Below are 72,089 nucleotides of genomic sequence, written 5' to 3' on the forward strand. Positions count from 1 at the left end.
AAATTTACTAAAATGGGAGATCTATTTAAGATGGGTGTCAGAAATCTGCATTCTCCATCGCATCACTTCAGTGAACAGGCGTCTCCTGGCTTCAGTCCTCTGTTTTCAGAGTATTCCCTGTGAATTGGACCTTTGGAACTACAGGCCCCAGCAGTTCCAGTTCCGTCCCAGTCTTCAGTCTCCTGCAGCCTACAGCTCACTGTGCTCCACTCAACCAGTATTATCATTCGGTAACTACTGGTTTCAGCCAGCAGCCTGGAGTACACAGTGCTTCTAGTTAAACAGCATTAACTCTCGGTGCACTACTGATCCCAGCCAGCAACCAGCAGTGCATTGCATTAACTGTCTACGGAATCATTCTCCTGGTTAATCATCAGTTCCAGTTAACTCTCAGCTGATCTGGGCACCCAATCCAGCAGGGTTTGTTCTCACAGAGATCATCCAATCATCACAGAGCAAGGGGTATAAACTAGAGATGAGCGGGTTCGGTTCCTCGGAATCCGAACCCGCCCGAACTTCAGGTTTTTTTACACGGGTCCGAGCGACTCGGATCTTCCCGCCTTGCTCGGTTAACCCGAGCGCGCCCGTACGTCATCATCCCGCTGTCGGATTCTCGCGAGGCTCGGATTCTATCGCGAGACTCTGATTCTATATAAGGAGCCGCGCGTCGCCGCCATTTTCACACGTGCATTGAGATTGATAGGGAGAGGACGTGGCTGGCGTCCTCTCCGTTTATAGAGAAGAGAGTGAGACTAGAGTAGAGAGAGACACAGTATTTACTTTAGTAATTTTGGGGAGCATTAGGAGGAGTACTACTACTTGCTGAAGTGATAGTGTGACTGTATATCTGACTTGTGGGGGAGACAGTGGGGAGCAGTTAGAGTCTGAGAGCAGGAGTACATATTTTAACGTACAGTGCACACTTTTGCTGCCAGAGTGCCACACTGCCATTGTGACCACACTGACCACCAGTATATATTGTGATTGTCTGCTTAGGAGTACTACTTACTTGCAAGTGTCACGATCCGGGTATCTGGACGCCATTTCTTACCTATCAGATGCCTCCTAAGGCTGGCTCAGCGCTCCAGGACCGGATCCCATCTGTTATCCTGATGTGCACATTCCCGCATCCTCTCCTGTCTCTCTGGACGCAGTCACAGTAACGCCTTATACATCTGGCATGGCGTCTCCCGCGGCCTCCGCCGCCGTCCCTGAGCTTCTGCATTCAGAGTGGCGATTACGTCAGCCGCGGCCTCCGCTGTGTCCGCGTGGTCGGATGTGCATCTGTCAGCCTGGCGTCTCCTGTCTCCGGTGGCCGGCGCCGCCATTACTGTTTTCCAGACCACATGGATTACAATCCAAACTTCCCTCCAAGTGTCTGCATGGGCGCAGCCATCTTGGATTCTGTCAGCTGATCATTCCTACCAATCCGTTGTCAGTATTATTAATTTGCATAATTGCCTAGCCAATGCCTTCCTTGCTGCAGGTATAAATAGGTTGTGCCTGAGCAAGGAAGGCGTCAGTGCTTTGGTTGTCAAACCTAGTTCCAGTTTGTCTCTCTTCTGTGAATGTCTTCCAGGTTCCAGCTCCTGTCTCCAGACTTCTGCTATAGAGACCCGCACCAGCATTCCATCTGCGGTGTAGCCTGACTCTCCGATCCATTCTGGACTCACCTGTTTCCAGCTACAACATCACCTGCTTCCAGCTCAGCTTCCAGCAGTGTACAGCTTCTCTTAAAGGGCCGGTGTTCTTTCTGCAGTTTACCACTCTCCACCGGTATTATTATTTCTCCGCTCTCAAATTCTACATTTCATCTACATTGCATCGCTCTCAAGCTTTATTTATTATTTAACTGGTTCCAGCCAGTATCCACTCCGTGCCAACACCTGTCTGGTTCTAACCAGTACCCACAGCAGCATTTTATCTACAGCAGTCCAGCTTTCCCTGGAACACCAGCTGGTACGACCCTGGGCTTTCCTCATTGCTACAGTTGAGCCTGGTAAGGACTTTCCAACTTGCAGATAATAAGAACTGTCTCATACCACCAGAGCTCTGTGGCCCCTGCCACCCTGTAGTACCCAGGAACTGTATTATTATTTCTCTGCTGATTTTTATGTTACTTTTTACTGCTACTGTGATGCATGGAGTTTGTCATAAATAAATATCATTGACTTTTACTCAAGTTGTCGTGGTCACGCCTTCGGGCGGTTTCTCTTCATGTTACTTACATGTCCAGGGGTCTGATACAACCTCCCAGGTTCCGGTACATCTCAGCCCCTACAACTGAGGCTGCCTTCCGTCAGCTCAGGCCCTCAGTTGTGACAGTAAGCACTGACCAAATGAATCCAGCCGGAGACCAGGATCAAGCGGCCAGGCCGATGCAAGAACTGGCAGCCCGACTTGAACATCAGGAGGCTGCACAGGGCCACATCATCCGCTGTCTCCAGGATTTCTCTACTCGGCTGGATGGGATTCAGACAACTCTCCGTGGATCAGGCGCATCTGGGGCGTCAACCACAGTGACTCCAACTATAACCCCACCCACCTTACCCGTTTCTGCTCCACGTCTTCATCTTCCAACGCCAGCAAAATTTGACGGATCTCCAAGATTCTGCAGGGGATTTCTCAACCAGTGTGAGATTCAGTTTGAGCTACAACCTGGCAATTTTCCCAGTGACCGTACAAAAATTGCCTACATCATCTCACTTCTCAGTGGCTCAGCCCTTGACTGGGCATCACCGTTATGGGAGAGGTCCGACACCCTGCTATCTTCTTACACTGCATTCGTGTCAACATTCAGGCGCATCTTCGACGAGCCAGGCCGGGTAACTTCAGCTTCGTCTGAGATTCTCCGTTTACGCCAGGGATCACATACTGTAGGACAATATCTTATACAGTTCCAGATCCTGGCATCTGAACTGGCATGGAACGACGAGGCCCTGTATGCTGCATTCTGGCATGGTTTATCCGAGCGTATTAAAGATGAGTTAGCTACCAGAGACTTACCCTCCAAGTTAGATGAGCTAATCTCACTTTGTACAAAAGTTGACTTACGTTTCAGAGAGAGAGCAACTGAGCGTGGAAGATCATCTGCTCCAAAATCTTCTGCTCCTCCTCCTCGCCAACTGTCACCAACTAAAGATGAACCCATGCAAATTGGCCGTTCCCGTTTAACTCCTGCTGAGCGCCGAAGACGTCTCTCTGAGTCTCTCTGTCTGTATTGTGCAGCCCCGTCTCACACTATTCATGCCTGTCCCAAACGTCCGGGAAACTTCAAATCCTAGCTCGCCAAGGAGAGGGCCGGCTAGGAGTAATGATCTCCTCTCCATCTCCTCAAGATTGTAATCTCCCAGTCTCGCTTCAAGCTGCTCAACGTTATCAGAACGTCATTGCCCTCCTGGATTCCGGAGCAGCTGGGAACTTTATTACCGAAGCCTATGTTAAACGGTGGTCCCTACCCACCGAGAGACTTCCTTCCTCCTTTTCCTTAACTGCCGTGGATGGCAGTAAAATTTTTGATACAGTTATTGCTCTAAGGACTCTACCAGTTCGTCTGAGAGTGGGAGTTCTTCATTCCGAACTTATTTCACTTTTAGTGATTCCAAGAGCCACACATCCTGTGGTCCTGGGCCTTCCATGGCTCCGTCTTCACAATCCTACAATTGATTGGACGACTACGCAAATCCTGGCATGGGGTCCCTCCTGTGCTGAGACATGTTTGTTTAAAGTGTTGCCTGTTTGTTCTTCCTCCCCCAGGTCGTCTGATGTTCCATCTCCTCCATATCAAGATTTCACGGATGTGTTCAGTAAAGCTTCTGCTGATATCCTTCCTCCTCATAGAGAATGGGACTGCCCGATTGATCTCGTTCCAGGGAAGGTTCCACCTCGAGGCCGAACTTATCCGTTGTCTCTGCCCGAGACGCATTCTATGGAGGAATACATTAAAGAGAACCTAGCAAAGGGGTTCATTCGACCTTCTTCTTCTCCAGCCGGCGCAGGCTTCTTTTTTGTAAAAAAGAAAGATGGTGGTCTGCGGCCGTGCATCGACTACAGAGGTTTGAACGACATTACCATCAAGAACCGCTATCCTTTACCCCTGATTACTGAGCTCTTTGACAGAGTTAGCGGAGCTACCATCTTTACAAAGCTGGACTTGAGAGGTGCATACAATCTCATCCGGATCCGTGAGGGTGACGAGTGGAAGACCGCATTTAACACCCGTGACGGACATTATGAGTACCTCGTCATGCCCTTCGGATTGAGCAATGCTCCAGCTGTCTTCCAGCATTTCGTCAATGAGATCTTCAGAGACATTCTATACCGTCATGTCGTGGTCTATCTAGATGATATCCTCATTTTTGCCAACAATTTAGAGGAACATCGTTTTTGGGTAAAGGAGGTTCTGTCCCGTCTCCGTGTCAATCATCTCTATTGCAAATTAGAGAAATGCGTCTTTGAAGTCAAGTCCATTCCGTTTCTAGGGTACATTGTGTCCGGTTCCGGACTAGAGATGGATCCTGAGAAACTACAAGCAATCCAGAATTGGCCGGTACCCTTAACCCTCAAAGGGGTCCAGAGGTTCTTAGGGTTCGCCAATTATTACCGAAAGTTTATACGAGACTTTTCCACCATTGTGGCGCCTATTACTGCTTTCACCAAGAAGGGTGCTAACCCGTCCAAGTGGTCTGAAGAAGCCATGCAAGCTTTTCATCTTTTAAAACAGAGGTTCATCTCTGCGCCTGTCCTGAAACAGCCTGACATCGACTCTCCTTTCATCCTAGAGGTGGATGCCTCCTCCGTTGGAGTAGGAGCGGTGTTATCTCAGAGGGCTAAAGATGGCCATTTACATCCTTGCAGTTTCTTCTCACGGAAGTTCTCCCCAGCGGAGCGCAACTATGCCATTGGCGACCAGGAGTTGCTAGCCATCAAGCTCGCTCTAGAGGAGTGGAGATATCTGTTGGAGGGAGCTTCTCATTCAATCACCATCCTTACAGACCACAAGAACCTTCTATATCTGAAAGGCGCACAATGTCTCAACCCTCGTCAGGCCAGATGGGCACTTTTCTTTTCCAGGTTCGACTTTAAACTCCAGTTCTGTCCGGGCTCTCAGAATCGCAAGGCCGATGCCCTTTCCCACTCATGGGAGCAAGAAAATGAGTCAGAGTCTTCAGACAAGCATCCTATTATAAGTCCGTTGGCATTCTCCACGGTAGGGATGGACTCTACGCCCCCATCAGGGAAAAGTTTTGTGAAGCCGACACTAAGGTAGAAGCTCATGCATTGGGCCCATGCTTCCCGCTTTGCCGGACATACAGGTATCCTAAAAACCCTGGAGTTTATCTCTAGGTCCTATTGGTGGCCAACTCTGAAAAAGGACGTTTTGGAGTTTATTGCATCTTGCCCAAAGTGTGCTCAACATAAAGTATCCCGCCAGTCGCCTGCGGGGCAACTGGTTCCACTATCTGTTCCCCGTCGACCATAGACCCATTTGTCGATGGATTTTATTACAGATTTGCCCATGTGCAACAAGTTTAATACCATCTGGGTGGTAGTTGACCGGTTCACCAAGATGGCACACTTCATTCCTCTCACCGGTCTTCCGTCAGCTTCCAAGTTGGCTCAAGTATTCATACAAGAGATCTTTCGACTCCACGGTCTTCCAGAAGAAATTATCTCAGATCGAGGAGTTCAATTCACAGCCAAATTCTGGCGAAGTTTATGTCAAGCCCTCCAAGTCAAGCTAAAGTTTTCCACGGCTTACCATCCTCAGACCAATGGTCAAACTGAGAGGGTGAATCAGGACTTGGAGTCCTTCCTCCGCATCTATGTGTCCTCCTCTCAAGATGACTGGGTTCAATTACTTCCCTGGGCCGAGTTCTGTCATAACAACCAGTATCATTCTTCATCTTCTTCAACACCATTCTTCACCAACTTTGGATTCCACCCTAAAGTCCCTGAGTTCCAACCGCTTCCATCAACTTCTGTTCCCGCAGTGGATATCACCTTGCATCAGTTTGCCAATATCTGGAAGAGCGTACGATCAGCTCTGCTCAAGGCATCGTTCAGGTACAAGAAGTTTGCGGATAAGAAGCGTCGAGCAGTTCCTGCTCTCAAGGTGGGTGATCGGGTATGGTTATCCACGAAGAATTTGAGGTTAAGAGTTCCCAGTATGAAGTTTGCACCTCGCTACATCGGTCCTTTTAAAATTGATCAAGTCATCAATCCTGTTGCTTACAGACTCCAGTTGCCTCCCTTCTTAAAGATACCCAGGACATTCCATGTTTCCCTGTTGAAACCGCTAATCTTGAATCGGTTTCATTCCTCACTTCCTCCAACTCCGAAAGTCCAAACTCAACGAGGCGTTGAGTATGAAGTAGCCAAGATCCTGGACTCACGTCACCGTTACGGTCAACTTCAGTATCTTATTGACTGGAAGGGTTATGGCCCTGAGGAACGTTCATGGACCAATGCTTCTGATGTCCATGCTCCTGCCTTGGTCCGGAGATTCCATTCCAAGTTTCCTCAAAAGCCAAAGAAATGTCCTGGGGCCACTCCTAAAGGGGGGGGTGCTGTCACGATCCGGGTATCTGGACACCATTTCTTACCTATCAGATGCCTCCTAAGGCTGGCTCAGCGCTCCAGGACCGGATCCCATCTGTTATCCTGATGTGCACATTCCCGCATCCTCTCCTGTCTCTCTGGACGCAGTCACAGTAACGCCTTATACATCTGGCATGGCGTCTCCCGCGGCCTCCGCCGCCGTCCCTGAGCTTCTGCATTCAGAGTGGCGATTACGTCAGCCGCGGCCTCCGCTGTGTCCGCGTGGTCGGATGTGCATCTGTCAGCCTGGCGTCTCCTGTCTCCGGTGGCCGGCGCCGCCATTACTGTTTTCCAGACCACATGGATTACAATCCAAACTTCCCTCCAAGTGTCTGCATGGGCGCAGCCATCTTGGATTCTGTCAGCTGATCATTCCTACCAATCCGTTGTCAGTATTATTAATTTGCATAATTGCCTAGCCAATGCCTTCCTTGCTGCAGGTATAAATAGGTTGTGCCTGAGCAAGGAAGGCGTCAGTGCTTTGGTTGTCAAACCTAGTTCCAGTTTGTCTCTCTTCTGTGAATGTCTTCCAGGTTCCAGCTCCTGTCTCCAGACTTCTGCTATAGAGACCCGCACCAGCATTCCATCTGCGGTGTAGCCTGACTCTCCGATCCATTCTGGACTCACCTGTTTCCAGCTCAGCTTCCAGCAGTGTACAGCTCCTCTTAAAGGGCCGGTGTCCTTTCTGCAGTTTACCACTCTCCACCGGTATTATTATTTCTCCGCTCTCAAATTCTACATTTCATCTACATTGCATCGCTCTCAAGCTTTATTTATTATTTAACTGGTTCCAGCCAGTATCCGTGCCAACACCTGTCTGGTTCTAACCAGTACCCACAGCAGCATTTTATCTACAGCAGTCCAGCTTTCCCTGGAACACCAGCTGGTACGACCCTGGGCTTTCCTCATTGCTACAGTTGAGCCTGGTAAGGACTTTCCAACTTGCAGATAATAAGAACTGTCTCATACCACCAGAGCTCTGTGGCCCCTGCCACCCTGTAGTACCCAGGAACTGTATTATTATTTCTCTGCTGATTTTTATGTTACTTTTTACTGCTACTGTGATGCATGGAGTTTGTCATAAATAAATATCATTGACTTTTACTCAAGTTGTCGTGGTCACGCCTTCGGGCGGTTTCTCTTCATGTTACTTACATGTCCAGGGGTCTGATACAACCTCCCAGGTTCCGGTACATCTCAGCCCCTACAACTGAGGCTGCCTTCCGTCAGCTCAGGCCCTCAGTTGTGACAGCAAGTTGCTGATAGTGTGACCAGTGACCTGACCACCAGTTTAATTAATCACCACCAGTTTAATATATATATATATATATATATATATAATTGTATATAATATATATATAATTGTATACCACCTACCCGTGTTTTTTTTTTTTCTTTCTTCTTGATACATACTACTATAGTAGCTTACTGTAGCAGTCTGCGGTGCTGCTGAGCTGACAGTGTCCAGCAGGTCCGTCATCAGTCATTACATAATAATTATATATACCTGTCCGGCTGCAGTACTAGTGATATTATATATATATATATATATATATATATATATATATATATTAATTTCATCTCATTATCATCCAGTCTATATTAGCAGCAGACACAGTACGGTAGTCCACGGCTGTAGCTACCTCTGTGTCGGCAGTCGCTGGTCCATCCATAATTGTATACCACCTACCCGTGGTTTTTTTTTTTCTTTCTTCTTGATACATGCTACTATAGTAGCTTACTGTAGCAGTCTGCGGTGCTGCTGAGCTGACAGTGTCCAGCAGGTCCGCCATCAGTCATTACATAATAAATATATATACCTGTCCGGCTGCAGTACTAGTGATATTATATATATATATATTAATTTCATCTCATTATCATCCAGTCTATATTAGCAGCAGACACAGTACGGTAGTCCACGGCTGTAGCTACCTCTGTGTCGGCAGTCGCTGGTCCATCCTTAATTGTATACCACCTACCGTGGTTTTTTTCTTTTCTTTCTTCTTGATACATACTACTATAGTAGCTTACTGTAGCAGTCTGCGGTGCTGCTGAGCTGACAGTGTCCAGCAGGTCCGTCATCAGTCATTACATAATAAATATATATACCTGTCCGGCTGCAGTACTAGTGATATTATATATATATATATATATATATATATATATATTAATTTCATCTCATTATCATCCAGTCTATATTAGCAGCAGACACAGTACGGTAGTCCACGGCTGTAGCTACCTCTGTGTCGGCAGTCGCTGGTCCATCCATAAGTATACTAGTATCCATCCATCTCCATTGTTTACCTGAGGTGCCTTTTAGTTGTGCCTATTAAAATATGGAGAACAAAAATGTTGAGGTTCCAAAATTAGGGAAAGATCAAGATCCACTTCCACCTCGTGCTGAAGCTGCTGCCACTAGTCATGGCCGAGACGATGAAATGCCAGCAACGTCGTCTGCCAAGGCCGATGCCCAATGTCATAGTACAGAGCATGTAAAATCCAAAACACCAAATATCAGTAAAAAAAGGACTCCAAAATCTAAAATAAAATTGTCGGAGGAGAAGCGTAAACTTGCCAATATGCCATTTACCACACGGAGTGGCAAGGAACGGCTGAGGCCCTGGCCTATGTTCATGGCTAGTGGTTCAGCTTCACATGAGGATGGAAGCACTCAGCCTCTCGCTAGAAAAATGAAAAGACTCGAGCTGGCAAAAGCACCGCAAAGAACTGTGCGTTCTTCGAAATCCCAAATCCACAAGGAGAGTCCAATTGTGTCGGTTGCGATGCCTGACCTTCCCAACACTGGACGTGAAGAGCATGCGCCTTCCACCATTTGCACGCCCCCTGCAAGTGCTGGAAGGAGCACCCGCAGTCCAGTTCCTGATAGTCAGATTGAAGATGTCAGTGTTGAAGTACACCAGGATGAGGAGGATATGGGTGTTGCTGGCGCTGGGGAGGAAATTGACAAGGAGGATTCTGATGGTGAGGTGGTTTGTTTAAGTCAGGCACCCGGGGAGACACCTGTTGTCCGTGGGAGGAATAGGGCCGTTGACATGCCTGGTGAAAATACCAAAAAAATCAGCTCTTCGGTGTGGAAGTATTTCACCAGAAATGCGGACAACATTTGTCAAGCCGTGTGTTGCCTTTGTCAAGCTGTAATAAGTAGGGGTAAGGACGTTAACCACCTCGGAACATCCTCCCTTATACGTCACCTGCAGCGCATTCATAATAAGTCAGTGACAAGTTCAAAAACTTTGGGCGACAGCGGAAGCAGTCCACTGACCAGTAAATCCCTTCCTCTTGTAACCAAGCTCACGCAAACCACCCCACCAACTCCCTCAGTGTCAATTTCCTCCTTCCCCAAGAATGCCAATAGTCCTGCAGGCCATGTCACTGGCAATTCTGACGAGTCCTCTCCTGCCTGGGATTCCTCCGATGCATCCTTGCGTGTAACGCCTACTGCTGCTGGCGCTGCTGTTGTTGCTGCTGGGAGTCGATGGTCATCCCAGAGGGGAAGTCGTAAGCCCACTTTTACTACTTCCACCAAGCAATTGACTGTCCAACAGTCCTTTGCGAGGAAGAAGAAATATCACAGCAGTCATCCTGTTGCAAAGCGGATAACTGAGGCCTTGACAACTATGTTGGTGTTAGACGTGCGTCCGGTATCCGCCGTTAGTTCACAGGGAACTAGACAATTTCTTGAGGTAGTGTGCCCCCGTTACCAAATACCATCTAGGTTCCACTTCTCTAGGCAGGCGATACCGAGAATGTACACGGACGTCAGAAAAAGACTCACCAGTGTCCTAAAAAATGCAGTTATACCCAATGTCCACTTAACCACGGACATGTGGACAAGTGGAGCAGGGCAGGGTCAGGACTATATGACTGTGACAGCCCACTGGGTAGATGTATGGACTCCCGCCGCAAGAACAGCAGCGGCGGCACCAGTAGCAGCATCTCGCAAACGCCAACTCTTTCCTAGGCAGGCTACGCTTTGTATCACCGGTTTCCAGAATACGCACACAGCTGAAAACCTCTTACGGCAACTGAGGAAGATCATCGCGGAATGGCTTACCCCAATTGGACTCTCCTGTGGATTTGTGGCATCGGACATCGCCAGCAATATTGTGTGTGCATTAAATATGGGCAAATTCCAGCACGTCCCATGTTTTGCACATACCTTGAATTTGGTGGTGCAGAATTTTTTAAAAAACGACAGGGGCGTGCAAGAGATGCTGTCGGTGGCCAGAAGAATTGCGGGACACTTTCGGCGTACAGGCACCATGTACAGAAGACTGGAGCACCACCAAAAACGCCTGAACCTGCCCTGCCATCATCTGAAGCAAGAAGTGGTAACGAGGTGGAATTCAACCCTATATATGCTTCAGAGGTTGGAGGAGCAGCAAAAGGCCATTCAAGCCTATACAATTGAGCACGATATAGGAGGTGGAATGTACCTGTCTCAAGCGCAGTGGAGAATGATTTCAACGTTGTGCAAGGTTCTGCAACCTTTTGAACTTGCCACACGTGAAGTCAGTTCAGACACTGCCAGCCTGAGTCAGGTCATTCCCCTCATCGGGCTTTTGCAGAAGAAGCTGGAGGCATTGAAGGAGGAGCTAAAAGGGAGCGATTCCGCTAGGCATGTGGGACTTGTGGATGGAGCCCTTAATTCGCTTAACAAGGATTCACGGGTGGTCAATCTGTTGAAATCAGAGCACTACATTTTGGCCACCGTGCTCGATCCTAGATTTAAAACCTAGCTTGGATCTCTCTTTCCGGCAGACACAAGTCTGCTGGGGTTCAAAGACCTGCTGGTGACAAAATTGTCAAGTCAAACGGAACGCGACCTGTCAACATCTCCTCCTTCACATTCTCCCGCAACTGGGGGTGCGAGGAAAAGGCTCAGAATTCCGAGCCCACCCGCTGGCGGTGATGCAGGGCAGTCTGGAGCGACTGCTGATGCTGACATCTGGTCCAGACTGAAGGACCTGACAACGATTACGGACATGTCGTCTACTGTCACTGCATATGATTCTCTCCCCATTGAAAGAATGGTGGAGGATTATATGAGTGACCGCATCCAAGTAGGCACGTCAGACAGTCCGTACTTATACTGGCAGGAAAAAGAGGCAATTTGGAGGCCCTTGCACAAACTGGCTTTATTCTACCTAAGTTGCCCTCCCACAAGTGTGTACTCCGAAAGAGTGTTTAGTGCCGCCGCTCACCTTGTCAGCAATCGGCGTACAAGGTTACTTCCAGAAAATGTGGAGAAGATGATGTTCATTAAAATGAATTATAATCAATTCCTCCGTGGAGACATTGACCAGCAGCAATTGCCTCCACAAAGTACACAGGGAGCTGAGATGGTGGATTCCAGTGGGGACGAATTGATAATCTGTGAGGAGTGGGATGTACACGGTGATATATCGGAGGATGATGATGAGGTGGACATCTTGCCTCTGTAGAGCCAGTTTGTGCAAGGAGAGATTAATTGCTTCTTTTTCGGTGGGGGTCCAAACCAACCCGTCATTTCAGTCACAGTCGTGTGGCAGACCCTGTCACTGAAATGATGGGTTGGTTAAAGTGTGCATGTCCTGTTTATACAACATAAGGGTGGGTGGGAGGGCCCAAGGACAATTCCATCTTGCACCTCTTTTTTCTTTCATTTTTATTTGCGTCATGTGCTGTTTGGGGAGTGTTTTTTGGAAGGGCCATCCTGCGTGACACTGCAGTGCCACTCCTAGATGGGCCAGGTGTTTGTGTCGGCCACTAGGGTCGCTTAGCTTACTCACACAGCTACCTCATTGCGCCTCTTTTTTTCTTCTTTGCGTCATGTGCTGTTTGGGGAGTGTTTTTTGGAAGGGCCATCCTGCGTGACACTGCAGTGCCACTCCTAGATGGGCCAGGTGTTTGTGTCGGCCACTAGGGTCGCTTAGCTTACTCACACAGCTACCTCATTGCGCCTCTTTTTTTCTTTGCGTCATGTGCTGTTTAGGGAGTGTTTTTTGGAAGGGCCATCCTGCGTGACACTGCAGTGCCACTCCTAGATGGGCCAGGTGTTTGTGTCGGCCACTAGGGTCGCTTATCTTACTCACACAGCTACCTCATTGCGCCTCTTTTTTTCTTTGCGTCATGTGCTGTTTGGGGAGTGTTTTTTGGAAGGGCCATCCTGCGTGACACTGCAGTGCCACTCCTAGATGGGCCAGGTGTTTGTGTCGGCCACTAGGGTCGCTTATCTTACTCACACAGCTACCTCATTGCGCCTCTTTTTTTCTTTGCGTCATGTGCTGTTTGGGGAGTGTTTTTTGGAAGGGCCATCCTGCGTGACACTGCAGTGCCACTCCTAGATGGGCCAGGTGTTTGTGTCGGCCACTAGGGTCGCTTAGCTTAGTCATCCAGCGACCTCGGTGCAAATAATATTGTGAGGTGTGAGGTATTCAGAATAGACTGAAAATGAGTGGAAATTATGGTTTTTGAGGTTAATAATACTTTGGGATCAAAATGACCCCCAAATTCTATGATTTAAGCTGTTTTTTAGTGTTTTTTGAAAAAAACACCCGAATCCAAAACACACCCGAATCAGACAAAAAAAATTCGGTGAGGTTTTGCCAAAACGCGGTCGAACCCAAAACACGGCCGCGGAACCGAACCCAAAACCAAAACACAAAACCCGAAAAATTTCAAGTGCACATCTCTAGTATTATCTCCAGTTCCTGGCTCATTCTCATGGCCTCGGACAACGAGTCACATATGGTGTGTCTAGTTCTCCTGGTTCCCCGTGTTCCTGCCTCCAGTTGTTCCCCGTGTTCCTGCCTCCAGTGGTTCACCGTGTTCTTGCCTCCAGTGGTTCCCCGTGTTTCTGCCTCCAGTGGTTCCCCGTGTTTTTGCCTCCAGTGGTTCCCCTTGTTCCAGTCTCCAGTGGTTCCCCGTGTTCTTGTCTCCAGTGGTTCCTCTCATCATTTCATTCCATACATCATTCTGCATTTCTCCTGCTTGCTCCAGACTCCATCCACAGTTCAACAGCAGTAAGAGACTCTCCTCAGGTGTTATTCATTGCCTAATCTATGCACCTTGTTACCAGCATTCCATTCTGTGTATTGCATCCAGCACTTAACAAACATGCTGAGTTAGGACTGTCTCCTGCCTGGGCCTTGCTTGGCTAAAATAACTTTTATGTTACAGAGACTGTGTGCTTCTTACAAATACCGAAGTTCTGTTTGCATCAATCACAGTTACCAGTGACCTTATATGTTTCAAACCCGTTTGCATTCAGTTATCAGGTTATCTTCATTCCTCATTTGTGTTATCAGAGACTTTATTTTGCTTTAAACCATTTGCATCCAGTTACCAAATTATTCTACGTTTATGTTACCAGAGACTTTTGTTTTGCTTGAAACCATTTGCATTCAGTCATCAAGTTATCTTCTATATTTGTGTTGCCAGAGACTTTTGATTATTACCTTGGATTCAGTTACTGCTTATTATTTCATCTGTTACTGCCGGTTCTAAGGTATCATCCACTGCTATATCATTTCACTGTGACCTTTATGTTTAATAAATATCAGCGCATGTGCGCAGGACTCTTTATGCAACCTCCACATCTCATACGTCATTCCAACACTGACCCACTAGTGCCCCCTCCGGGGACAGACAAAATCAGAAACCTGACAGTTTGTCCGAGGCCCATGGACCCGGATGGTGGTCAGAGTGTGGGGTCAGGGTCACTCCAGAGTTTTGTGTCACGACTCAATGGCTACGATGCTGCACAACAACAAGGGATCCTGTTTCTACAGGGAATGTCTACCCGCTTGGATACCTTGCAGCAATCCCTTCCAAGTTCTGTTGATCCTCCAGTTCCAGTTCAAGTCACTCCTGCTCCAGTTATTCCAACTTCCCCTGCACAATCCGTTCCTGTAGATGGACCTCGCTCAAGTCAGCCCTATGGTACACCCTTCACAACTGATTCTCCTGAAAGGGCGACTTCCTCCTTTGTAAATTTCAGGACTCCTCTGTCTTCTGCTGTAAAACCTGAACCTATAAGCACTCTTTGTCATCTATTGGAACAACTTCAAAGTCTGCTATCAAGAATCATTCCAATCATACCAGGAATCCTGAGTGGTGCTTTAAACGCCGTGAAGAGTCCTGCTCAATGTATTGAGACTAGTGCGACCTCCGTGTCGAGCTTCCTTCAAACTAAAGTCTCTTCTCCTATGCAGAGAGAGGGCAGATTCCAGAGCTACCCGCGCTTCAAACTCACGGAAGCTGAACGCCGGCATCGCAAGCAGCTTCACCTCTGCTTTTACTGTGGGAGTTCTAGTCATCTTATTAAGGACTGTTCCTTCCGCAACTCAAAAGTTGGTGACAGGTCCCAACATCACAGAGTTCTCACCTGCAAACCTTCCAGTGTATCCTCTACAGTTTCAAGTTCCTTTACCCCGGACAGGAGTGTCCAAAAAGTCTATGATTGGGGTCCTGTGACAAGTAGACCCAATCCCAAGTTCGGAAATCAAAAGAGACTATCTATGTTAACCATAACTAAAGTAGTTTCTGTGTCTACAGCCCGAGAAGGGACATCTGTGTCTACAGCCCGAGAAGGGACATCGGTGTCTACAGCCCGAGAAGGGACATCTGTGTCTACAGCCCGAGAAGGGACATCTGTGTCTACAGCCCGAGAAGGGGCATCTGTCTCTACAGCCCAAGAAGGGGCGTCTGTGTCTACAGCCCCAGGTGGGGCATCTGATGTTGTGATCCCAGAAGGGTTATCTGATGTTCAGGTTCCAGAAGTGGCATTCGTGCATGCAATGCAAAGAGGTGTGTCTGATCTATTAACCCCAGGAGGGGTCTTTGGAGTTTCAGCCTCAAAAGAGGAATCCAGGGCCAAGATACCAGGAGGAATTCTTAAAGCCACAGATATAGACATGAACTTTTGTTTGCTAACTTCAGAGAGTGCTACCAGCTCAGTACCACTCCAAGAGGGATCAGCAGAACATCCGGATTCTGTCTGTACAGAGTCAAGTGTCAATGGACCTAGCCCGGTTCCAGCCATCGGTCCAAAGACTCCACTGGTTCCAGCCAGCCTGAGTAGCTTCATTTCCAACAATGAGCTACCTCCTTCGGTTCCAGCCGATTCCAGCATCCTCGGATCAAATCCGGTCCTATCCGTCAGTCCGAGGACTCCTCCGGTTCCAGCCGGTTCAAGCTCTTCCGGACCCAATCCGGTCCCATCCGTCTGTCCGGATCAGCCTCCTTCGGTTCCAGCCGATTCCAGCATCTTCGGATCAAATCCGGTCCTATCCGTCAGTCCGAAGACTCCTCCGGTTCCAGCCGGTTCAAGCTTTTCTGGACCCAATCCAGTCCCATCCGTCTGTCCGGATCAGCCTCCTTCAGTTCAAGTCAATTCAAGTAGTCCTGGACAAATCCCGGTTCCATCCGTTTGTCCAGAGTTGCCGTCGGTTCCTACCGATTCCAATTCCTCCGAACCCGGTGTGGTTCTCTCCAGTGTTTCAAGTAAGCAACTCCTGTCGCTATGTCCAGAGTCCACAGTTCTTGCAGATATTGCAGTTGCCTCAACTCAGATGGAGGCTCTAAGCATCTCACCCCAAGATAAAGCTTCTAGTGTTCGGTCAACCTCAGCTGGGAACTCCCGTCAGTCAATTCTGGAGATGACGTCCTCTCTCCACTCTAGAGCATTTCAAGTTGATTCTACTCCTGCATATGAATGCTTATTCCAGTCCTCTGCTCTCAAGTGTCCTACATTGTCTTCTGAGACTTCAATTGACATTCAGCCTTCCAAGTGTCCACTTGATACACAAGCTCCAGTCTACTTTGATGGTGACTATGCTCAGTTCCGTTCATTAGCGAGCCAATACCTCACTTTTACTAAATCAGGATTTTCAGCGAGTATTACTCCAGCCAATGCAATCAGATACTTCCTCCTGTTCTTCAAAGGTAAAGCACTGGACTGGGCGAATCCTCTCATTGAGTCTAAGGATCCGCTACTGAATGATCTTCCCGCCTTCCTCGAAGCAGTAAAACAGGAGTTTGCTCCAAATTTAGTCCATTCAAAGTCATCTGGGCATTCTGGCCAATTTGTCAACAGTCTGCCTACTGCTAAATCCTCTCCAACATCTCTGTCTGTGCAAAATCCAGTGGATGTAAAGGACACTGCTGAAATTGCTCGGATTTTGCGTCCCACCACCTGTGATCTGGACCCAGCCTCAACCAAGCTTCTAATAGGTTGTATGGATATACAGGTTGAGTATCCCATATCCAAATATTCCGAAATACGGAATATTCCGAAATACGGACTTTTTTGAGTGAGACTGAGATAGTGAAACCTTTGTTTTTTGATGGCTCAATGTACACAAACTTTGTTTAATACACAAAGTTATTAAAAATATTGTATTAAATGACCCCCAGGCTGTGTGTGTATAAGGTGTATATGAAACATAAATGAATTGTGTGAATGTACACACGCTTTGTTTAATGCACAAAGTTATAAAAAATATTGTCTAAAATGACCTTCAGGCTGTGTGTGTAAGGTGTATATGTAACATAAATGCATTCTGTGCTTATATTTAGTTCCCATCACCATGATATCTCATTATGGTATGCAATTATTCCAAAATACGGAAAAATCCCATATCCAAAATACCTCTGGTCCCAAGCATTTTGGATAAGGGATACTCAACCTGTAATTGGTCCTGTCTTTACAAAAATTGTTCAATGCTCTTTGCAGACAGGCATTTTTCCTGGACCCCTAAAGGAAGCAATTGTTAGACCGCTTCTTAAAAAACCTAATTTAGATCCCGACTGCATGACCAACTACATTTCCTAGGAAAGGTTATTGAGAAAGTCGTTGCAAATCAACTGGAAACCCGCCTGACAACCCATGATATTTATGATCCATTTCAATCAGGATTCAGGAGAAGACATAGCACTGAAACAGCCCTGGTGTGTGTGTTAAATGATCTTCTGATGGCAAAAGACAGAGGTGACTGTTCAATATTAATCCTTCTGGATCTCTCGGCAGCATTTGATACCGTGGACCATGGGCTTCTGATTGAGCGACTGATACATTTCTGTGGTCTGGATGGCACAGTTCTAAGCTGGTTCAAATCATTTCTCACAGGCAGGTCACAGAGAGTATCATCTGGATTATACTCTCACCACCAGTGCCATGTGGTGTCCCACAAGGTTCTATACTATCCCCCATGCTTTTTGCAGTATACATGCTCCCAATGGGCGAAATAATCAGGCGCCATGGCCTGGTCTACCACTGCTATGCAGATGATACACAACTGTACTTGTCCTTTGCTCCGGGCACTGATAACCCAATAGCAACCCTAAATGGCTGTCTAGCTGAACTACTGGAGTGGATGAGCACCAGTTGGCTGTGACTGAACCCGGATAAAACAGAGGTCCTTATGATACGACCGCAACATCAAAGGACAAGACTGCAGCATAGCCAACCAACTGGACTTACACTCTGGGATTCAGAATTACGGACCAGTGATTGTGTGCGGAATCTTGGCGTTGTCCTGGATGGTGGCTTGACACTTAAACATCAGATATCAGCCACAATCAAATCCTCATTCTTTCACCTGAGGAACATAGCCAGAATCAAGCACTTAATTCCCTCAGATGATATGCCAAAAGTCATACATGCATTTGTATCATCTCGTTTAGACTACTGTAATGCCCTCTACCTTGGTCTACCAGCAAAAGAATTGCAGCGCTTACAGCTGGTGCAAAACACAGCTGCCAGGCTATTAACCAACCAGCCCCGTTCTAGCCACATAACACCCATCCTCTACTCCCTTCACTGGCTGCCTGTACGATGGCGAATCATCTTCAAGATTGGCTTACTGAGTTTCAAAGCATTACATGACCAAGGCCCAAGGTACCTGAAACAGCTTCTGACCCCATACTGCCCCACTCGATTACTGCGATCTGTAGATGAAGGACTTTTAGCAGTACCTAGAATCTACCGTAATTCATCTGGGGGTCGAGCTTTTAGTCATGCGGCTCCGACTTTATGGAACTCGCTTCCCCGCACAGTGCGAGAGGCCCCAACTATAGAATCCTTCAAAAGTAGACTCAAGACTTTTCTGTTTACTCAAGCATTTCCATAATGTCCCTTTTAGTATCTTCATGCTTCTGTATTTTATGAAAATGTACTTCATTATTTTCTGTACTATATTATGCTATGTATCTGTTAAGCGCCTTGGGTCCTATTGGAGAAAGAGCGCTATATAAATAAAATTATTATTATTATTATTATTATTATTATTAAAATCAGTTTACAATAGATCAAGTTATTAAAGATTTCCAAGCTGCAAAGTCAAGACAAGGTTCTCAGACTTTAGATTTGAAAGTTGCATATACTTCCATGTCTCCATCCTACAGCAACACTTCTGAAAGTATTGACTCCCCGGATTCAACATCTGCTCAGTCTTCTGATCAGTCTTCCAGTTCTCAGGTTCTTGACCCAACTCTTTCCAAGCATAATCAGGTATTGTTGAATCAACGCATCCGAGATTTCAAGAATTGGAGAGCTTCAAAACCAGTTCAAAGTCTACCATCTGTTGATGTAAGTGTTGGCTATGCTGCCATTAACCCTAGTCCTGGTGTCTCGTATAGCTTCAAATTCACTGGTCCACAGGTTGTCTCTGATACTGTTGTTCCTAAACAAAAGGTTCCCATGACCACACTAGACCTTGACTCTGACTCTGAAAGTGAGTTTGTTGATGACGACTCAAATTACATTATGGGAGGTTCTATCCTTCCTAGCTATGCCTTCTCCCAGGAAGTAAATTCTGTCTCAAATGACCATGAATGGTCTACTTGTTCTGACGAGAAAAGTCTTTCTTCTGAAGATGAAAGTTGGGAAGACTTTTGAGGACCTCTGATTTTGTGTATTCCTAAGTTCTTTTTCAAGGATCCTCCAAGTTCCAGCGTGGGTGTTCGGTGCCCACCCATAAAAGGGGGGGTACTGTCAGGAATCTGCATTCTCCATCGCATCACTTCAGTGAACAGGCGTCTCCTGGCTTCAGTCCTCTGTTTTCAGAGTATTCCCTGTGAATTGGACCTGTGGAACTACAGGTCCCAGCAGTTCCAGTTCCGTCTCAGTCTTCAGTCTCCTGCAGCCTACAGCTCACTGTGCTCCACTCAACCAGTATTATCATTCGGTAACTACTGGTTTCAGCCAGCAGCCTGGAGTATACAGTGCTTCTAGTTAAACAGCATTAACTCCCGGTGCACTACTGATCCCAGCCAGCAACCAGCAGTGCATTGCATTAACTGTCTACAGAATCATTCTCCTGGTAAATCATCAGTTCCAGTTAACTCTCAGCTGATCTGGGCACCCAATCCAGCAGGGTGTGTTCTCACAGATATCATCCAATCATCACAGAGCAAGGGGTATAAACTCCAGTTCCTGGCTCATTCTCATGGCCTCTGACAACGAGTCACATATGGTGTGTCTAGTTCTCCTGGTTCCCCGTTTTCTTGCCTCCAGTGGTTCCCCGTGTTCCAGTCTCCAGTGGTTCCCCGTGTTCCAGTCTCCAGTGGTTCCCCGTGTTCCTGTCTCCAGTGGTTCCCCGTGGTTCCTCTCATCATTTCATTCCATACATCATTCTGCATTTCTCCTGCTTGCTCCAGACTCCAGCCACAGTTCAACAGCAGTAAGAGACTCTCCTCAGGTGTTATTCATTGCCTAATCTATGCACCTTGTTACCAACATTCCATTCTGTGTATTGCATCCAGCACTTAACAAACATGCTGAGTTAGGAGTGTCTCCTGCCTGGGCCTTGCTTGGCTAAAAGAACTTTTATGTTACAGAGACTGTGTGCTTCTTACAAATACCGAAGTTCTGTTTGCATCAATCACAGTTACCAGTGACCTTATATGTTTCAAACCCGTTTGCATTCAGTTATCAGGTTATCTTCATTCCTCATTTGTGTTATCAGAGACTTTATTTTGCTTTAAACCATTTGCATCCAGTTACCAAATTATTCTACGATTATGTTACCAGAGACTTTTGTTTTGCTTGAAACCATTTGCATTCAGTCATCAAGTTATCTTCTATATTTGTGTTGCCAGAGACTTTTGATTATTACCTTGGATTCAGTTACTGCTTATTATTTCATCTGTTACTGCCGGTTCTAAGTTATCTGCTATATCATTTCTCTGTGACCTTTATGTTTAATAAACATCAGCGCATGTGCACAGGACTCTTTATGCAACCTCCACGTCTCAAACATCATTCCAACACTGACCCACTAGTGCCCCCTCCGGGGACAGACAAAATCAGAAACCTGACAATGGGATGTTGCCCATAGCAACCAATCAGATTCTACTTCTCATTTATCTAGCACCTTCTAGAACATAATACTTGGAATCTGATTGGTTGCTATGGGCAACATCCCATCTTAAATAGAACTCCCATCTTAGTAAATTTACCCCATGGCATTGTATCGCTGGCATGTAACTGAAACTGCATATAACTGTATGTAATTGTATGTTCTAACTGTTTACTGTGTGAGTTGTATTCATGTAACTATAGGTATACTGTACTTTGTAATATATATTGAATCCATATCCTTTTAACAACAAATATATACAACAATGAGCTTTGGAACTCAGATAATGTGTGGGTGTATTGTTTTATCTTATGGGATGCAGTGTTGTGCGATGTACAGCGCACATTCATGGGATATGGTAATAAGAGTTGCAGGCATTTACAATATATATCAGAGCGGGCATTTTAAATATTTGTGAGAAATCAATTTGGCATTCTTAGATGGGCGCTCGTCCGGGATATCAGGGTCTTAATGATGCACTGTACATTACAAATGTGGCTGTAATTGACCGGCTCCAATGGACGCATTGAGAAGCTGCTGAAAATAACATTCACATTAATGTATTTTTGTGTTATCAGTAAGCCAATGATATGAAATTCAAGGGACAATGCGTTTCTCATAATATTTAAGATGCTAAAATTTATTTTTATTGTTGCAAAACAAGGTTCAAATAAGTCATATTGTGTTTGATTCAGATTGGATTGTTTATCTGTTTAAGTAGGTTTAAAAGTATATTTAAAAGTTGCTGCATAGCCTTGACATAGTTTGTTGTTTTTTTTTACTCAGGCCTAAAATAACTTCTGGTGCTTGTATGATGTGTGATTTCTTTGTGACAAAGGAAGCCGCATGGTCTGTCCTCCATTTTGGACTAACCACATGGCCTGTCCACCATTTTGTGTAACCCTCATGGATGTGGAAGGGGGAGGAGCAGCGGCCATTTTTGGGAAAGTCATTTTTCTAAATGGCTGATTTTCACTGCTCAGAATAATCAGCTTTCCTTGGTCACATAAAACACCATTTATGAGTTACCAATGCTTTTATTTAACCCATGCCATAGTCAATTACAAATAGTTTCAGCTGGGCCTAGTGAAAGTTAATAGTGAGATGAATACTTAGTGTAAGAATTACACACAGATATAAAAAAATATATATATTTTACCTCTAGGATTCAGTTAAATCTGCTTGCTAGTTTAGGATAGCCATTGAAATGTTAATTAACCTGTCCCACTACCCTCTTGAACAGGCATATGAACCTCTGTTGATATGTAAATTAGAAACTTTAAAGGAAATGCATTCATTCAGTAGGTGTGTACTGTGTGGGGGTTCTATGAGAGTCAAGTGATATATATATTATAACTATATATTATATATAATATTATTTTCATTATGTGTATATTTAGATCAGTGTATGTTCTGCAAGATAGCTATCCAATCTGAATCATAACATTTAAATTATTGATTATTGCTAGAGTCATTATAGATCTGTGTGAAATAGGATACATTTGTTGCTATATAGGTAAATATATAGGTAAATCTGAAATAATAGTATTTTAAGGAAGTAAGCGTAAAGACACAAACGCAGTTCTGCATAAAAGTTTATACAGAACAAGTTGTGTCTAGTGGGCAATAGTAATTAGTATTGTTCACATTTATAGAGCTGTGTGATTTATTGCGGATGCAGGGTTTTGTACACGTGTCTCGGACAAAGTAAAGAACTGCGCACGCAGCGTAAGAGACACGCACGGTCGCATGTTTGCGCATAGTGCGTAAGAATGCAGGCACTGTGTGCAAATTATACAATAGTGTCGTTTAGTTCAAAGGTGGGATAGTAGACATTTAATACAATAGCACATAACTATCAGATTTCAAAAGCAGGTTACTCTAAATTTAGTTTTAAAAAAACTGTATTGCCTCTGGGGTAAAGCTGCCTATCTGAATGAATTTAAATTTTCTGTACAGAAAAAACAAAGTGTATTTGAGTGAGCGAACGCAGGAGTGAGTGGAAACTGAACCCAAGAACTGAAGTGGTCTGAAGTGGTCTGAAGTGGTAACACTGGGTTAGTAGAGGCCCGGTGGCATAGGGTTTGCTACCCTGCGTTATTAGGAACTGAAGTGGTCTGAAGTGATCCCATACAACTAAAGTGGTCTGGAGTGGTCTAGGCTAAGTGGTCTACAGCAATCGTAGGGCATATAGATAACTAGTATCTATAGGCTGTGCTATTGCATCACATGTCCGTTTGTTCTGCACAGCGCAACGTGATATTATTGTGTCATATGCGCTGTGGAAGAGCATACGCAGACGTGATTGTATAGACAAAGGGGTTTTTCTTTGATAACATCGGGAAAACTCCCTGGTGGGCTTCACTGGAAAGGGTGAAGAATAGTTATCTAATTTCTCTGTTTTTCACCCTACAAACAATTCCAGTTGAAAGATACCGAAAAGGAATTTTTCGCTGCCTCTCTCAGGAAAATATTCCAAACAGAACTTCCACCGAAAGAAATTACGGTGTTGTAAGGTCTGATAGGAGCCCTAAATTGGGTACATTGCGATCCGCTACCAACAGTGTATCGTTGTACTGGCCAGCGTGGGCGAGAACGAGTGGAAGGTGCTCAGGGATACTTCCACCGTCTACTTATATTGAGTATTTTGGTGTTTGTGGGAATTTTTTTAAAGTTATTAGAAAAGACCCACAATTATGGGAGCCAGTTGCTCAAGTAAGGGACGTTTAACCAGGGTTCAGGTTGAAGAGCCGCGGCCCAGGGGGTCAGCGAAGTTTAAAGAAAAAAGTATTAAATGTGGGAAATATGGTCCACACGCTGAAGACTTTTTTTCTGAATGGGAATGTATGACTGACAAAGATAGGGTACCATTCCCTAAGGTGAGCATCTTTGAACCAGAGGTATTGCAGAACTTAAGGATAAGAATATGTCTGATAAAATCCCAAAAACAAAGGGTCAGACATACAAATTGTTTAAACCTGTGACAGCAAGAGGGGTTGGTGAGTTTGATCCTAAGGTATTGCAGGTAGTATGTCTAACCAAAGTCATATAAGACAAGAATGGAAATATAAGAACTGTTTGAACTTGTAGCAACAATAAATAAGTAGGAAGAAAAAAAAAGAGAATGCAAGTACACCGCCTTATGTAGATGTGGAAGCAGTTATGGCCAGCATACAAACAATAGAAAGAAAATAATAAAAATATTAAAAATATGAATGTAACCTATATATGTACTAATGAATGTTGAAGTTTTATTTAGGAGGAGGTGACCTGATTATTTTCAGCCATTTCTCATGCACCCAGAGGAGTATCCAACCGGTAAAAGAAGAGAAGTAGCCTGTGGGGAAGTGGCTGAGACCAGTGGAACAGGTAAGTATGGTATCATTCGTGTACATATATAGTAAAAAATAAATAAATAAAACTAAAAAAATCAAGAAAGTAACGTCAGAAATGGAGGGGGAAAAAAACCTGTCCGCACATTAGTATTTGCCAGTGGGAAAGCGGACAGAGACAAGGTAACCCCAGGGTATTTCTTTCAGTTACCATATAAGAAGTATGCATTCCTAGTAATGCCCTTAGTAAAGATGAGCTCGGAAATGTTTGTTGGACCATGTACAGACCCTTAATACGGGATGAGAAGGATTGAATGAATACTTCGCATGACCTAGAGGCTTGTTAAAAAAAAAAAAAAATCTGTTTTTGTCTCTTGCAGTAATAGAAAACTCTCCATCTGGATAAGATCACTGGTAAACACTAATTCGGCAAATGGGAGGTGGCTGTCTCTGTGCAAATGGACGGGCTCAATAAGGCATTGAGTGTCAGGGTGCAGACTTCTTTGCAAAATTGGAAAGGTCATAGTAGCTAATTTTAGATAGTGTGCTATTAAACATCACAAGAATAGTGTTAGGCGCAGAGAACAACAGGTGGAGAGGTTGAGGACGGTAAGTATACTGGCACATACAGGAAAGACCCATCAGTCGAAACCCCAGATCCCTAATGGTCAATAATATGTTACACTTGTAGGAAGGAAGGGCATTTTGCCAGAGATTGTAGGAGTAGTAGGACACATAGTCAATATAGATCCCTCAGACAGAAAACACAAGCCACATTATTAAACACATAGACGGGACCAAGGGACATATAGTAAGGAATCACGAGCCATATAGAAAACACAGATTCGGCTAATGGGAAGAACAAAATAAATGCAACATTACCCTTTGACAAAACTTGAACACTAATGTCACATTCTACTGTTCTAGATGCATGTTCATCACAGGTAGAGGAAATTAACTCAGATACCGGGTTCCCTATGAACTTAGGATGGACAGGACACTGGATTGATGGCTGGGATAGTCCCAGTAGAGATAAGACACACAGAAATTTTTTTTAAGGGGAGTAGACCAAGTAGAGAATCACTTCCCCGTAGTGCCCAATCCAGTTGTCAAATTTTTATAAAATCTTCTCCACCTCTACAAACTCATCTGTCACCAACCTCTATTCTGTTTCTCTACAGTTTCCTCTTCATCTTTTGCGTTCACACAGGGTGGTACAATACATGGACCCAAGTACGGTTCAAACTCCACATGCCTAGGTCCTTCAGAGTTCTGCCCAAACCCAGTATATCTCAACAGCACGATGACACCAGTATTACTGCAGTGTGCCTTGTCATGCACAAAGGGTGGAGAATGGGAATACTGGTGAAGAGAAATTTTGCATAGACACTGATATGCCTGTTGGTGAATGGCAAACCTGACATTTTCTTTTTCATTTTCTTCTTCTTTCTCTCCTCTAGAGATATTTCTTTTTTCTTTTTTTGAGTTATGCTCATAGTACTCTACATTGCAAACACACGACAGTTAAATTAAGATACAAAAATTTGTGTTCCCTGCAGGAAGAGGCAGTCTGGAGGACAAAGGGGTATGGCCAGGAGTCCTCAGGACTGTGGGCAGGTGGACACGGTAAGCCAGTAGCCCCCAGAGCATACTTTCCAAGTCTAGCTGAGGTGGCACACGGTCTGACTCATCTAGGCAAAGAGGGTAGGTGCAGGCTGATGAGAGCCTACTGGTGTGCGCCAGGATTCTATTCTCATGCAGGTAAGAGAGCAATGACCTGTCTTACTTGCTTGAGGAAGAATATTGGTAAAGCAATACCAACAGAGCCATCCCATATCCCTCCTGCAGACGGATCTTTTCAGGAAATACAAATCGACTTCGTACAGTTAACACCCTTTAGGAATTATTGTTATGTATTGGTGTGCACTGATGTTTTCTCAAACTGGGTAGAGGCATTTGCTGCCACCACGGATGCTGTTGTGTTTACCGCAAAGAAAAAAATTGCGCAGAAATTTGTGTGTAGATAATGGCACCCCTAGAAGTAGGAGCAAAGCTTGAAATTGTACTATTGTGATCATAGATACTGCCACTAGTATTATGTAGCTTCGGAACCACTCCCAGATCTTCACTCAACGGATCACCCTCTTCAAAATTTGTTTTTATTTTGGTTTTGGTATTTGTGTCTTTTTGGTTGTTTTTGGAAGACAACCTCATGTCATGATCCGCACAATGATCAGAAATACACCAATGAGGTGACAGTACAGTACCTTGTTGAGATGAGCCAGCATTTGAGAACTTGACAAAGAACTTGAAACTGCTGATTGCTGGTATGCCAAATGCTAACTGTCTTGATTGTGAACCAAGAGACTGTGTGATTGTTCTTACTCTCAGGTTGCCTAATAGACAGGTGGGAAGGACCATACCAAGATTTGTTGACAGCACTAAAGGTCGCCGAAAGAGAGACTTGGGTCCACTCGTCCCACTGCAAGAAGGTCGCTGATCTGGAGAGAACTCGTGACAAAGTAGTTTATTGCTCACATTCATCGAGTTTGTGTACTTTGTGTTCAAAGTGAACTGTGTGTTCCACGTGAACTGTGTATTCAAAGAGCAAGGCAAAGAGATCGCAAAAGTATCACCAGAGACTCTGTTCCATGAAGACTGAGAGGCGGCACTGTTGGACACTACCTGAGCGTACTAAAGGATTGCAGAAAGACCAGTCATTGTAATTGATTTGTTATGAACAAGAGTTGTTTTGTTCTATTTCTCTTTTCTCTCTTTCCCGCTGACAAACATTTTCTTTCAGGATATTCTATTTTTGCGAGGTTTTTTTTATGAGGAATCGAGTGTGGGACTGGAACTGGTTCTGTAGGAAGGAGTGATTTCCTTATAGGATCCCAGGATTAGCCGATCAGTTTGTTAAAATCAGGGGGGGGGGGGGGGGAATCAGACAATGGCTATTCACACATTGCAGATAAAGAGCTCATTAATATATGTGGAAGAAAGGTTTATGAGTGGCTCTCCCCGAACTCCGAAGGTTTGTGTTATTTAGGAAGGACACTACTTATAACCCTTGTTCAATGATTAAACAGACCTAGCATACGTTCCAGAAATGGAAACAATGTTCAGAAACTGATAGGAATATGTAGATCATGAAAATTTTATATGTCACAGTCACGATTTGTTTGTGTCTTCTTCACCTACCCAGCAGAACCTCAATTGAATCCATACATCAGTGTACAAAGATGAAGGTACATGTATGTGTGAAATGTTAGTCGCAAATCAGACATTGTAGGCCAAAGCACTGTCCCAGCATACTCTATAGGTTGAATGTTGTCCCACACCCAACCAGTGGTCCCATGACCGCTGAGTGCATATAGAGGATGTCTCGTCCTCCTCCCTGTCTTCCCCAAATGTAGTCAAGCGTCTGATTTGCAAAATGCATACATACTTGTGTCTAGATCACCGATTATGGTATGAAATATTTTTTTCTTATGTTAATAATTGATGGCAGTTATTGTTTACTGCCAAAGGGTGGACTGTCGATGTAAAAAATATTACATAAAGAGAACATACAAACTACACACATTTAAGTCGCTATACTTGCAAATACGCGCAGCGAGCACAGCAAAATATGGTAACACACGCATTTACATGGACATGCCACAGAGATGGATTCGACACTTATTTCATACAGTACATAATTATAATAATATCAAGCGCCAGACATCATGATGATTTAGAATTGTATATGTAATGAAGTGGTGTCATGTATGTGTATTATTTGAACGGAACCAGATAGACCAGTCATGTTTACTATTGAAGCAACCAGCTTAATGTGTATATTAATTTGATACTTGTTATTAAGTTGTAGTACATTGCAACACGGAATTATGATCACATGTATAAAAGCTAAAATCACTTTTATTAGAACAATAGAAGTTCCAAACAGGAAACTCACGCCAGCCCCTTTGGACGTCCCCAAGTGCTGAGCATGTTCAGCACATACAAAGAAACTAGTGACTCAATCATGAATGAGAGAGAGAGTCCCCTCCCCCAGAAACTAGATAATACTCTGCTGACCACACAGGAAGTTAGTTGCTTTTTGGTCTCAGAGGAAGATGAAGTCTCAGCATGATTTTACAGAGGAAAGAGTCATATGGAGGGACAAACTTATATGAGAAAGATATGGTATTGTATCGCTGGCATGTAACTGAAACTGCATATAACTGTATGTAATTGTATGTTCTAACTGTTTACTGTGTGAGTTGTATTCATGTAACTATAGGTATACTGTACTTTGTAATATATATTGAATCCATATCCTTTTAACAACAAATATATACATCAATGAGCTTTGGAACTCAGATAATGTGTGGGTGTATTGTTTTCTCTTATGGGATGCAGTGTTGTGCGATGTACAGCGCACATTCATGGGATATGGTAAAAAGAGTTGCAGGCATTTACAATATATATTAGAGCGGGCATTTTAAATATTTGTGAGAAATCAATTTGGCATTCTTACAGTCCTCAACATATAATATGTTAGCCTTGAGAAATACATGTATCCCTATGTGTAATGCTCCATCGTATTTAAGGGACACAAACTTAGTCTCATCCAAAAAAAATTATTTCGTAATGTTTGCTGCAGTAAACTTGCTGATTTGTAAGTAAATACACAGTTTGCCACATATATACATTATTATACACATTATTTGTGGGGGGGTTTTAAAAGTAGCATTTCTTTATTTCTGCATCATGTGTAAGAAACTGATTACTCATTTTTAACACACACAAACATGGCCCAACAATAATGACATTCATTTTGGCACTGAATTATCTAAATTCAATCACAACATATTAAAACTGTTTTAGCCAACTCAATTGTGTTATTCTTGTAATGTTGTATAGAGAAGAAAGGTAAAAAAGTTAACAATCACATTGTAATTTGTATTGGTCATGGATGAATCTGCCTTGCTGCCAATTATTGTGTCTGCAGGATATTAGAATGATTGGAATCTAGAAAGAGTAATGATTAGAAAAAAAATCAAGTGGTCTGTTTACTTCCTGCTAAAGACATTCTGCCTGGCTGCCAATTATTGTGTCTGCAGGATATGAGAATGATTGGAATCTAGAAACAGTAATGATTAGAAAAAAATCAAGTGGTCTGGTTACTTCCTGCTAACATCTATGTGCAGCTCAAACAACATTTCCCTCCTCCAAAAAAATTAAAAGATGGTAAAGAATAAATGTGCGTACAAATTTCCTGTTGTTGTTTAGACCACTTATAATTAATGATGTTGTACAAATTGTCAAGGAGCTAAGTGTTATATCTATTTTGACAAACATACACTTACTAAGTATTTTGATGTACTTCTCTGAAATTAAAAATGTGAGGTTTATTTGTTAATTTTTTTTAAGTGGCTGCTTGTCCTGCCCTTTGCCTGTACCACTGTCATGTTGGCGTGCTCTGGTGGAGCGTCTTGGTGGTGATGACACTGGCGTGATATTTGGAGTAGTCGTACCAGAACTGCTGCTTGTTTGCTGTTGGTGCATGGATCTGAGTGTTTCATTGAGGTTAGTGAGGGTGGCATTGAGTTCACGTGTAGCAGCATTTTGATTGTCTACAATTCGGAATAAAGTTTCATTTATCTTTTGATTGTTTTGAAAAATGTTCACATAGCTTTGCTGTTGTCTGTGCTGTTCTTCCATTAGTCTGTGCTGTTCTTCCATTATGCGCTGTAAGTTGCCCATGACCTGTGTAATGTCTGCATGCATGAGTTCCATGGTACTGCCAATTCTCGTGGTTTGTTCATTTTGTCTACTCATATTTCTGGTTATTCTTCTGAGGTGACATGGTAGGCTTGCAAACATTTGTGTCTGCCTAAGCAGGCAATCTTCATTAGTGGCCTGCTGTCTAGCCCAAATGTTCCAAAACACGTGATCAGGGCCTTGTGTTACTGGTGTTGTTGGGCTGTGTTGTGGTGGTGGTGTGCTTTGCTGTGGTGGTGTACTCATAGGTGCTGGGGGCCTGATTCCTTGGCTTAATGGCTGCATTTCTAACATGATGGTCTCATCCATGTCATTGAGTTGCTGTTGCTGCGGAGGGATGCTGTTACCAGGACTAGAAGCTGAAATTTAGAAAAATTATCCGTTAGCTATCCATATGTTTGAAAAATTATAACAAATCACTACACATGGAACACGTCATTGACTGTTACTTTCAGATATCCTGCCTAGCAACATCATCACTCATAACTTAAATACATACATATGCCTATTGAGGTGTCCTTTCCTGATTGATCACTCTTTGAAACGTCTCACAAAATCCAGATGATAAACATGAAAAAAGAAAATAATACACATATATGGGTGGTAATGCTTTAGAATAATTGTTTAGTCCATAAGTGTCCAGAAAAAGAAAGCCTAATGTGCCGGGATGTTTTTGATAGAAGATGAGGACAGTGTCTCGCCACCATTCAATTCTACTGGAAAACGTACCGAAACTCACATAAAATAGGGTAAGAACAAGTATGTAAAGGTATCTTTTGAAGATCTATCCCACGTGATGTAAGGCAATACGTAAAAGACAGATGACGTACCCCACTTACTTTAGAAGGGGGATTAATCCCACGTATCAAGGTTTCTTTTAAGCCAGGACCAGAGAAAACTTCCAAAATACTTCAAAGCGGTTTATTTGAAAGAATGTCCATTAAAACAGCAATCAGGTACTTTTCTAAGTTGTTTTTCAACTCTCTGGTTAATGAAGGGCATGCAGGTCTAGGTGTATTTAGACAGGGCAACTGATGTAATCCGGTTTTACACCAGTGCTATCATGCTCGATATAACACCAAAAAGTAATATCCCTTGAAAAGTAACAGAATGTCTAATCTAAAAACATATTATAAATAAAATGGTATGAACTCACTGCCTGATATCACCAACGGCGTTTCGACCTCTAGGGTCTTTTTCAAGGTGTGGATCCAGGCAGTGATAACCCAGGTATTTATACCCTCAGACAGGAAGTACTATAACCCTATGGCATGATGGGTAACAATTCTCCTAATATATATATAAAACACAATAACAAGATGATATAAGTCATACAAAATCTTAGGCACTATGTACACCTCCTCAAACTGTACTAAACTCATTGATGAGATTATAAAGTACTGTTGCATACTTAAATGTTGGTGGAATTCGCTAGGACGGACGCTATGCGTTCCGTCATGCGTTCCACTTAACCGGAAGTGGGGCGCCGTGTGTTCCACGCTGCGTTCCACTTACCGGAAGTGGTATTACGGCACTTCCGTGTGGCGGGGATATCGTACACGGAAAAACATGCGTTCCATCTAAAAAGAGAGGTGGAACGCTAGGAGTGGAATATGTGTTATTATAAGTGGCTTTTAAGGAAACTATCCATTTTAAATAAATACAATAAGTTTATATATATACACTTGTGGTAGTTGAAATCTGAGGGGATATATTTATAAAAAAAAAAAACTATGTTATCCTTACACTGTTCCTTATTACCAAAGTAACATCGAATGATGATGGTTGTTATGTCTTTTTAAATGCAGTGATTGAAAGACACATATAATTAAAAATTGATCTAAGATTACCGGGAGTGATTAATTGTTACAAAAATATTCGATAGTTATCTTCATGGAATCCCTGGGTTGAGCTCAAACTACAGAAACCATTTAAGTTCAAAATCGGAGTTCATGCCCAGGGGGATAAGGGTATTGAGTTTAAAAATCCAATGCATCTCTGCCTTGGCCAGATTGCTTTCAGTATCCCTATCTTTCCAATTAGACCTCACTTGTTGTATTCCCAGAAAAAAGGCTATTTTGGACGTGGAGCATTTGTGTATCTTCAAAAAAATGTTCCGATAATGTATGTGTTGTCACGCCCTTTTTGATGTTCCGTAGATGTTCTGCTACACGAGTTTTAAGAGCTCTTCCTGTGCGGCCTACATATAATAAGCCACATTCACATTTAATCAGGTAAACAACATTTGTTGTGTGGCACATTATGAAATCACGAATTTCATATTTGATGTCATTTACTGTGAATGAAGTAATCTTGGTTTTGTCCGATGATATAGTTCTACAGGGTAGACAGGTTCCACACCTGTGAAAACCTTTAGTGCGTATAGGATTAAAAGAATCAAATGGTAAAGCGCTTTTAACCAAATGATTTTTTTAGATTATTACTTTTTCTATAGATAAACCTTGGTTTTTCTGGAATTAATTCCATCCCTGTATTTGTATTAGGAGGTCTCCGTCTAGAGACGCCAACTCCTTGGACTTCTCCTCCGGGAGAAACCCTTTTTATCCTGTTCTGTGTCCAGAACCATACCCAGGATCAGTAGACGCGTCGTAGGAACCAGCTGTGACTTTGGAATATTCAGAATCCAGCCGTGCTGTTGTAGCACTTCCCGAGATAGTGCTACTCCGACGAACAACTGTTCCCTGGACCTCGCCTTTATAAGGAGATCGTCCAAGTACGGGATAAGTACTTCGGCCATTACCTTGGTAAATACCCTCGGTGCCGGGGACAGACCAACGGCAACGTCTGGAATTGGTAATGACAATCCTGTACCACAATTTTGAGGTACACCTGGTGACGAGGGTAAATAGGGACATGCAGGTAAGTATCCTTGATGTCCAGTGATACCCTGAAATTTTCCAGGCTTGCAATAATCGCCCTGAGCGATTCCATTTTGAACTTGAACCTTCGTATATAAGTGTTCAAGGATTTCAATTTTAGAATGGGTCTCACCGAACCGTCTGGTTTCGGTACCACAACATTTTGGAATAGTAACCCCGGCCTTGTTGAAAGAGGGGTACCTTGATTTCACCTGCTGGAAGTACAGCTTGTGAATTGCCGCCAGTACTACCTTTCTCCGAGGGCAGCAGGCAAGGCTGATGTGAGGCAACGGCGAGGGGGAGTCGTCTCGAACTCCAGCCTGTATCCCTGTGATACTACTTGCAGAACCTAGGGATCCACCTGTGGGCAAGCCCACTGATCCCTGCAGTTCCCGAGACGCGCCCCCACCGCACCTGTCTCCACCTGTGGAGCTCCAGCGTCATGCGGTGGACTCAGAGGAAGCGAGGGAAGATATTTGATCCTGGAACTGGCTGACTGGTGCAGCTTTTTCCTTCTTCCCTTGTCTCTGTGCAGAAAGGAAGCGCCTTTGACCCGCTTGCTTTTCTGAAGTCGAAAGGACTGTACCTGAAAATACGGTGCTTTCTTTAGGCTTTTGTGAGGAAACCTGAGGTAAAAAATTTTCTTCCCAGCTGTTGCTGTGGATACGAGGTCCCAGAGACCATCCCCAAACAATTCCTCACCCTTATAAGGCAGAATCTCCATGTGCCTTTTAAATGCAGCATCACCTGTCCACTGCCGGGTTTCTACTACCCTCCTGGCAGAATGGACATTGCATTAATTCTGGATGCCAGCCGGCAAATATCCCTCTGTGCATCCTTTATATATAAGACAACGTCTTAAATATGCTCAATGTTAGCAAATATTATTATCCCTGTCTTAGCGTATTAATATTATCTGACAGGGTGTCAGACCACGCTGCAGCAGCACTATTTATGCTGAGGCAATTGCAGGTTTCAGTATATAACCTGAGTGTGTAAATACAGACTTCAGGATCACCTCCTGCTTTTTATCAGCAGGTTCCTTCAAGGTGGCCGTATCCTAAGACGGCAGTGCCACCTTTTGACAAACGTGTGAGCGCCTTATCCACCCTAAGGGATATCTCCCAACGTGACCTATCCTCTGGCGGGAAAGGGTACGCCATCAGTAACTTTTTAGAAATAACCAGTTTCTTATCGGGGGAAACCATGCTTCTTTACACACTTCATTCATTCATCTGATGGGGGAACAAAACAGTGGCTGTTTTTTCTCCCCAAAAATAAAACCCCTTTTATGTGGTACTTGGGTTTATGTCAAAAAATGCGTAACACATTTTTCATTGCCGAGATCATGTAACGGATGTTCCTAGTGGATTGTGTATATGTCTCAACCTCGTCGACACTGGAGTCAGACTCCGTGTCGACATCTGTGTCTGCCATCTGAGGTAACGGGCGTTGTTTTGAGCCCCTGATGGCCTTTGAGACGCCTGGGCAGACGCGGGCTGAGAAGCCGGCTGTCCCACAGCTGTTACGTCATCCAGCCTTTTATGTAAGGAGTTGACACTGTCGGTTAATACCTTCCACCTATCCATCCACTCTGGTGTCGGCCCCACAGGGGGCGACATCCCATTTATCGGCCTCTGCTCCGCCTCCACGTAACTTTCCTCATCCAACATGTCGACACAGCCGTACCGACTCACCGCACACACACAGGGAATGCTCTGACTGAGGACAGGACCCCACAAAGTCCTTTGGGGAGACCGAGAGAGAGTATGCCAGCACACACCAGAGCGCTATATAATGCAGGGATTAACACTATAACTGAGTGATTTTTCCCCAAATAGCTGCTTGTATACATATATTGCACCTAAATTTAGTGCCCCCCCTCTCTTTTTAACACTTTGAGCATGAAAACTACAGGGGAGAGCCAGGGGAGCTGTCTTCCAGCTGCACTGTGAAGAGAAAATGGCGCCAGTGTGCTGAGGGAGAAGCCCCGCCCCCTTTTCGGCTGACTTTCTCCCGCTTTTTCTGTGATACTGGCAGGGGTAATTTTACATCTATATAGCCTCTGGGACTATATATGATGTATATTTTGCCAGCCAAGGTGTTATTTATTGCCCTCAGGGCGCCCCCCCCCCCCCCAGCGCCCTGCACCCATCAGTGACCGAAGTGTGAGGTGTACATGAGGAGCAATGGCGCACAGCTGCAGTGCTGTGCGCTACCTTGGTGAAGACCGAAGTCTTCTGCCGCCGATTTTCCGGACCTTCTTTGTGCTTCTGGCTCTGTAAGGGGGACGGCGGCGCGGCTCTGGGAACGAACACCAAGGTCGGGTCCTGCGGTCGATCCCTCTGGAGCTAATGGTGTCCAGTAGCCTAAGAAGCCCAAACTACCACCTGTTAGGTAGGTTTGCTTCTTCTCCCCTTAGTCCCTCGCTGCAGTGAGTCTGTTGCCAGCAGATCTCACTGAAAATAAAAAACCTAAATATACTTTCTTTCTAGGTGCTCAGGAGAGCCCCTAGTGTGCATCCAGCTAAGCCGGGCACAGAAATCTAACTGAGGTCTGGAGGAGGGTCTTAGTGGGAGGAGCCAGTGCACACCAGGTAGTCCTAAAGCTTTCTTTAGTTGTGCCCAGTCTCCTGCGGAGCCGCTAATCCCCATGGTCCTTACGGAGTCCCAGCATCCACTTAGGACGTTAGAGAAAAGAAACCTTGATACGTGGGATTAATCCCCCTTCTAAAGTAAGTGGGGTACGTCATCTGTCTTTTACGTATTGCCTTACATCACGTGGGATAGATCTTCAAAAGATACCTTTACATACTTGTTCTTACCCTATTTTATGTGAGTTTCGGTACGTTTTCCAGTAGAATTGAATGGTGGCGAGACACTGTCCTCATCTTCTATCAAAAGCATCCCGGCACATAAGGCTTTCTTTTTCTAGGCACTTATGGACTAAACAATTATTCTAAAGCATTACCACCCATATATGTGTATTATTTTCTTTTTTCATGTTTATCATCTGGATTTTGTGAGACGTTTCAAGGAGTGATCAATCAGGAAAGGACACCTCAATATGTGACGTATAATATTTTATTATTATATTTCATTTAATTATTTACTTTGTTATCGCCTTTGATCCACCACCTCATTTCTTTTTTGTATAATATTGTTTAATCTGTTATTTAGACGGATTGAGGATTGAGATTGGGCTGATAACCTGTTGCGCCAGGAATTTACACTATCATCTTGTTTCATAACATACATATGCCTGTTTGTGGCAAATGTGTCTTGTTACTTCATTGTGAAAACAAACACATTAGTTTTATTGTAGATCAGACATACTCCACCATAAAAACACATTGTAATCCATAATGTGTTGCCTTATAGCTTTTCAAAAACAAACATAGTAATGTTTTTATATGTATTTGGCAATGTTAGGTCAAACACACATGTGAAAATTTGTTAAACAACCTTACTATTTTCCAAAATTAAACATGAGTTTCTGTTGCAGCATCTTACACACAATGTGCTACTGTATGGCTGAATTGGACATACATATCTTTACAGGATGTGGACAAGGCCATTTTGCTAGGATTCCATTTCATGTTTTACTGACTTCGGTAAGTATACCAGATTTTGCTGTGTTTTGACTTAATGCGTTTAAGTAAAAGTTTTATTACGATCTGAAATTTATTAAATTTATTTCAGTTTGATACTCACAATCAAGATGAGGGGAGTGTGGTTCACGTCTTGGAGGTGTGTCCAAAATTTGGAGTGGGGGGACTGAACATACTGTCGATAATCTTCGTGGCGGGGTAGCCTGCTGTGGTTGGCCCTGGACATCAGACCTTGCTTTCTTTGCTGCCACATGTTTTTTTTGGTAGTGTGTTACAGAAGTCCGACTTCTGCTGCTCCAGACTTCTTTTGATGGACCTAGTATTGAAAGTTAAATTTTGTTATGGCCATTCCTTTACAAACATACCCTATACTACAATGTACACTTTACCTGCTTCCGCAGCGTCATCATCATCAGATGTCATGGGAGTTACTGTAGGACGACCAGTACTGCTTTTTTCCAACACTGAAAAACCAAAATAAAATCTCATGTATTCATGCTATTGTTGATAGATCCACCCATTATGCTTACAAACATTAATTCTTTAAAAAATGCTTGTTTTATTTAAAAAAAAACATAAGGACCGTAAACCAAAAAACCACTACATAAAACAATAAACATTGTCCAATAGCCATATGCACTATGGAAAGTGCAACACAGGAAAACATGTACAGGACACAGACATAGCACACAAGTAAAAATACATACACTAATAACCAAAAACACACACATCTTCATTTTGTAATGAAAGGAAAAAATTTACAGATGCAATATAGAAATTGCTCTGTGATGTGGCACTCCAAACACACATTACCAATATATGAGCCAACCCCCCCCCCCCCTTCCTCCCCCCAAAAAATGTAAAAAAAATTAGACTGCAGTGTTGTGTCAGGGTACAAATACAGACTCAAACTGAACAAACAAATAGTGTTTTTTTTTTTTTAATTATTGCATTCAGTAATAATGACATTACACATGTAAGTGGTTTCCAAACCACTTCCCACTACTCCAGCCTCTAACATGACAACCACTGTTTTTGCAACATTGCACATGAATAACCTAAATATAAAACATAGGCCCTCATTCCGAGTTGTTCGCTCGCAAGGCGAATGTAGCAGAGTTACACACGCTAAGCCGCCGCCTACTGGGAGTGAATCTTAGCTTCTTAAAATTGCGACCGACGTACGCGCAATATTGCGATTACAAACGAGTTAGCAGTTTCAGAGTAGCTCCAGACTTACTCTGCCTGTGCGATCATTTCAGTGCTTGTCGTTCCTGGTTGACGTCACAAACACACCCAGCGTTCGCCCAGGCACTCCCACCGTTTCCCCGGCCACTCCTGCGTTTTTTCCGGAAACGGTAGCGTTTTCAGCCACACGCCCCTGAAACGCCGTGTTTCCGCCCAGTAACACCCATTTCCTGTCAATCACATTACGATCGCCGGAGCGAAGAAAAAGCCGTGAGTAAAAATACTTTCTTCATAGTAAAGTTACTTGGCGCAGTCGCAGTGCGAACATTGCGCATGCGTACTAAGCGGATTTTCACTGCGATGCGATGAAAAATACCGAGCGAACAACTCGGAATGAGGGCCCTAGTCCAAATTAAAAACTTAAAAATGTGCAAAAGGAAAACATTATTGCTGGACAATTCAATGACACACCAAGTCCAAACTACACATGGAAAATATACAGAAAAAATAAGATTTTAAACCTACCGGTAAATCTTTTTCTCGTAGTCCGTAGAGGATGCTGGGACTCCGTAAGGACCATGGGGATAGACGGGCTCCGCAGGAGACATGGGCACTTTAAGAAAGACTTTGGATCTGGGTGTGCACTGGCTCCTCCCTCTATGCCCCTCCTCCAGACCTCAGTTAGAGAAACTGTGCCCAGAGGAGACGGACAGTACGAGGAAAGGATTTTTGTTAATCTAAGGGCAAGATTCATACCAGCCACACCAATCACACCGTATAACTTGTGATATACCATCTAGTTAACAGTATGAAAAACAACATATGGACCGATGGGTCCAAAACCGATGAAACTATAACATAACCCTTATGTAAGCAATAACTATATACAAGTCTTGCAGAAGTAGTCCGCACTTGGGATGGGCGCCCAGCATCCTCTACGGACTACGAGAAAAAGATTTACCGGTAGGTTTAAAATCGTATTTTCTCTAACGTCCTAGAGGATGCTGGGACTCCGTAAGGACCATGGGGATTATATCAAAGCTCCCAAACGGGCACCGATTGAGCAAACAGGAGGTCCTCCTCAGCCAGGGTATCAAACTTATAGAACCTTGCAAAGGTGTTTGACCCCGACCAAGTAGCAGCTCGGCACAGCTGTAGTGCCGAGACCCCTCGGGCAGCCACCCAAGCCAAGCCCACCTTCCTAGTGGAATGGGCCTTAACCGATTTTGGTAACGGCAATCCTGCCGTAGAATGCGCCTGCTGAATCGTGTTACAGATCCAGCGAGCAATAGTCTGCTTTGAAGCAGGGCCGCCAACCTTGTTGGCTGCATACAGGACAACAGTGCTTCTGTTTTTCTGATCCTAGCCGTTCTTGTCACGTAAATTTTCAAAGCCCTGACCACATCAAGGGACTCGGAATCCTCAAAGTCACGTGTAGCCACAGGCACGACAATAGGTTGGTTCATATGAAAGGATGAGACCACCTTAGGTAGGAATTGAGGACGGGTCCGCAATTCCGCTCTATCCATATGGAAAACCAGATAGGAGCTTTTATGTGATAAAGCCGCTAATTCCGAAACTCGCCTAGCCGAAGCTAAGGCTAACAACATGACCACCTTCAAAGTGAGATATTTCAACTCCACTGTTTGAAGTGGTTCAAACCAATGTGACTTAAGGAAACTTAACACCACGTTAAGGTCCCAAGGCGCCACCGGAGGTACAAAAGGAGGCTGAATATGCAGTACTCCCTTCAAAAAAGTCTGTACTTCAGGTAGAGAGGCCAATTCCTTTTGAAAAAAAATGGATAAGGCCGAAATCTGAACTTTAATGGAGCCTAATTTTAGGCCCAAATTCACTCCAGTTTGTAGGAAGTGAAGAAAACGGCCTAGATGGAATTCTTCCGTAGGAGCATTCCTGGCCTCACACCAAGAAACATATTTTCTCCATATTCGGTGATAATGTTTAGATGTCACGTCCTTTCTAGCCTTTATTAGCGTAGGAATGACCTCATCCGGAATACCTTTTTCCGCTAGGATCCGGCGTTCAACCTAGAGATGAGCGGGTTCGGTTTCTCTGAAACCGAACCCGCACGAACTTCATGTTTTTTTCACGGGTCCGAGCAGACTCGGATCCTCCCGCCTTGCTCGGTTAACCCGAGCGCGCCCGAACGTCATCATGACGCTGTCGGATTCTCGCGAGACTCGGATTCTATATAAGGAGCCGCGCGTCGCCGCCATTTTCACACGTGCATTGAGATTGATAGGGAGAGGACGTGGCTGGCGTCCTCTCCATTAGAAATTAGATTAGAAGAGAGAGAGAGATTGTGCAGAGTCAGACAGAGTTTACCACAGTGACCAGTGCAGTTGTTGTTAGTTAACTTTTATTTATTTTAATATAATATATCCGTTCTCTGCTATATCCGTTCTCTGCCTGAAAAAAAACGATACACAGCAGCAGCCAGTCACACAGTGTGACTCAGTCTGTGTGCACTCAGCTCAGCCCAGTGTGCTGCACATCAATGTATAAAAGGCAAAGCTTATAATAATTGTGGGGGAGACTGGGGAGCACTGCAGGTTGTTATAGCAGGAGCCCCCAGGAGTACATAATATTATATTAATTTAAAATTAAACAGTGCACACTTTTGCTGCAGGAGTGCCACTGCCAGTGTGACTAGTGGTGACCAGTGCCTGACCACCAGTATAGTAGTATATTGTTGTATGTATTGTATACTATCTCTTTATCAACCAGTCTATATTAGCAGCAGACACAGTACAGTGCGGTAGTTCACGGCTGTGGCTACCTCTGTGTCGGCAGTCGGAACTCGGCAGGCAGTCCGTCCATCCATAATTGTATTACAATATATACCACCTAACCGTGGTATTTTTTTTTCTTTCTTTATACCGTCGTCATAGTGTCATACTAGTTGTTACGAGTATACTACTATCTCTTTATCAACCAGTGTACAGTGCGGTAGTTTACGGCTGTGGCTACCTCTGTGTCGGCAGTCGGCAGGCAGTCCGTCCATCCATAATTGTATTATTATTATAATATATACCACCTAACCGTGGTTTTTTTTTCATTCTTTATACCGTCATAGTGTCATACTAGTTGTTACGAGTATACTACTATCTCTTTATCAACCAGTGTACAGTGCGGTAGTTCACGGCTGTGGCTACCTCTGTGTCGGCAGTCGGCAGGCAGTCCGTCCATCCATAATTGTATTATTATTATAATATATACCACCTAACCGTGGTTTTTTTTTCATTCTTTATACCGTCGTCATAGTGTCATACTAGTTGTTACGAGTATACTACTATCTCTTTATCAACCAGTGTACAGTGCGGTAGTTCACGGCTGTGGCTACCTCTGTGTCGGCAGTCGGCAGGCAGTCCGTCCATCCATAATTGTATTATTATTATAATATATACCACCTAACCGTGGTTTTTTTTTCATTCTTTATACCGTCGTCATAGTGTCATACTAGTTGTTACGAGTATACTACTATCTCTTTATCAACCAGTGTACAGTGCGGTAGTTCACGGCTGTGGCTACCTCTGTGTCGGCAGTCGGCAGGCAGTCCGTCCATCCATAATTGTATTATTATTATAATATATACCACCTAACCGTGGTTTTTTTTTCATTCTTTATACCGTCGTCATAGTGTCATACTAGTTGTTACGAGTATACTACTATCTCTTTATCAACCAGTGTACAGTGCGGTAGTTCACGGCTGTGGCTACCTCTGTGTCGGCAGTCGGCAGGCAGTCCGTCCATCCATAATTGTATTATTATTATAATATATACCACCTAACTGTGGTATTTTTTTTTCTTTCTTTATACCGTCGTCATAGTGTCATACTAGTTGTTACGAGTATACTACTATCTCTTTATCAACCAGTGTACAGTGCGGTAGTTCACGGCTGTGGCTACCTCTGTGTCGGCAGTCGGCAGGCAGTCCGTCCATCCATAATTGTATTATTATTATAATATATACCACCTAACCGTGGTTTTTTTTTCATTCTTTATACCGTCGTCATAGTGTCATACTAGTTGTTACGAGTATACTACTATCTCTTTATCAACCAGTGTACAGTGCGGTAGTTCACGGCTGTGGCTACCTCTGTGTCGGCAGTCGGCAGGCAGTCCGTCCATCTATAATTGTATTATTATTATAATATATACCACCTAACCGTGGTTTTTTTTTCATTCTTTATACCGTCGTCATAGTGTCATACTAGTTGTTACGAGTATACTACTATCTCTTTATCAACCAGTGTACAGTGCGGTAGTTCACGGCTGTGGCTACCTCTGTGTCGGCAGTCGGCAGGCAGTCCGTCCATCCATAATTGTATTATTATTATAATATATACCACCTAACCGTGGTTTTTTTTTCATTCTTTATACCGTCGTCATAGTGTCATACTAGTTGTTACGAGTATACTACTATCTCTTTATCAACCAGTGTACAGTGCGGTAGTTCACGGCTGTGGCTACCTCTGTGTCGGCAGTCGGCAGGCAGTCCGTCCATCCATAATTGTATTATTATTATAATATATACCACCTAACCGTGGTTTTTTTATACCACCTAACCGTGGCAGTCCGTCCATAATTGTATACTAGTATCCAATCCATCCATCTCCATTGTTTACCTGAGGTGCCTTTTAGTTCTGCCTATAAAATATGGAGAACAAAAAAGTTGAGGTTCCAAAATTAGGGAAAGATCAAGATCCACTTCCACCTCGTGCTGAAGCTGCTGCCACTAGTCATGGCCGAGACGATGAAATGCCAGCAACGTCGTCTGCCAAGGCCGATGCCCAATGTCATAGTACAGAGCATGTCAAATCCAAAACACCAAATATCAGAAAAAAAAGGACTCCAAAACCTAAAATAAAATTGTCAGAGGAGAAGCGTAAACTTGCCAATATGCCATTTACCACACGGAGTGGCAAGGAACGGCTGAGGCCCTGGCCTATGTTCATGGCTAGTGGTTCAGCTTCACATGAGGATGGAAGCACTCAGCCTCTCGCTAGAAAACTGAAAAGACTCAAGCTGGCAAAAGCACCGCAAAGAACTGTGCGTTCTTTGAAATCCCAAATCCACAAGGAGAGTCCAATTGTGTCGTTTGCGATGCCTGACCTTCCCAACACTGGACGTGAAGAGCATGCGCCTTCCACTATTTGCATGCCCCCTGCAAGTGCTGGAAGGAGCACCCGCAGTCCAGTTCCTGATAGTCAGATTGAAGATGTCAGTGTTGAAGTACACCAGGATGAGGAGGATATGGGTGTTGCTGGCGCTGGGGAGGAAATTGACCAGGAGGATTCTGATGGTGAGGTGGTTTGTTTAAGTCAGGCACCCGGGGAGACACCTGTTGTCCGTGGGAGGAATATGGCCGTTGACATGCCAGGTGAAAATACCAAAAAAATCAGCTCTTCGGTGTGGAGGTATTTCACCAGAAATGCGGACAACAGGTGTCAAGCCGTGTGTTCCCTTTGTCAAGCTGTAATAAGTAGGGGTAAGGACGTTAACCACCTCGGAACATCCTCCCTTATACGTCACCTGCAGCGCATTCATAATAAGTCAGTGACAAGTTCAAAAACTTTGGGTGACAGCGGAAGCAGTCCACTGACCAGTAAATCCCTTCCTCTTGTAACCAAGCTCACGCAAACCACCCCACCAACTCCCTCAGTGTCAATTTCCTCCTTCCCCAGGAATGCCAATAGTCCTGCAGGCCATGTCACTGGCAAGTCTGACGAGTCCTCTCCTGCCTGGGATTCCTCCGATGCATCCTTGCGTGTAACGCCTACTGCTGCTGGCGCTGCTGTTGTTGCCGCTGGGAGTCGATGGTCATCCCAGAGGGGAAGTCGTAAGCCCACTTGTACTACTTCCAGTAAGCAATTGACTGTTCAACAGTCCTTTGCGAGGAAGATGAAATATCACAGCAGTCATCCTACTGCAAAGCGGATAACTGAGTCCTTGACAACTATGTTGGTGTTAGACGTGCGTCCGGTATCCGCCGTTAGTTCACAGGGAACTAGACAATTTATTGAGGCAGTGTGCCCCCGTTACCAAATACCATCTAGGTTCCACTTCTCTAGGCAGGCGATACCGAGAATGTACACGGACGTCAGAAAAAGACTCACCAGTGTCCTAAAAAATGCAGTTGTACCCAATGTCCACTTAACCACGGACATGTGGACAAGTGGAGCAGGGCAGGGTCAGGACTATATGACTGTGACAGCCCACTGGGTAGATGTATGGACTCCCGCCGCAAGAACAGCAGCGGCGGCACCAGTAGCAGCATCTCGCAAACGCCAACTCTTTCCTAGGCAGGCTACGCTTTGTATCACCGCTTTCCAGAATACGCACACAGCTGAAAACCTCTTACGGCAACTGAGGAAGATCATCGCGGAATGGCTTACCCCAATTGGACTCTCCTGTGGATTTGTGGCATCGGACAACGCCAGCAATATTGTGTGTGCATTAAATATGGGCAAATTCCAGCACGTCCCATGTTTTGCACATACCTTGAATTTGGTGGTGCAGAATTTTTTAAAAAACGACAGGGGCGTGCAAGAGATGCTGTCGGTGGCCAGAAAAATTGCGGGACACTTTCGGCGTACAGGCACCACGTACAGAAGACTGGAGCACCACCAAAAACTACTGAACCTGCCCTGCCATCATCTGAAGCAAGAAGTGGTAACGAGGTGGAATTCAACCCTCTATATGCTTCGGAGGTTGGAGGAGCAGCAAAAGGCCATTCAAGCCTATACAATTGAGCACGATATAGGAGATGGAATGCACCTGTCTCAAGTGCAGTGGAGAATGATTTCAACGTTGTGCAAGGTTCTGATGCCCTTTGAACTTGCCACACGTGAAGTCAGTTCAGACACTGCCAGCCTGAGTCAGGTCATTCCCCTCATCAGGCTTTTGCAGAAGAAGCTGGAGGCATTGAAGAAGGAGCTAACACGGAGCGATTCCGCTAGGCATGTGGGACTTGTGGATGCAGCCCTTAATTCGCTTAACAAGGATTCACGGGTGGTCAATCTGTTGAAATCAGAGCACTACATTTTGGCCACCGTGCTCGATCCTAGATTTAAAGCCTACCTTGGATCTCCCTTTCCGGCAGACACAGGTCTGCTGGGGTTGAAAGACCTGCTGGTGACAAAATTGTCAAGTCAAGCGGAACGCGACCTGTCAACATCTCCTCCTTCACATTCTCCCGCAACTGGGGGTGCGAGGAAAAGGCTCAGAATTCCGAGCCCACCCGCTGGCGGTGATGCAGGGCAGTCTGGAGCGACTGCTGATGCTGACATCTGGTCCGGACTGAAGGACCTGACAACGATTACGGACATGTCGTCTACTGTCACTGCATATGATTCTCTCAACATTGATAGAATGGTGGAGGATTATATGAGTGACCGCATCCAAGTAGGCACGTCACACAGTCCGTACTTATACTGGCAGGAAAAAGAGGCAATTTGGAGGCCCTTGCACAAACTGGCTTTATTCTACCTAAGTTGCCCTCCCACAAGTGTGTACTCCGAAAGAGTGTTTAGTGCCGCCGCTCACCTTGTCAGCAATCGGCGTACGAGGTTACATCCAGAAAATGTGGAGAAGATGATGTTCATTAAAATGAATTATAATCAATTCCTCCGCGGAGACATTGACCAGCAGCAATTGCCTCCACAAAGTACACAGGGAGCTGAGATGGTGGATTCCAGTGGGGACGAATTGATAATCTGTGAGGAGGGGGATGTACACGGTGATATATCGGAGGGTGAAGATGAGGTGGACATCTTGCCTCTGTAGAGCCAGTTTGTGCAAGGAGAGATTAATTGCTTCTTTTTTGGGGGGGGTCCAAACCAACCCGTCATATCAGTCACAGTCGTGTGGCAGACCCTGTCACTGAAATGATGGGTTGGTTAAAGTGTGCATGTCCTGTTTTGTTTATACAACATAAGGGTGGGTGGGAGGGCCCAAGGATAATTCCATCTTGCACCTCTTTTTTCTTTTCTTTTTCTTTGCATCATGTGCTGATTGGGGAGGGTTTTTTGGAAGGGACATCCTGCGTGACACTGCAGTGCCACTCCTAGATGGGCCCGGTGTTTGTGTCGGCCACTAGGGTCGCTAATCTTACTCACACAGCTACCTCATTGCGCCTCTTTTTTTCTTTGCGTCATGTGCTGTTTGGGGAGGGTTTTTTGGAAGGGACATCCTGCGTGACACTGCAGTGCCACTCCTAGATGTGCCCGGTGTTTGTGTCGGCCACTAGGGTCGCTAATCTTACTCACACAGTCAGCTACCTCATTGCGCCTCTTTTTTTCTTTGCGTCATGTGCTGTTTGGGGAGGGTTTTTTGGAAGGGCCATCCTGCGTGACACTGCAGTGCCACTCCTAGATGGGCCCGGTGTTTGTGTCGGCCACTAGGGTCGCTAATCTTACTCACACAGCTACCTCATTGCGCCTCTTTTTTTCTTTGCGTCATGTGCTGTTTGGGGAGGGTTTTTTGGAAGGGACATCCTGCGTGACACTGCAGTGCCACTCCTAGATGGGCCCGGTGTTTGTGTCGGCCACTAGGGTCGCTTATCTTTCTCACACAGCTACCTCATTGCGCCTCTTTTTTTCTTTGCGTCATGTGCTGTTTGGGGAGGGTTTTTTGGAAGGGACATCCTGCGTGACACTGCAGTGCCACTCCTAGATGGGCCCGGTGTTTGTGTCGGCCACTAGGGTCGCTTATCTTTCTCACACAGTCAGCTACCTCATTGCGCCTCTTTTTTTCTTTGCGTCATGTGCTGTTTGGGGAGGGTTTTTTGGAAGGGACATCCTGCGTGACACTGCAGTGCCACTCCTAGATGGGCCCGGTGTTTGTGTCGGCCACTAGGGTCGCTTATCTTTCTCACACAGTCAGCTACCTCATTGCGCCTCTTTTTTTCTTTGCGTCATGTGCTGTTTGGGGAGGGTTTTTTGGAAGGGACATCCTGCGTGACACTGCAGTGCCACTCCTAGATGGGCCCGGTGTTTGTGTCGGCCACTAGGGTCGCTTATCTTTCTCACACAGTCAGCTACCTCATTGCGCCTCTTTTTTTCTTTGCGTCATGTGCTGTTTGGGGAGGGTTTTTTGGAAGGGACATCCTGCGTGACACTGCAGTGCCACTCCTAGATGGGCCCGGTGTTTGTGTCGGCCACTAGGGTCGCTAATCTTACTCACACAGCTACCTCATTGCGCCTCTTTTTTTCTTTGCGTCATGTGCTGTTTGGGGAGGGTTTTTTGGAAGGGACATCCTGCGTGACACTGCAGTGCCACTCCTAGATGGGCCCGGTGTTTGTGTCGGCCACTAGGGTCGCTTATCTTACTCACACAGCGACCTCGGTGCAAATTTTAGGACTAAAAATAATATTGTGAGGTGTGATGTGTTCAGAATAGGCTGAAAATGAGTGTAAATTATGTTTTTTGAGGTTAATAATACTTTGGGATCAAAATTACCCCCAAATTCTATGATTTAAGCTGTTTTTTAGGGTTTTTTGAAAAAAACACCCGAATCCAAAACACACCCGAATCCGACAAAAAAAATTCGGTGAGGTTTTGCCAAAACGCGGTCGAACCCAAAACACGGCCGCGGAACCGAACCCAAAACCAAAACACAAAACCCGAAAAATTTCCGGCGCTCATCTCTAGTTCAACCGCCATGCCGTCAAACGCAGCCGCGGTAAGTCTTGGAACAGACAGGGACCCTGTTGCAACAGGTCCTGTCTTAGAGGAAGAGGCCACGGATCTTCTGTGAGCATTTCCTGCAGATCCGGATACCAGGTCCTTCGTGGCCAATCCGGAACAATGAGAATTGTTCTCACTCCTCTTTTTCTTATTATTCTCAACACCTTGGGTATGAGAGGAAGAGGAGGAAATACATAGACCGACTGGAACACCCACGGTGTCGACAGGGCGTCCACAGCTACCGCCTGAGGGTCTCTTGACCTGGCGCAATACCTCTGTAGCTTTTTGTTGAGACGGGACGCCATCATGTCTATTTGGGGCAGTCCCCACCGACTTGCAATCTGTGCGAAGACTTCCTGATGAAGTCCCCACTCTCCCAGATGCAGGTCGTGTCTGCTGAGGAAGTCTGCTTCCCAGTTGTCCACTCCCGGAATGAACACTGCTGACAGTGCGCTTACATGATTCTCCACCCAGCAAAGAATTCTGGTGGCTTCCGCCATTGCCACTCTGCTCCTTGTGCCGCCTTGGCGGTTTACATGAGCTACTGCGGTGATGTTGTCTGACTGGATCAGAACCGGTTGGTCGCAAAGTAAGGTATCCGCTTGACGTAGGGCGTTGTATATGGCCCTTAGTTCCAAGATATTGATGTGAAGACAAGTCTCTTGACTTGACCAAAGACCTTGGAAATTTCTTTCCTGTGTGACTGCTCCCCAACCTCGGAGGCTCGCGTCCGTGGTCACCAGGACCCAGTCCTGAATGCCGAACATGTGGCCCTCTAGAAGGTGAGTACTCTGCAGCCACCACAGGAGAGATACCCTGGCCCTGGGGGATAGGGTGATCAACTGATGAATCTGTAGATGTGATCCGGACCACTTGTCCAGTAGGTCCCATTGGAAAGTCCTCGCATGGAACCTGCCGAAGGGAATGGCTTTGTATGATGCCACCATCTTTCCCAGGACTCGAGTGCAGTGATGCACTGAGACCTGTCTTGGTTTCAATAGGTTCCTGACCAGAGTCATGAGTTCCTGGGCCTTTTCTATCGGGAGATAAACCCTTTTCTGGTCCGTGTCCAGAATCATGCCCAAGAAAGTCAGACGAGTCGTAGGAACCAACTGCGACTTTGGGATATTGAGAATCCAGCCGTGTTGCTGTAACACTTTCAGTGAAAGTGATACGTTGTTTAGCAACTGCTATCTTGATCTCGCATTTATGAGGAGATCGTCCAAGTACGGGATAATTGTGACACCTTGCTTCCGCAGGAGCACCATCATTTCCGCCATTACCTTGGTGAAAATTCTCGGGGCCGTGGAAAGACCAAACGGCAGCGTCTGAAATTGGTAATGACAATCCTGTACCGCAAATCTGAGGTACGCCTGATGAGGTGGATAAATGGGAACATGAAGGTATGCATCCTTTATGTCCAGAGATACCATAAAATCCCCCCCTTCCAGGCTGGCGATGACCGCTCTTAGCGATTCCATCTTGAACTTGAACCTTTTCAAGTATAGGTTCAGGGATTTTAGATTTAATATGGGTCTGACCGAACCGTCCGGTTTCGGGACTACAAACAGGGTCGAGAATATCCCCTTCCTTGTTGGATCAGGGGTACTTTGACCACCACCTGTTGAAGACACAATATGTGAATTCCATTTAACACTGTCTCCCTTTCCTGGGGAGAAGATGGTAGGGCCGATTTGAAAAACCGGCGAGGAGGCACCTCTTCGAATTCCAGCTTGTAACCCTGAGAAACAATTTCTATTGCCCAGGGATCCACCTGTGAGTGAACCCAGATGTGGCTGAAAACTCGAAGACATGCCCCCACTGGGGCGGACTCCTCCAGTGGAGCCCCACCGTCATGCGGTGGATTTTGTAGAGGTCGGGGAGGACTTCTGTTCCTGTGAGCTACCTGAGTTGTGCAGCCTCTTTCCTCTGCCCCTACCTCTGGCAAGAAAGGACGCACCTCGCACTTTCTTGTTTTTGTGAGATCGAAAGGACTGCATTTGATAATGCGGTGCTCTCTTAGGCTGTGAGGGAATATAAAGCAAAAAATTTGATTTACCAGCTGTAGCTGTGGAGACCAGGTCCGAGAGACCGTCCCCAAACAATTGCTCACCCTTGTAAGGTAAAACCTCCATATGCCTTTTTGAGTCGACCTCACCTGTCCATTGCCGGGTCCATAGGATTCTTCTAGCAGAAATCGACATAGCATTTATTCTAGAGCCCAGTAGACTAATGTCTCTTTGAGCATCTCTCATATATAGGACAGCATCTTTTATATGCCCCAGGGTCAATAAAACAGTATCCTTATCTAGGGTATCAATCTCCTCTGATAAGGTATCTGTCCATGCCACTACCGCACTACAGACCCAGGACGACGCGATTGCCGGTCTGAGTAAGGTACCTGAATGTGTGTAAATGTACTTCAGGGTAACCTCCTGCTTGCGGTCAGCAGAATCCTTGAGGGTAGCCGTATCCTGGGATGGCAGCGTTACCTTCTTGGATAAGCGTGTTAATGCTTTGTCCACCCTAGGGGAGGATTCCCATCGTACCCTGTCCGTTGGCGGGAAAGGATACGCCATAAGAATCCTTTTGGAAATCTGCAGTTTTTTGTCTGGAGATTCCCAAGCTTTTCACATAACTCGTTCAGCTCGTGTGAGGGGGGAAAGGTTACCTCAGGTTTCTTTTCCTTATACATATGCACCCTCTTGTCAGGGACAGGGGGTTCCTCTGTGATGTGCAAAACATCTTTTATTGCCATAATCATATATCGAATAGATTTAGCCAATTTTAGCTGTAACTTTGCATCATCGTAGTCGACACTGGAGTCAGAATCCGTGTCGGTATCTGTGTCAACTATTTGGGATAGTGGGCGCTTTTGAGACCCCGACGGTCCCTGCGCCATAGGATCAGACATGGGTTGACACCCTGACTGTCCCATAGCTTCAGCTTTGTCTAATCTTTTGTGCAATGAGTTTACACTAGCATTTAAAACATTCCACATATCCAGTCAGGTGTCGGCGCTGTCGACGGCAACACCACATTAATTTGCTCCCTCTCCTCTCTAATATAGCCTTCTTCCTCAGACATGTCGACACACACGTACGACACACCACACACTCAGGGAATGCTCTTTCTGAAGACAGCTCCCCCACAAGGCCCCTTGGAGAGACAGAGAGAGAGTATGCCGGCACACACCCCAGCGCTATATGACCCAGGAAGAAACACAGTAATTTAATGTTTACCCAGTAGCGCTGTTGTATATTATCTGCGCCAAATTATGTGCCCCCCCTCTCTTTTCAAACCCTCTTGTCTACCGTGGTATAAGCAGGGGAGAGTCCGGGGAGCTTCCTCTCAGCGGTGCTGTGGAGAAAAAATGGCGCTGGTGAGTGCTGTGGGAGAAGCCCCGCCCCCTCGGCGGCGGGCTTCTGTCCCGCTCAAATAGTGTAAAATTGGCGGGGGCTCTTACATATATACAGTGTCCAGCTGTATATATGTCCTTTTGTCCAAATAAGAGGTTTACCTGCTGCCCAGGGCGCCCCCCCTGCGCCCTGCACCCTTACAGTCACTGCCGTATGTGAGGTGTATGGGAGCGGCGGCGCGGCTCTGGGACAGACGGCGAGGGTGAGATCCTGCGTACCAATCCCTCTGGAGCTAATGGTGTCCAGTAGCCTAAGAAGCAGAGCCTTCCAACTCACAGAAGTAGGTCTGCTTCTCTCCCCTCAGTCCCTCGATGCAGGGAGTCTGTTGCCAGCAGGCTCCCTGAAAATAAAAAACCTAACAAATATACTTTCTGTCAGGAAGCTCAGGAGAGCTCCCTGAAAAGAACCCAGTCTCCTCTGGGCACAGTAGTAAACTGAGGTCTGGAGGAGGGGCATAGAGGGAGGAGCCAGTGCACACCCAGATCCAAAGTCTTTCTTAAAGTGCCCATGTCTCCTGCGGAGCCCGTCTATCCCCATGGTCCTTACGGAGTCCCAGCATCCTCTAGGACGTTAGAGAAAAAACACATGACATACAATAAAGTAAGATGTTACATTGGCTTTTGTAGAAAACATTTCCAAAAAAAAATTATTTGCTGACACACACTTGAAGATGAGAGTAATATGCAACGTCACATGACACACATTTGAAAAAAAAATAAAAAAAAATAATAAGGTCATAGAATGTTAATGCAAATACACATGCTCACCATTCTTCCTGGGCCTATCTGAATCCCGGACATGGGTTGCAGAGACTACTTCAGGAGGTATTACACTCCGCATGGGCTCCTCATACTCCAGATATCTTGCAATATAGGGCTGGCCACCACCGGTTTTTCGAGCCGACTTCGCCTCCTTGGCCATTTTGGACTTGACATGTCGCTTTATGTCATAGTACCGTTTGCGGCACGTGTCCTCCGTCCGCTTGACCACCCCCTCACTATTGACAGCAGCAACAACTTTCGCCCACAACACCGTCTTCTTCTGTGTTGGCACCGTGGCGGACTCAGGCCCAAATAGCTGCCGCTGATATTTTGTCAGCTCCCGCACCAATGCCACATTTTCTGCATAACTAAACTTGACATTCCGCCCAGTCTTAATAGTGGTGCGTGGCTGCGGAGCTCTCTGACTGTCACTATCACTGTCACTTGAGGCTGCTGCAGCAACCTCACCCACCTCCTCCACCTCCCTAACCTCACTAACACTCACCTCCTCCACCTGACCGACCTCCTCCACTCCTCCACTACCACTGCACAAATCACACACACACACACACACACACTGACAAGGGACTATAAATAAGAAATACTTGGACAAAAAATTAGACAAGACCACAAAAAACAAGACTACAAAAATGACAAGACTACTTTCAAACACAATACTACACTCAGAAATCGCAAACAACACTCCTCACCAAACCAAAAACTCACCTACCTCCACAGCACAACCTCCCTCCTCACTACTAACTAAACCTACGAGGTGCGGACGGTTTGGGGCGTATTTATATGGTTGCGCACAGACACTCCTACATCTGAAACACAACCAATCACGAACGGGGATGAAAAACGAAACTAAAAGTGAAAATGCGGCCGGGGTTTAAAAAAAACCCTGCCACGTTTAACTTAGAAAATAAACCAGCAAAAACAACAAAAACACGTACGCAAACGACAATGACGGCCGTAAATGTGGCAAAAAAAAACGACTGGCATCGACATCGGAAAACACGAAAACCATAAAGTCGACTGCTTCGTAACTTTGTGTATATGGGCCCTCATTCCGAGTTGATCGCTCGCAAGGCGAATTTAGCAGAGTTGCTCAGGCTAAGCCTACGCCTACTGGGAGTGTATCTTAGCTTCTTAAAATTGCGACCAATGTATTCGCAATATTGCGATTACAAACTACTTAGCAGTTTCAGAGTAGCTTCAGACTTACTCGGCATCTGCGATCAGTTCAGTGCTTGTCGTTCCTGGTTTGACGTCATAAACACACCCAGCGTTCGCCCAGACACTCCCCCGTTTCTCCGGCCACTCCTGCGTTTTTTCCGGAAACGGTAGCGTTTTTATCCACACGCCCCGAAAACGCTGTGTTTCCGCCCAGTAACACCCATTTCCTGTCAATCACACTACGATCGCCGGAGCGAGGAAAAAGCCGTGAGTAAAAATACTATCTTCATTGTAAAATTACTTGGCGCAGTCGCAGTGCGATTATTGCGCATGCGTACTAAGCGGAATTTCACTGCGATGCGATGAAAATTACCGAGCGAACGACTCGGAATGAGGGCCATAGTTTCAAAAAGTTGCATGAAAATGCACCCGATACAAAACGAGTTAAAACACTACACAAACCGACTCAAACACGAATATTAGTAAATATTGGCCCAGGTCAGTGAGGCCGTCACCAAACAAGACACCACCTTTATACGGCAGAAACTCCATAGCCTTCTTAGAGTCAGCATCAGCATTCCATTGATGAATCCACAATGCCCTCCTAGCCGAGACTGCCATGGCATTGGCCCTTGATCCCAAAAGGCCAATATCTCTCGCAGCTTCCTTTAGATAGGCTGCAGCGTCCCTGATATGACCCAGTGTCAAAAGAACGCTATCCCTGTCCAGGGAATCTATATCAGATGACAAGTTATCTGCCCACTTTTCAATAGCGCTACTCACCCATGCCGATGCAACGGCAGGCCTGAGCAGCGCATCTGTAGCGACATAAATGGATTTTAGTGTATTTTCCTGCTTACGATCCGCAGGATCCTTTAGGGCGGCTGTGTCAGGAGTCGGAAGCGCCACCTTTTTGGACAGACACGATAGAGCTTTGTCCACCATGGGGGTTGACTCCCACTTTCCACTGTCCCCAGAGGGGAACGGATATGCCACCGGAATTCTCCTGGGAACCTGTAACTTCTTGTCAGGATTTTCCCAAGCTTTTTCAAAAAGCGTGTTCAGTTCATGAGAGGGAGGAAACGTCACCTCAGGTTTCTTTCCCTTAAACATACAGACCCTAGTATCAGGAACAGTAGGGTCTTCCGTGATATGTAATACGTCTTTTATCGCCACAATCATGTACTGAATGCTCTTAGCCAGTTTAGGATTCAGTCTGGCATCACTATAGTCGACACTGGAATCAGAGTCCGTGTCGGTATCTGTATCCGCTATCTGGGTAAATGAACGCTTCTGTGACCCCGAAGGGGTCTGAACTTGTGATAGTGCATCCTCCATGGATTTTCTCCATGTCTGGTTCTTAGACTCAGATTTATCTAATCTCTTATTTAATCGAGCCACATTTGCATTCAAAACACTCAAAACATTTACCTAATCAGCCGTCGGCGGTGCCGACACGGTCACGCCCAGTCTTTTCTGTCCCCACTCCAGCCTCCTCCTGGGAAGAGCACTCAGCCTCCGACATGTTGACACACACGTACCGACACCCGCGACCACACTGGGCTATAGGGGACAGACCCACAGTAAAGCCTGTCAGAGAAACACAGAGGGAGTTTGCCAGCTCACAACCCAGCGCCTATCCCAGTACTGAAACTTATACACAATGCCTCAGACCTGTTAGCTCCTTTATAATTATCAAAACAGCACCAAATTTACTGTGCCCCCCCCTCCCCCCCCCCCCCTGTTTTGCACCCTGATATTTGGACAGTAGTGTAGGAGGCCAGGACCAGCGTTTCTGCAGCTCTGTGAAGAGAAAATGTCGCTGGTTAGAGCTGTGAGGGCTAAGCCACGCCCCCTTAATGGCGCGCTTCAGTCCCGCTAATTTTCATATTTTTTATACTGGCGGGGGTCTGGATATAGTGCCAAAGCACTGTATTCCTCTTTTGCCAGGTATTTATGCGGTATTATGCTGCCCAGGGCGCCCTGCACCCTGTAGGGCCGCTGTGTGTGTGGGAGCATGGCGCGCAGCGCGGTACCTCAAAGACACTGAAGTATGCTGCCATCACTGAAGTCTTCTGATCTTCTTTTACTCACCCGTCTTCTGACTTCTGGCTGTGCAAGGGGGTGACGGCACGGCTCCGGAAACTAGCATCTAGGCACTGTCGTTTCTAGCGGCGGGCGAGCCGTGCAACCGCACGGGGCGCCCGCCGCGGCACTTTGTGACTCCTTATCTCCTCTCCTCCCTCTCCCTGAGCGCTCCTGCTGTACTGTGTAAAATGGGGATACCTGCCTGCCGTACTGTGTAAAATGGGGATACCTGCCTGTCGTACTGTGTAAAATGGGGATAACTGCCTGCTGCACTATGTAAAATGGGGACACCTGCCTGCGTACTGTGTAAAATGGGGATATCTGCCTACCGTACTGTGTAAAATGGGGATACCTGCCTGCCGCACTGTGTAAAATGGGGATACCTGCCTGCCGTACTGTGTAAAATGGGGATACCTGCCTGCCGCACTATGTAAAATGGGGACACCTGCCTGCGTACTGTGTAAAATGAGGATATCTGCCTACCGTACTGTGTAAAATGGGGATACCTGCCTACCGCACTGTGTAAAATGGGGACACCTGCCTGCCGCACTTTGTAAAATGGGGACACCTGCCTGCCGCGCTGTGTAAAATGGGGACACCTGCCTGCCGCGCTGTGTAATATGGGGACACTTGCCTGCTGTAATGTGTAAAAAGGGGACTTTTTTATTTTTATTTTTTCCCCCTGTGGTGGGTGTGATGATATCAGATGAGGTCACGCCCACTTTAATGAGACCACGCCCATTTTAATCAGGCCACACACCCTTGTCGGGAGCGCGCGCGCATTCTTTTTCTTTTTATGGCTATATGGGGGGGCACGCAATTTTTTTCTTATAGCAATGGGGGGGGGGGCGCATTTTGAAATCTCGCACTGGGAGCCAAATTGTCTAGAAACGGCCCTGCATCTAGGCGTACCTAGCAATCAGACACTCTGGAGCTAATGGTGTCCAGTAGCCTAAGAAGAAGAGCCTTCAAACTCACAGAAGTAGGTCTGCTTCTCTCCCCTCAGTCCCACGAAGCAGGGAGCCTGTTGCCAGCAGGTCTCCCTGAAAATAAAAAACCTAACATAAAGTCTTTTTCAGAGAAACTCAGGAGAGCTCCTCAGTGTGCATCCAGTCTCACTGGGCACAGAATCTAACTGGAGTCTGGAGGAGGGGCATAGAGGGAGGAGCCAGTTCACACCCATTTAAAGTCTTAAAGTGCCCATGTCTCCTGCGGATCCCGTCTATACCCCATGGTTCTTGAAGCATCCTCTAGGACGTATGAGAAAAGCACATTATACATATTGCACAAGGCAAAGCACGTTATACGTATTGGCCCTCATTCCGAGTTGTTCGCTCGCAAGCTGCTTTTAGCAGCATTGCACACGCTAAGCCGCCGCCTACTGGGAGTGAATCTTAGCATAGTAAAATTGCGAACGAAAGATTAGCAGAATTGCGAATAGACACTTCTTAGCAGATTCTGAGTAGCTCCACACTTACTCGGCAACTGCGATCAGTTCAGTCAGTTTCGTTCCTGGTTTGACGTCACAAACACACCCAGCGTTCGCCCAGACACTCCTCCGTTTCTCCAGCCACTCCCGCGTTTTTTCCAGAAACGGTAGCGTTTTTTCACACACACCCATAAAACGGCCAGTTTCCGCCCAGAAACACCCACTTACTGTCAATCACATTACGATCACCAGAACGAAGAAAAATACCTCGTAATGCCGTGAGTAAAATACCTAACTGCATAGCAAATTTACTTGGCGCAGTCGCACTGCGGACATTGCGCATGCGCATTAGCGACTAATCGCTCCGTTGCGAGAAAAAAAATAAGATTTTACTCACCGGTAAATCTATTTCTCGTAGTCCGTAGTGGATGCTGGGAACTCCGTAAGGACCATGGGGAATAGCGGCTCCGCAGGAGACTGGGCACAACTAAAGAAAGCTTTAGGTCACCTGGTGTGCACTGGCTCCTCCCACTATGACCCTCCTCCAAGCCTCAGTTAGGACACTTTGCCCGGACGAGCTGACATAATAAGGAAGGATTTTGAATCCCGGGTAAGACTCATACCAGCCACACCAATCACACCGTATAACTCGTGATACTAAAATGAGCGGATTCGGTTTTACTCGGTTTTACTCGGTTCTCAAAACCGAATCTTATTGGCTATCCAAAACACGTGACATCCGTGAAACAATTAGATGCCGTTTTGAGAACCGAGTAAAACCGAGTAAAACCGAACCCGCTCATCTCTAGATACTATACCCAGTTAACAGTATGAATATAACTGAGCCTCTCAACAGATGGCTCAACAATAACCCTTTAGTTAGGCAATAACTATATACAAGTATTGCAGACAATCCGCACTTGGGATGGGCGCCCAGCATCCACTACGGACTACGAGAAATAGATTTACCGGTGAGTAAAATCTTATTTTCTCTGACGTCCTAGTGGATGCTGGGAACTCCGTAAGGACCATGGGGATTATACCAAAGCTCCCAAACGGGCGGGAGAGTGCGGATGACTCTGCAGCACCGAATGAGAGAACTCCAGGTCCTCCTCAGCCAGGGTATCAATTTTGTAGAATTTAGCAAACGTGTTTGCCCCTGACCAAGTTGCAGCTCGGCAAAGTTGGAAAGCCGAGACCTCTCGGGCAGCTGCCCAAGATGAGCCCACCTTCCTTGTGGAATGGGCTTTTACAGATTTTGGCTGCGGTAGTCCAGCCGCAGAATGCGCCAGCTGAATTGTGCTACAAATCCAGCGAGCAATAGTCTGCTTAGAAGCAGGAGCACCCAGTTTGTTGGGTGCATACAGGATAAACAGCGAGTCAGTTCTCCTGACTCTAGCCGTCCTGGAAACATAATTTTTTAAGGCCCTGACTACGTCCAGTAACTTGGAATCCTCCAAGTCCCTAGTAGCCGCAGGCACTACAATAGGTTGGTTCAAGTGAAAAGCTGATACCACCTTAGGGAGAAACTGGGGACGAGTCCTCAATTCTGCCCTATCCATATGGAAAATCAGATAAGGACTTTTATATGACAAAGCCGCCAATTCTGATACACGCCTGGCCGAAGCCAAGGCCAATAACATGACCACTTTCCGCGTGAGATATTTTAGATCCACGGTTTTTAGTGGCTCACACCAATGTGATTTTAAGAAACTCAACACCCCGTTGAGAACCCAAGGTGCCACTGGAGGCACAACCGGGGGCTGAATATGCAGCACTCCTTTTACAATGTCTGAACTTCAGGTACTGAAGCTAGTTCTTTCTGGAAGAAAATCGACAGAGCCGAGATCTGTATCTTAATGGAGCCTAATTTTAGGCCCATAGACACTCCTGCTTGTAGGAAATGCAGAAATCGACCTAGTTGTAATTCCTCTGTTGGGGCCTTTTTTGGCCTCACACCAAGCAACATATTTCCGCTATATGCGGTGATGAGATAATGTTTTGCAGTTACATCTTTCCTGGCTTGAATCAGCGTAGGAATGACTTCCTCCGGAATGCCCTTTTCCTTTAGGATCCGGCGTTCAACCGCCATGCCGTCAAAACGTAGCTGCGGTAAGTCTTGGAACAGACAGGGCCCCTGCTGCCGCAGGTCCTGTCTGAGCGGCAGAGGCCATGGGTCCTCTGATATAATTTCTTGAAGTTCTGGGTACCAAGCTCTTCTTGGCAATCCGGAACCACGAGTATCGTTCTTACTCCTCGCCTTCGTATTATTCTCAGTACCTTTTGTATGAGAGGTAGAGGGGGGAACACATAACCGACTGGTACACCCACGGTGTTACCAGAGCGTCCACAGCTATCGCCTGAGGGTCCCTTGACCTGGCGCAATATCTTTTATAGCTTTTTGTTGAGGCGGGACGCCATCATGTCCACCTGTGGCCTTTCCCAATGGTGTACAATCCTTTGGAAGACTTCTGGATGAAATCCCCACTCTCCCGGGTGGAGGTCGTGTCTGCTGAGAAGATCTGCTTCCCAGTCGTCCACTCCGGGAATGAACACTGCTGACAGTGCTAACACATGATTTTCCGCCCATCGGAGAATCCTTGTGGCTTCTGCCATCGCCATCCTGCTTCTTGTGCCACCCCGTTGGTTTACATGGGCGACTGCCGTGATGTTGTCTGATTGGATCAGTACCGGCTGGTTTTGAAGCAGAGGCCTTGCCTGACTCAGGGCATTGTAAATGGCCCTCAGTTCCAGAATATTTATGTGTAGGGAAGTCACCTGACTTGACCAAAGTCCCTGGAAGTTTCTTCCCTGTGTGACTGCCCCCCAGCCTCAAAGGCTGGCATCCATGGTCACTAGGACCTAGTCCTGTATGCCGAACCTGCGGCCCTCTTGAAGATGGGCACTCTGCAGCCACCACAGTAGAGATACCCTGGTCCTTGAAGACAGGGTTATCAGCCGATGCATCTGAAGATGTGATCCGGACCACTTGTCCAACAGGTCCCACTGAAAAGTTCTTGCATGGAACCTGCCGAATGGGATTGCTTCGTAGGAAGCTACCATATTTCCCAGGACTCGCGTGCAATGATGCACCGATACCTGTTTTGGCTTCAGGAGGTCTCTGACTAGAGATGACAGCTCCTTGGCTTTCTCCTCCGGGAGAAACACTTATTTCTGTTCTGTGTCCAGAACCATCCCCAGGAACAGTAGACGTGTCGTAGGAACCAGCTGTGACTTTGGACTGTTTAGAATCCAACCGTGCTGTTGTAGCACTTTCCAAAACAGTGCTACCCCGACTAGCAACTGCTCCTTGGACCTTGCCCTTATAAGGAGATTGTCCAAGTACGGGATAATTAAAACTCCCTTTTTTCGAAGGAGTATCATCATTTCGGCCATTACCTTGGTAAACACCCTCGGTGCCATGTACAGTCCAAACGGCAGTGTCTGGACTTGGTAATGGTAATCCTGTACCACAAATCTGAGGTACTCCTGGCGAGGATGGTAAATGGGGACATGCAGGTAAGCATCCTTGATGTCCCGGGATCCCATGTAATCCCCCTCGTCCAGGCTTGCAATAACCGCCCTGAGCGATTCCATCTTGAACTTGAATTTTTTTATGTATGTGTTCAAGGATTTTAAATATAAAATGGGTCACACCGAACCATGCGGTTTCGGTACCCCAAACCGTGTGGAATAGTAACCCCGTCCTTGTTGAAGTAGGGGCACCTTGAGTATTACCTGCTGGGAATACAGCTTATTAATTGCCTTTAGCGCAGCCTCCCTGCCTGAGGGAGTTGTCGGCAAGGCATATTTGAGGAAACGGCGGGGGGGAGACATCTCGAATTCCAGCTTGTACCCCTGAAATACTACTTGAATGAAACAGGGATCCACCTGTGAGCGAGCCCACTGATCGCTGAAATTTTTGAGACGGCCCCCCACCGTACCTGGCTACACCTGTGGAGCCCCCGCGTCATGCTGTGGACTCAGAGGAAGCGAGAGAAGAATTTTGATTCTGGGAACAGGCTGACTGGTGCAGCTTTTTCCCTCTTCCCAAGTCTCTGTACAGAAAGGAAGCGCCTTTGACCCGCTTGCTTTTCTGAAGCCGAAAAGACTGTACCTGATAATACAGTGCTTTCTTAGTCTGTGAGGAAACCTGAGGTAAAAATATTTCTTCCCAGCTGTTGCTGTGGATATGAGGTCCCAGAGACCATCCCCAAATAATTCCTCACCCTTATAAGGCAGAATCTCTATGCGCCTTTTAAAGTCAGCATCACCTGTCCAGTGACAGGTCTCTAATACCCTCCTGACAGAATGGACATTACATTCATTTTGGATGCCAGCCGGCAAAATATCCCTCTGTGCATCCCTCATATATAAGACGACGTCTTTAATATGTTCTCATGTTTGACAGGGTCACCGACCACGCTGCAGCAGCACGATCTGCAGGTCTCAGTCTAGTACCTGAGTGTGTAAATACAGACTTCAGGATAGCCTCCTGCTTTTTATCAACAGGTACCTTCAAAGTGGCCGTTCCTAAAACGGCAGTGCCACCTTTTTTGACAACCGTGTGAGCGCCTTATCCACCCTAGGGGATATCTCCCAGCGTAACTTATCCTCTGGCGGGAAAGGGTACGCCATCAGTAACTTTTTAGAAATTACCAGTTTCTTATTGGGGGGAACCCACGCTTTTCACACACTTCATTCATTCATCTGATGGGGGAACAAAACACTGCCTGCTTTTTCTCCCCAACATAAAAACCCATTTTTAGAGGGTTAATGTCAGAAATGTGTAACACATTTTTTTATTGCCGGGATCAAGTCACGGATGTTCCTAGTGGATTGTGTATATGTCTCAACCTTGTCGACATTGGAGTCAGACTCCGTATCGACATCTGTGTCTGCCATCTGAGTGAGCGGGCGTTTTTGAGCTCCTGATGGCCTTTGAGACGCCTGGGCAGGCGCGGACTGAGAAGCCGGCTGTCCCACAGCTGTTACGTCATCCACCCTTTTATGTAAGGAGTTGACACTGTCGGTTAATACCTTTCACCTAACCATCCACTCTGGTGTCGGCCCCACAGGGGGCGACATCACATTTATTGGCATCTGCTCCGTCACCATATAAGCCTCCTCATTAAACATGTCGACACAGCCGTACCGACACACCGCACACACACAGGGAATGCTCTGACTGAGGACAGGACCCCACAAAGCCCTTTGGGGAGACAGAGAGAGAGTATGCCAGCACACACCAGAGCGCTATATAATGTGGGGATTAACACTATAACTGAGTGAAATTTCCCCAATAGCTGCTTGTATATATAATATTGCGCCTAAATTTAGTGCCCCCCCTCTCTTTTTAACCCTTTGAGCCTGAAAACTACAGGGGAGAGCCTGGGGAGCTTTCTTCCAGCTGCACTGTGAAGAGAAAATGGCGCCAGTGTGTCTGAGGGAGATAGCTCCGCCCCTTTTTCGCGGATTTTCTCCCGCTTTTTTCTGGATTCTGGCAGGGGTATTTACCACATATATAGCCTCTGGGGCTATATATTGTGGTATTTTTGCCAGCCAAGGTGTTTTTATTGGTGCTCAGGGCGCCCCCCCCCAAGCGCCCTGCACCCTCAGTGACCGGAGTGTGAAGTGTGTATGCGGAGCAATGGCGCACAGCTGCAGTGCTGTGCACTACCTTGGTGAAGACTGATGTCTTCTGCCGCCGATTTTCCGGACCTCTTCTTGCTTCTGGCTCTGTAAGGGGGACGGCGGCGCGGCTCCGGGACCGAACACCAAGGCTGGGCCTGCGGTCGATCCCTCTGGAGCTAATGGTGTCCAGTAGCCTAAGAAGCCCAAGCTGGCTGCAAGCAGGCAGGTTCGCTTCTTCTCCCCTTAGTCCCTCGCTGCAGTGAGCCTGTTGGCAGCAGGTCTCACTGAAAATAAAAAAGTGACTGATTGCGCTATTTCTCCAGGTGCGTATATGAATAAAAACACGTGTTTTTCACTTCTCTGGTGTTTATTTTAGTACAAACGTTATATCTCATACAACAATATAATAAAAAATTAAGTATGCATACTCATTAGGGGCACATTCTAAAAAATTATTTTATAATAATAAAAATAATGATATTTCTCTGTTTTAGACATCCAGTGCTCAAATCTATCAGAGACAATTAATAGTTACACTCCTGGATTAAAATGCAACATAATTTATGTATCCACACCGTTTAAACTGTGATTTTCCAAGGTGAAAACTCAGTTCTCTGTTTAAAGACACAGTTTCCACAACATTGAATATTGCTTATCTTCGTTGTATTAGAACTCAGTCTTTAGCATAGGACCACAGTTCTCATTCATCTAATTGCAAAGTCCATGGACTGACAGTTTCTAAATTGAGCCGCTTACCACCATGTCCGTGGATGCAGACGTGATGGGGAGATCCTCGCCGTGCACAGCGATGCGGGTTTGCTTTCCTTCTCCCCGTCCGTCCTCCGTGGTGGTAGCGGTGCTGGATGGTTTCTAACCCTCAACGTGAGTGGGGCCGCTTGTATGTGGACAATTTTCAGAATAGACTCTCCACCTTGCTAGCCGCGTCTCCTTTGATTGCAGTTCAGCTGGAGCGGCAGGTGTGTAGGAGGTCTCGTTGGTTGTCCTTAGCTCCCAATCCGGCAGGGTTGATCCCAAACAATATCGCTGATCACTTGGCAGGATGAAAGGCAATTCTCTAACGCGTTTCGCACACAGGTGCTTCCTCAAAGAGTAATGTACTTTCAAATTCCAAGGCTTTATATACCTGACCACCCTGATTGATGTTCCTCCCATTGGTCCAGATTGAATCACAGGTGCATTCTATTTCTAATTTTCTGCTATGTGCACTTTGCTCTAATTGCTACAACTGGAGCACTGATCGTTATTATCAATTCTATTAAAAAATGCATACGTTTGATATAGAGAATATATATATGTGTCCATCAAGGAGAGATATTCTTAATTACTCATATACCACATTCCGAATTGACAGATAAATTAAACAAATGGATAAATAAATAAATAAAACAAAATTATAATTAAACATCCACCACTTCTTATCTCATATTTCTAACCCACCCCAGTATTGAACTCATAACCTCACTAATGGTAAACCAACACCTTACTCATTGAGCTATTAGGTGTTCACAATATCCCTCTGGGTTATTTCTTATATGATGTATCTTAACTCCATTATTCAACAATCTCTATATAGCGGAGTATCCTTACGTTTGATAAACAGACATTTCTCATTAGTAGAGTAAACATTCTGTAATCAGTATCCCGTATGGCATACAGACCAACCCCACATTTAATCATATGTTTAACTTTGTTCTATAATCATTTTTAGCCCGCTTAGCTATCGGACTTTTTTGTCTTAGTGCAGCTTTTAATCTATTCTCATCGAGCTCATCATCCATAAAGACTATGATTTATTAATTTTATATATCATAATAAACATAATAAACACAAAAAAAAAAAAATTTCAGCTAAAGGATTTTAATTACAAATAGCAAACCCGTTTATATATTTTGATAGGTAGGTATATCTGACATACTCTGGATTCGAACTCCACATATAATTATATAAGGATTTCGACCTTACCCACTCGGCTACAGCGTCCCCTATATTTAATGTAGATTTTTCTTTATTCTATATTTTGTATGATGTTATTTTATATAATGTATAAAACAACTCTTACCAAAAGATTGATCCTTTCTTTTTAAACTTTTTTTATACATATATATGAAAGAAAAATGATAAATGGCACCCACAATTAAATAATTCTTAAATTGTTTACTAGACTTTTCTTTCTCTCTTTTCTCTCACTTGCTCACTTTTCAACCACTTTTCTGTTTCTTCATTATTATAACTAATATTAATATGTCCTAAGTGGTCAGTGAATCCACTAGACAACTGAGACATTTCAGCATGATTATCTAATTTCCAAGCTTACAGGTAGTCTGTCCTTTCCTCTCAAAATGAGGACTATTTTATACATATCCCTCTTCTTCCGAGGGGTTCTGAAAATAAAAAACCTAATTCTATACTTTCTTTCTAGAAGCTCAGGAGAGCCCCTAGTGTGCATCCAACCTCGGCCGGGCACAAAATCTAACTGAGGCTTGGAGGAGGGTCATAGTGGGAGGAGCCAGTGCACACCAGGTGACCTAAAGCTTTCTTTAGTTGTGCCCAGTCTCCTGCGGAGCCGCTATTCCCCATGGTCCTTACGGAGTTCCCAGCATCCACTAGGACGTCAGAGAAATAACGAGCGAACAACTCGGAATGACCCCCATTGTACAAGGCAAAGCACGTTATACATATTGTACAAGGCAAAGCACGTTATACATATTGCACAAGGCAAAGCACATTATACATATTGCACCAGGTAGAGCACGTTATGCACTATGCACCAGGTAGAGCACGTTATAGACATTGCACCAGGTAGAGCACGTTATACACATAACACCAGGCAGAGCACTTTATACACATTGCGCCAGATAGAGCACGTTATGCACTATGCACCAGGTAGAGCACGGTATACACATTGCACCAGGTAGAGCACGTTATACACATGGGGGGTAATTCCAAGTTGATTGCAGCAGGAATTCTGTTAGCAACTGGGCAAAAGCATGTGCACTGCAGGGAGGCAGATATAACATGTGCAGAGAGAGTTAGATTTAGTACTAAAAATAATATTGTGAGGTGTGAGGTGTTCAGAATAGACTGAAAATGAGTGTAAATTATGGTTATTGAGGTTAATAATACTATGGGATCAAAATGACCCCCAAATTCTATGATTTCAGCTGTTTTTGAGGGTCTTTTGTAAAAAAAAAAAAAAAACACCCGAATCCGACAAAAAATTTTCAGGGAGGTTTTGGCAAAACGCGTCTGAATCCAAAACACGGCCGCGGAACCGAATCCAAATAATAATAAAATCACTGCTGTCTTACTTTTTGTTCTGTGATGATACTCAGCTGAGCTGCCTGGCTGCACTGTGCACACTCTGGAGTACCTGCTATAGCACGCTCCTCTCGCTTCCTTCCCTGCAGCTCAAATGGCGACGGGCCCGCGGACAGTAAGTAAAGCCAAAGTGGAACCTGTGCAGGTGCAGGCTTCCACTTTGTATGCGTCCAGCCGCCGGCTTGCACTGTGATGCTGTCACGGTATGGCTGCAGCGCTAAGGATCGGTCATTAAGATCCGATCTGCGGTGGGTGGCGGGGGCCGAGGAATACTTACCCCCTGTGCCCCCGTAATCCGGCTCTGTCGCGGATCTTAAGGTTCAGAGTAGGGTTCCAACAAAACCGTCATGTCCATGTATTTTCATCCCATCTACAAGCGCACCAGACAGTAGTCCGTAGAGGATGCTGGGGACTCCGTAAAGGACCATGGGGATAGACGGGCTCCGCAGGAGACATGGGCACTTTAAGAAAGACTTTAGGTATGGGTGTGCACTGGCTCCTCCCTCTATGCCCCTCCTCCAGACCTCAGTTAGAGAAACTGTGCCCAGTGGAGACGGACAGTACGAGGAAAGGATTTTTGTTAATCCAAGGGCAAGATTCATACTAGCCACACCAATCACACCGTATAACTTGTGTATCTATTAAACAGTTAACAGTATGAAAAAACAACGTAGCATCAGTCCAAAACTGATGAAACCAAAACATAACCCTTATGTAAGCAAAACTATATACAAGTCTCGCAGAAGTAGTCCGCACTTGGGACGGGCGCCCAGCATCCTCTACGGACTACGAGAAAAAAATTTACCGGTAGGTTTAAAATCTTATTTTCTCTTACGTCCTAGAGGATGCTGGGGACTCCGTAAGGACCATGGGGATTATACCAAAGCTCCCAAAAGGGCGGGAGTGTGCGGATGACTCTGCAGCACCGAATGAGCAAACACTAGGTCCTCCTCAGCCAGGGTATCAAACTTATAGAACTTTGCAAAGGTGTTTGAACCCGACCAAGTAGCAGCTCGGCACAGTTGTAGTGCCGGACCCCTCGGGCAGCCGCCCAGGACGAGCCCACCTTCCTAGTGGAATGGGCCTTGACCGATTTTGGTAACGGCAATCCAGCCGTAGAATGAGCCTGCTGAATCGTGTTACAGCTCCAGCGAGCAATAGTCTGCTTTGAAGCAGGGGCGCCAACCTTGTAGGCTGCATAGAGGACAAACAGTGCTTCTGTTTTCCTGACTCTAGCCATTCTGGCCATGTAAATTTTCAAAGCCCTGACTACATCAAGGGACTCGGTATCCTCCAAGTCTCGCGTAGCCACAGGCACCACAATAGGCTGGTTCATATGAAAAGATGACACCACCTTAGGCAAGAACTGAGGACGGGTCCGCAATTCCGCCCTATCCATATGGAAAACCAGATAGGGGCTTTTGTGAGACAAAGCCACCAATTCCGACACTCGCCTAGCTGAAGCCAAGGCTAATAACATGACCACCTTCCAAGTGAGATATTTTAACTCCACCGTTTGAAGTGGTTCAAACCAGTGCGACTTTAGGAAACACAACACCACGTTAAGGTCCCAAGGCGCCACCAGAGGTATAAAAGGAAGCTGAATATGCAGCACTCCCTTCACAAAAGTCTGTACTTCTGGGAGAGAAGCCAATTCTTTTTGAAAGAAAATGGATAAGGCCGAAATCTGAACCTTAATGGAGCCTAATTTTAGACCCAAATTCATTCCAGTCTGTAGGAAGTGAAGGAAACGGCCCAGATGGAATTCTTCCGTAGGAGCATTCCTGGCCTCACACCAAGAAACATATTTTCGCCATATCCGGTGATAATGTTTCGCTGTCACGTCTTTCCTAGCCTTTATCAGAGTAGGAATGACCTCATCCGGAATGCCCTTTTCCGCTAGGATCCGGTGTTCAACCGCCATGCCGTCAAACGCAGCCGCGGTAAGTCTTGGAACAGCATCCTCTAGGACGTAAGAGAAATAAAGACAATACAGAACATAAAAGTAAAATACATAGAATTAAGAAGCATTCAGGTAAAGATTAATGCATTTCACAATATTGATATGTATATATATTAGTGATGAGCGGGTTCGGTTTTACTCGGTTCTCAAAATGGCATCTTATTGGCTCACGGATGTCACGTGTTTTGGATAGCCAATAAGATGCCGTTTTGAGAACCGAGTAAAACCGAACCCGCTCATCACTAATATATATATATGCGTTTAATAATGGTACCCTGATAGGTATGCAAAAGGTAGGCGGGACTACCAAGACATGGTCAGAATTCTGCTGTCTCCCATGTGTAAACAGTGAATGGGAGATGAGAGATTCTTACTGGTGTCAGTCCTTGGAAAATAAAGGTAAACCAAAGAGAGGGACAGTTTTTATTTTCTGCTTTTGGCTGATGTTTTCAGGACACAGCGCAGCCAATGAGAGAAATACTCAGCTGTCCCATACAATGGAGAAAATTAGAAGAAGATGATGGGTAAAATAGAATATGCAAATATATTATGGGATAGTGTTAAATGAATAACGACAATATATTGTGTCCTACTGAGTGTGAATAGAAAGACCGGACTGTAAGAGCACTTTCAGAGTTCTACTGTCCCCCATGTGCCATGCAGTGAATGGAGGATGAGAGATTACTACTGGTGTGAGTCCTTAGAATAATAGAATATCAAAATTAGAGTAGGACAGTTCTTCCCTTCTGCTTTTGGCTAATGTGTATAGAACACAGCGCAGCCAATGAGAGAGGTACTGGACCGTCTCCCCAATAATGGAATAATAAGAGATATGAAAGGTGTCTAATGGTCACTCGCAACCTAATGCCATGAATAATGCAATTTTCAATATTAGTAACACTCTTCACATATCTCCCATTACGGGTGGGTGAATATCCTAACACCTAAATATCTATCTGAGTGCACACAGAATCAAAATGAGATTTATAATAACAGATGTTGACCATATGTTTGTACAGACTCAGATAGCACTCTAACAAGTGAGTTCAAAATATCGCACTTAGTGAATATATAACTGACTGTATCACCAAAATTACCTCATATATGGCTCGACAATTGGTATAGTGTTCAGTGCAAATCACATTTTAATTTATATGCGTGTCACTCACAACCCGATGACATGAATAGTGCAATTTTCAATATTAGTGACACTCTTCACATATCTCCCATTACGGGTGGGTGAATATGCTAATGCCTAAATATCTGAGTGCATAACGAATAAAAATAAAAATAGATAGTATCAGATATTAAACATGTTTGTTCAGACTCAGATAGCACTCTGACAAATGAGTTCAAAATATCACCCTTAGTGGGTATATAGCTGACTGTATCACCAAATACCAAATAAATGGCTAGAAAATTGGTATAACATTTAGTGCAAATCACTTAATAATTTATATGCATGTATTATTGCAAAAATAGCTCATGCAATGAAATTAAAGTCACCATTGGTAGCAGCGTGTCACCATAACAGGGATACCACTATAACAATATTAAATGAATAACTAGCACATAGCTGTTTGAAACCTGAATGCTGGGGGCAGCCCGCTGTGCGCAATTAGCGGACATTCCCGTTGCTCCTGACGTACGTTTCGCCGGTAGTTGGCTTTGTCACAGGAAAAAGCTCCCCCTACATGTTCCACGGATAGCGCTATTTAAACTCAGCGCTTCCGGTAAAACCTCCAATCAGCTTGAACATCACGTCACTAATCCTCTGTGTCTCCGTGGTATAATACTGATTGCTAATTAGTTCACGCCGTCTGTTACAGCGGCTTCAGAAAACTCCATGATCTCATTAACAAGAATTAAACTGAAATGTCATACTCTTTTAATTATTTTCGTTGCGTATTATCACACAACCATAAGGTGATATTTATAGGATGTTGTATAAACGTGCATACAAATATAAATGTTAATATTCCATTATCCTTTGAATTTATATTACATCTGATCAGGAAGTATTGTTATAACATTATTTCTTGGCTGCCTGATTTTGTATAGTCAATTGATGATAATTGAAATAGAAATTGTTTTGGGTAGTGGCCAATCTATAACAATTGATAAATATATATGGGCAGTTAGACATGTACCTACTTATAATTGAGTATAATTTTATGAGTGTACGGGAATAACGAGATTTATGGTAAGAACTTACCTTTGTTAAATCTCATTCTGCGAGGTACACTGGGCTCCACAAGGATTGGACAATGGGGTGTAGAGTAGGATCTTGATCCGAGGCACCAACAGGCTCAAAGCTTTGACTGTTCCCAGAATGCACAGCGCCGCCTCCTCTATAACCCCGCCTCCCTGCACAGGAGCTCAGTTTTTAGTTAACCAGCCCAATGCAGTAGCAGGAAAAGAGACGACAATGGTAAGTAGCCACATACACCACACTCTCACGACAAGAGAAGTGTCAGCGGCTAATGTCATACCAACCCAAAGAAGCTAAGTGCGTCAGGGTGGGTGCCTTGTGGAGCCCAGTGTACCTCACAGAAAGAGATTTAACAAAGGTAAGTTCTTACCATAAATCTTGTTTTCTGCTGCGGGGTACACTGGGCTCCACAAGGATTGGACAATGGGGATGTCCTAAAGCAGTTCCTCATTGGAGGGGATGCACTGTAGCGGGCACAAGTACCCGGCATCCAAAGGAAGCTTCCTGGGAAGCGGCAGTATCGAAGCATAGAACCTTATGAACGTGTTCCCGGAGGACCACGTAGCCGCATTGCACAACTGTTCAAGGGTCGCACCACGTTGGGCCGCCCAAGAAGGTCCAACAGACTGAGTAGAATGGGCCGTAATGTGAGCAGGAGCTGACAGACCAGCCTTCACATAAGCATGTGCAATCACCATTTTAATCCATCTGGCCAGGGTCTGCTTGTGAGCAGGCCAGCCACGTTTGTGAAATCCAAACAAAACAAAGAGAGAATCAGATTTTCGAATAGAAGCATGTCTCTTCACATAGATACAGAGAGCCCGTACCACATCCAAAGACCGCTCTTTGGGAGACAAATCAGGAGAGACAAAGGCCGGAACCACAATCTCCTGATTAAGGTGGAACGAAGAAACCACCTTAGGTAAATATACGGGACGAGTCCTAAGAACCGCCCGGCCACGGTGAAAAATCAGTTATGGGGAACTACAATACAAGGCACCCAGATTCGACACTCTTCTAGCAGAGGCAATAGCCAGCAAGAACACCACCTTAAGGGAAAGCCACTTAAGATCAGTTGAACCAAGGGGTTCAAACGGAGGCATCTGCAACGTCTCCAAAACCACCGACAAGTCCCAAGGAGCCACAGGCGGGACATAGGGAGGTTGGATATGCAACACACCCTGAGTGAAAGTATGAACATCAGGTAAACTCGCAATTTTTCTATGAAACCACACCGACAAGGCCAAAATATGAACCTTGAGGGAGGCCAGACGCAGGCCTAAATCTAGGCCCTGCTGCAGAAAAGCCAAAAGTTTGGCTGTACTAAACTTGGAAGCGTCATAATTATTAGATGCGCACCAAACAAAGTAGGAATGCCAGACCCTATAGTAAATCCGAGCAGAAGCCGGTTTCCGGGCCCGCAACATAGTTTTAATGACCTCTTCAGAAAAACCCTTAGCCCTCAAGACGGAAGATTCAAGAGCCACGCCGTCAAAGACAGCCGGGCTAGGTCCTGGTAGACACAGGGGCCCTGAACGAGGAGGTCTGGGCGTTGTGGAAGCAGAAGTGGACGCTCTGATGATAGGCCTTGCAGGTCTGAGAACAAGGGTCGTCTGGGCCACGCCGGAGCTATGAGAAGCAGATTTCCTTTTACTTGCTTGAACTTCCGAATTACCCTGGGCTGGAGTGACACCGGAAGGAACACGTGCGGCAGCCGAAACCTCCACGGCACCGCCAGCGCATCCACGAATGCTGCTTGAGGATCCCTTGTCCTTGCTCTGAAGACCGGAACCATGTGATTGTGTCGAGACGCCATCAGATCTACATCTGGAAGACCCCACTTTTCCACTAGGAGTTGAAACACTTCTGGATGGAGGCTCCACTCGTCGGCATGCACGTCCTGATGACAGAGAAAGTCCGCTTCCCAATTCAGGACTCCCGGAATGAATATTACCGATATGGCCGGTAGATGGCGTTCCGCCCAACGTAGAATCCGTGAGACTTCCTTCATTGCCAAACGGTGTGCCAAACGAGTGCCGCCTTGATGATTTATGTAAGCCACTGTGGTGGCGTTGTCCGACTGTATTTGAACAGGACGGTTCTGAATTAAATGCTGGGCCAGGTTCAACGCATTGAAGACCGCCCGCAATTACAGAATGTTGATCGAGAGGAGAGATTCCTCCTTGGTCCACCGACCCTGAAGGGAGTGTTGCTCCAGCACCGCGCCCCAACCTCTTAGACTGGCATCTGTCGTCAACAGGACCCAGTTGGATATCCAGAGGGGACGGCCCCTGCACAACTGTTGGTCCCGGAGCCACCAAAGTAGCGACAGACGGACCTCCGGAGTCAATGAGATCATGTGAGATCTGATCCAGTGAGGCAGGCCGTCCCACATGGCTAGAATCAGCCTCTGGAGGGGGCGAGAATGGAATTGAGCATACTCCACCATGTCGAATGCTGAGACCATGAGGCCCAGCACCTGCATCGCCGAATGTATCCACCCTTGCGAACGAGAAAGGAAGCAACGAATCCTGTCCTGAAGCTTCAGGACTTTCTCCTGAGACAAGAACAACCGCTGGTTGTGCGTGTCCAATAGCGCTCCCAGGTGCACCA

At 45.5% G+C, this 72,089-nt stretch overlaps 1 protein-coding gene across 1 annotated transcript; it reads right to left on the bottom strand.

The window, feature by feature from the left end:
* Window positions 1-28,973: 28,973 nt before the first annotated feature.
* On the bottom strand, window positions 28,974-36,865 carry LOC134999684 (uncharacterized). The gene is made up of 2 exons (XM_063951446.1): window positions 36,657-36,865; window positions 28,974-30,423 (listed from the first exon to the last, which is right to left on the bottom strand). Exon 2 carries the CDS (start codon window positions 30,371-30,373, stop codon window positions 29,699-29,701), a length of 675 nt encoding a protein of 224 aa, XP_063807516.1. The 5' UTR covers window positions 30,374-30,423; window positions 36,657-36,865; the 3' UTR covers window positions 28,974-29,698.
* Between the last annotated feature and the right edge of the window lie 35,224 nt (window positions 36,866-72,089).

This window comes from Pseudophryne corroboree, chromosome 1, assembly GCF_028390025.1.
Source record: "Pseudophryne corroboree isolate aPseCor3 chromosome 1, aPseCor3.hap2, whole genome shotgun sequence".
Classification (NCBI taxonomy): Eukaryota; Metazoa; Chordata; class Amphibia; order Anura; family Myobatrachidae; genus Pseudophryne; species Pseudophryne corroboree.

Bases quoted from the DNA above. Each gene is read 5' to 3' on its own strand.
- LOC134999684 (XM_063951446.1), bottom strand. From the start codon at position 30,373: ATGGATGAGACCATCATGTTAGAAATGCAGCCATTAAGCCAAGGAATC.